The 72089-nt window shown below is 41.7% G+C and overlaps 1 protein-coding gene across 1 annotated transcript; it reads right to left on the reverse strand.

Moving 5' to 3' along the window:
* Positions 1–9445: 9445 nt before the first annotated feature.
* Positions 9446–43127, reverse strand: OBI1 (ORC ubiquitin ligase 1). The gene is made up of 6 exons (XM_077806984.1): positions 43047–43127; positions 30889–31024; positions 30071–30162; positions 27664–27912; positions 25086–25174; positions 9446–11904 (listed from the first exon to the last, which is right to left on the reverse strand). The coding sequence occupies exons 1-6, from the start codon at positions 43116–43118 to the stop codon at positions 10347–10349; spliced, it is 2196 nt and encodes a 731-aa protein (XP_077663110.1). The 5' UTR covers positions 43119–43127; the 3' UTR covers positions 9446–10346.
* Between the last annotated feature and the right edge of the window lie 28962 nt (positions 43128–72089).

Genomic DNA, 72089 nt, shown 5'->3' on the forward strand with positions numbered 1-72089 from the left:
AGAAAGAAAGAAAGAAAGAAAGAAAGAAAGAAAGAAAGAAAGAAAGAAAGAAAGAAAGAAAGAAAGAAAGAAAGAAAGAAAGAAAAGGATGCGAGAGGGAGCCGGTCTCCATCCATTATTGTCTCCCCAGGGATTGCTGAATGCAACTTTATCTAGGAGGGGGATGAACTAGAAACTGACACATTCTGGTTTTAAGGGGGGAAACCTGTATCGAAATCATTGTTTAAGAGGAACAAAATGATAACTAACATGCTTTTATTAACGATTCATGAATTACCGTAGCTTTTTGAGCTGCCATGTTTTATAAATTGAGGATCAGCACCCGGGGAAATGGTGCATTTGATACATTGTTTTGAGGTGAAAATGCGTGCTGGAGCCTGATACAAAACAACCCACATTCCTTTGCCAATAGAATAGATATAACGGTAAACCAATCAGCCATACAAAGACAATGGGCTTCTGACCTGACGCTGAAGATGGAGACAGTCAGAGCTGGACAAATGTATCTGGTTAGCCAGAACGCTGGCCAAGTAAACTCACCAGTGTACATTGGTAGAGGGAACGCTCAGTGTTAATGAAGATTGTTAAAGTGATGATAAAAGAAGGAGAAAATGGCATGTTTTGTCTATGGATTATTCCATGGGCTTACTTTTTCCCCTTCTCGCAAGCCAAGATATCATGTAGTATGTTCTCCAGATCCAACCGCATACACAAATGGATATAGTGACAAACAGGTAGATATGCTTGGCCCACATGTGCTTAGTGGTTCTATTTCTTATACTCATCAGTTACAGTGGCTTTTTTTAAGGGCGTGCAGGAGAAAGGAGAGAACCTGTGCCTAGAGGAAGGTGGTGGTGGCGGTTAGGAATTGGCACACTAGGCGAGAGTCCACTAGAAATGATGAAATTTGTACATGAGCCAGAGCCACGGACTCTTCTCTCTCCGGCTACAAATTCTGAGGCTGCTCATCACACCGCGGATTCCGGGCTCCTCTTTGTAAACCCTTAACTTCTTACCTCTACAGCAGCCTTCCGTGAGCTTTCGACCTTTAGTCAGAAGGCCCCTAGTGTCAATAATATCACCTTTCGGTTTTAGCTGGTTGGGAAAGACTGACACGTGGTAGCGATTACACCACTTCTAGATGGCGCCTGCATTGTAGCAGGCCAACTTGGGTTGCCACAAACCAATACGTTTATTCACAGTTATAAGTAGAGAATGTAGCCTTGGGTATATCTGCCCTGGGTGAAAAAGTATATAGAAGACGTTGATTTAGGGCAGCCTTTGCTTTAAAGTTTACCAGGTAGACCAGCAATTCAAGTTCCTTTTGGTTCATTTATTTCCCTTTACTTCGGAAAGCTCAGCCTTGACTTTGTATTCCTGCAACTTCATCATCTCACTCTTTTTAGCCCCAGAGGAATATTATTAAGGGTTTTAATGTCAGGATTGGTTTTCATAGAATATCAGTGTTGGAAGGGACCTCAGGAGGTCATCTAGTCCTATACCCTGGTCAAACCAGGGCCAATCCCCAATTTTTGCCCCAGATCCCTAAGTGGCCCCCTCAAGGATTGAACTCACAACCCTGGGTTTAGCAGGCCAATGCTCAAACCACTGAGCTATTCCTCCCCCACCGCTGCCATCGCCACCTGTAACATCTGTTCGAAGCCAATGGTTTGTGTTCTCCCTGTAACAGGTCTTCCTGGAGCGGTAACAACCTAGCGCAGGAGCAGGGGAAATGGACAGTATGTCTGGGCAGTATGTCAGTATAACGCCTGTTGGTTTACTCAGATTGGCAAACACCAATGGAAGTACAACTTCTACCTGGCTGTAGATGTATCCACATGCATTGCAGGCTAGTTATAGTGCACTCTTTTGTTACAAATAGTCTTGGGCATATTTATTGTGCAAAAATCCCATGCAGTAGGTGGGGAGTGTGTTAAGAGCAAATATCTCGCGGGTACTCGACATCATGTTTTTCAGGAGCTTTTTTGTGCTGGACAGTTCCCCATTGATACGGGGCCCCATGCTGCCTCATGCCCCATTCACTCAAGTTTGTCGGTTCCCGAATCTGTAAAAGACAATTGAATTTAGGACTGATACCCCGGCCCTGCCTGCTAATGTACATTCGGTAACTCGGGTTTGGATAATGTTCTGTGGCCAGTTTTTTGTCCTGCCCTTCTTTTTATTCTGTTGGAGTCTTCAGGCATTGAACATAGTTTCAAAGTTTAAGACTCAATCAACTCTTTCTTCTCTGATCTCTCTCTAACAGAGGCCAAGAACGGGAGTGGAAGGTAGAGAGAGGCGAGGACTTTCACACTTGTTTTAGTCTCAGCAATTATTTGAGTCTCCGTGGCTCCTCGGGTATAATCAAAAAACAAATGGCTGACTCAAAAGATAAACCAAACCTCGTTCGCAGTACTTTGGACACGTTTGTGAAGAGTGGGGAGGGGGTGGAGGGCGGGGAGGAAGAGAAAACGTTTCAAAGGGATGGTTTTAAAGCACAATCCTCTTTCGGTCCTTCAGATACTTTTTAAAAGAGAAAGCCTGTAATGAGCCCGATCCTGCTTCCACTGAGATAAATGGCAAAACTACCATTTTTTCCAGTGGGCGCAGGATCCAGCCGACTGTGGTGTTTTGCACTTCAGATTTCACTCCTCTCTCTGCTGGCTTTGTGAGCAAATACGTCTAGGCTGAGTTGTTGTTCAGTCCTCAGTGCACCTCTTTCTCTTCTTCGTTTTCCAGTTTCTCTGACAGTCACCAATACAGCCCCAGGCTACACCTGCAAATACACATACCTAACCACACACAAAGTCAGTCAGTCAGTCTCTCTCGGATCGCAGAGGTATGGACATCTCAGGGGCCTGGCAATATATTTTATTTTATTGTAATATTCGCTGTTATTCCTATTCCTAGTGGGTACTTCCAGTCTCATGAATACTGATGGTAATAAACTTGCAAGCTCCGAGCATGAGTTCACTGGCGATATGACCATGGTGGTAGCTCCACTTTTATGGACAAACATACTCGCTAAAGGGACGCACATATATCTATCTATAGCTATAGAATGCATTGACTTGTCTCCGGTAGTTTTCTCCTGTTTCAAAAGTAAGAAATAGGCAGATTTCTTTAATTGACTCCACTGCCTATCCCGAGAGCTAATAAAGTAAACCCCTTATTCCCACAGTAAAAGGATTTATAAATTAATTACTGTAACCCATTGTGTTTGATTTCCCTTTTTAGGATTCCCAAAAGATGAATATACTAAAGCTTGGGATATTAAACTCTAACGTCGCATCATACTTTGCTGTATATTCTGACTTTTTAAAAAAGTCATTTAGGGGTTTATAGAGCAGCCTGTATTAATCTCTGGTGTAGTTTTACTTCAAGAATTAGACTGACTTTTTATTTGGTCCGCCCTAAAATTTCCCTGCGTGTTGGTGGTAGCACTAAAAGAAAGCCCAGGGCACCTGTTTTTTGGTAAAGTTTACTGAAAGTCAATATCCCATTTAGTAGAAAAGCTATTCTCCCTTTAGACGATTAAACTAACCTACCTTTCTTTTAAGAAAAGCCCTATGGGTGAATGCACAAAAAGTATTTCCATGTCCTAATGAGGATTTTTCTTACATCAGCAAAGACCTGCTAATTACTGATGTACAAGCTGCCATAATTGCTTTTGCAGCCAAAGTGTAGAATGTTGTCATATTAAAAATGGAAACTCTTGATTGTGAGTTAGGTCCCGAGGTAATTCAGAACGTCCCCTTTCGGGAGAACAACGGGGCTGGAGCAGCTAGCTCGGGGTCCAGTAGCAAATACTGCCGTTCTAGCTGACTCTGGTAAAGTTTCTGGTTCCTATTCTTAAGTGATATACGCTAATTCAAAAGCACACCGGGAAGGGCCTGCAGCATACAAGTCTCCAGATCACATTACACCTCAGCATCATTTAAGCACCGTCGGTAAATGTATTGCTAATTTTTTAATATATATATTACATACACATATATAATACATACAGACAATGGAACACTGTCTGCTCCATCTCCCTTTGATTGCGCTCCCTGACAGCATACCTACTGTGTCTGTCCCTAGCTACCCTTACATAAGAAACGACCCAGAGAGGGGCTTGTAGCGGAGGAGAAGGTCGATCGGAAGTTAAATCTAAAGGCGCTCTGAGATCTGTTCAATTGCCAAAATACAGAGCGATGCGCTCGCCTCCCAGTCTCTGCACAAATCAAAGCACGTTCCGAAGGGCTGGGAAATAGTTGCCTTGTCATGTAACACATTGCCCTGATTTATTATAAAATTTTAACGAAATCATGCATATTTTAACAGCCTTTAATCACTGCATGAAAATTTAATTCATGAACTGGAGCGCGTTTAAATAAATGAAGTGTTAATTCATTAGGATTAATTAATTTGTTAAAGGTTTGTGTGCAAGGTTAAGGTGGAAGAAAAACTCTTTGTTAGTTTCGTGTCTTAATCACCAGGTTTTGTTAGCAGTTAAAAAAAAAAAAAAAAAAACCGGTTTCTGTGCTGCTCATGAGGCTGGGGAGGGATGGGGACCAGAGGCGAAAGAACCGAGGTCTCATTGAGTCAGTGAAAGCATCCTACAGAGGGAAGTTTACTGCAAATACAAGGGGTGAAGAGTGTAACTTTCAGCCCAAACCTAGACATGGCGGGACTATAAGGTGTAGACAGCTGGGCTGGCTTTAGTGACATTATTGATTTGGGGATGGGGACGGAGAATAAAGGAACTCCTTCCTATTTGCCTGAGTGCTGATGAAAGAATCTACTCCAGACTAGTCCAAGGCTACAGCTAGACCAGCTTTGATGTCCTGTTTTGAAGGGAGAAACTAAATACCAGGAACAGTACTCAAGGAAAGGGGAAATTATATTTAAAAGACAAAAAGAAAAGGAGTACTTGTGGCACCTTAGAGACTAACCAATTTATTTGAGCATGAGCTTTCGTGAGCTACAGCTCAAACCTGTCATTTAAAAGACAGAGAGCTATGGCCCTACCGGCATTCACCCTTGATCCCTGTTAGTTCTTTCAAAAGAAACACCCCTGTAATTTTGGGGGGCACATTTAAAAGGGCTTATTTAAAATTGTGTTTTTACACAATTTAAGCTCATTGGAAAATATTACCAAAGCTTTTGGCTTTGCAGTTCTAAGGGAATTAAAATACCCCAACAAATTTCTTGAGGGGCTGTAACCCAGATTAAGGCACTAAAATGTGTGTAAAAATAAAACTGACTAGAAATAAAAGTGAACCCTACTCCTCTCTCTTCATTCTAGCCCAGGTGTTATGCAAAAAACAAAAACAAAAAAAGGGAAACACTGCCCTCAGTTTAAGCTAATAGGAAGTTATTACAATTGACATTTGATTGTCCTATAATTTGCAGCTCTCCCTAAGCATTCTGGTATTTGCTAGGCAGCAGGCACACAGCCACCTGAAAGCAACCTGCTAAAGTAGGAGGTACCAGAATCCTGAAAATAATTCTAATAAACTTCATTTGCTTCTCTGGGGTTGCTCTCTCCCAGCACCTCTCTCCCCACCCCCTCCCTTTTCCACCATACCCAACCCTATCTCACACACAGGTCTTGCCCAGCTATCTTTCTCCCCTCCCTTCCATCACTAAAACTCTTTATCTGAAGAGCTGTCTGTAAAAATGTATTCAAGTGAAGGGCTTGATACAACCACCACAACAGCGGAGGGAAAACTAAAATTTATTAAACTGTTTGAATTACATCACTTGTTCTGTATATTAGTGTACTCACTCTTTTGCGCAGGCCTATAACAGTATGTAGGCCAAGAGAACAGTTGGGACCTTGCCCGTGAAGTTCTTTGGTTTTGGTTTTTTTTACACTGAAGTCACAGCCCTACACGAGGAGTTTAGGTCACCAAGTTTCTAACACACCCTGCCCTTCACCAAGATTATCTGTGCAGGTGTTCTAAAGTGCTTCTGGGCATATAGCAGATATTTGAAGGCTGCACTTTTGACCCTAATGTTAAGAAGCCGGTTGGGCAACTCTCATCCCCAGCCAACACCATTTTTTAATCTACTACTCTGACTGGTACAAATTATTTTAAAGAATCTTATTTTATAAGCGAAACACTTGCAAAATTAAACAAAACAAAAAAATTTTTAAAAAAACCTTGGAGAGCGCTTCCCCCAGTAGCAGGACATAGTGTAAGCGGTTAACTACAGGAGTCAATGTGCAGCTTTGATTTAGTGATAAGTAGCAGTAAAAGCAGGTTCCCTTAGGTACAGGGGACATTCACTTTTGAAAAGAAGAGGGAGGAAATAGGTTTCTTCTTATATTGACTAGGGAAAGGATTGGTGCTAATGATGCTCTCTGGCCTTCTCTTCTCTGAAGACCATATTGCCATGTATGGTCTATACACCAGAAGAGGAAAAGGGAACAGGGATATCTCCATCACTGCCATTGAAAATTTGAAAGTTACATGTCTTGTGCAATAAGCCAAACCACATAGTAAATTTACTTGTAACTGCCTATTTACTGACTGCTATTATACACAGTAGAATTAAAGATTTTAATGGAGCTTGTTTCAGCAGGACCTAGCCTGACTTTGGAAAAAAACGTTGTAGAACTTGAGAAAGACAATATTTTCCTAGTAAGCTTCAGGCTGCCTATTTTCTTGTTATTAGATCAAAGCCTGCAACAGTTTAATTTGTATTATATCTTGTGAAAGAGATAGAGCCTACAAGTTCTACATAACTATATGTAAGAACAGTTTAACAAAGATTAACTTGTATTTAAATACATTTATTTGTGAAACATTAAATACAGCCAAAGATTAGAAGAGAGCACCAATAAAAAGCCTGAAGAATACAAAACCTATAAACACATTTTATGGGGTTTTTTACTATTGGAAAAGTTGATTCACTGTATAGGCTGTACATTTCACCAATCCTTTCTGTAAACTTTAAATCAAAAGGAGTGGCTTACATGTTACTCAAAAAGAACAGGAGTACTTGTGGCACCTTAGAGACTAACAAATTTATTGGAGCATAAGCTTTCGTGGGCTACAGCTCACTTCATGGGATGCATAGAATGGAACATATAGTAAGAGGATTATTATATATATATAGATAGATAGATAGATATACACACACACACACACACACACAGATAAATTGGAAGTTACCATACAAACCGTGAGAGGCTAATTAGTTAAGATGAGCTATTAACAGCAGGAGAAAAAAAAACTTTTGTAGTGATAATCAAGATGGCCCGTTTAGACAGTTGACAAGAAGGTGTGAGGATACTTAAGGAAATAGATTCAGTATGTATAATGACCCAGCCACTCCCAGTCTCTATTCAAACCCAAGTTAATGGGATCTAGTTTGCATATTAATTCAAGCTCAGCAGTTTCTCCTTGGAGTCTGTTTTTGAAACTTTTCTGTTGCAAAATTGCCATCCTTAAATGTTTTACTGAGTGGCCAACAGGTTGAAGTGTTCTCCTACCAGTTGTTGAACGTTATGATTCCTGATGTCCGATTTGTGTCCATTTATTCTTTTGTGTAGAGACTGTCCAGTTTGGCCAATGTACATGGCAGAGGGGCATTGCTGACACATGATGGCATATATCACAGTGGTCGATATGCAGGTGAACGAGCCCCTGATGGCGTGGCTAATGTGATTAGGTCCTGTGGTGGTGTCACTTGAATAAATATGTGGACAGAGCTGGCATCGGGCTTTGTTGCAAAGGTAGGTTCCTGGGTTAGTGTTTTTGTTGTGTGGTTGCTGGAGCATCCGATGAAGTGGGCTGTAGTCTTTAAATGTGTTAGTCTCTAAGGTGCCACAAGTACTCCTGTTCGTTTTGTGGATACAGACTAACACTGCTACTACTCTGAAACCTTACACATTACTATTTATTGATATAGTACCCTTTAGTGTGTTAGGTGTTTTACAGAGACAAGGTGGGTGAAGTAATATCTTTTGTTGGACCAAACTCTGTTGGTGAGAGAGACAAGCTGAGTCCAGGCTCCAGCCTGAGCCCAAATGTCTACATCACAGTTAAACAGGGGCCAGCAGCAGGAGTTTAATTGCAGTGCAGACATACCCTATGACTACTAAGTGCATAAAAGTTAAGCAGGTACTTCAGTTTGCAGAGTATAAGGGGCTGAGGTGAATGAGACAGACAGGGATACAAGTTTAAACCTTTGCCCGTTTACCACTTCTTTTTAGTTCTTAATGTTTTTTCCATTTGCATGACTAAAATTAAACAATGTCTATCAAAAATGCTGCTTAAAGATAAAATCACCAGGATTACCTACACAATATATATTTTCATATATTCTGACTTGATTTAGATAAGACACCAGCAACGATTCGTGGTGTTACTTAACCCTATCAACGAAAGTTAAAATGACATGGTGTAAAATAAACTGAATGATTATGAAGTATAAAATATGCACAATTTACATTTCAAAGGCCCAAGAGCTTGGCCATACAACTACAAAGAATCAAAATAAAAATTAACCCCAGCATTTGGCAATTGCATGTGTGCTTGCACGATTTACTATCAGTGCAATGGTATTTTAAACAGAAGGTAAATATGGTCTCTGAAAAAGTGCTAACACAAAGTAATCCTCTGATTTACATAATTAACTAGGGACACTCAGAATTAGTGTCCAGAACAGGATGGCCCCTTAATTTTTGAACAGTATAAATTAAAATTGTACATTGACAAACATACCTGTTCTTGGGGGATTGACCCAGCATCAGCTACAGTAAGAGGTGCTACGGAATAGGTTGGTGTCTAGTACTGGGGCTTGTAGCTGTGGCTGGGATACTGTGTTTGTGGCATTGGTGAACATTTTGGAACAGATATTTGTACAAAAGTAAAGCCACACTTGTTGCTGAACATGTACACAGAAAATGCAAAATATATTCTAGGTCCAACTGTTGACAGAACCACAATCTTTTTATTAAAGTGTTAGTCCAAAGAGTTTCCAGCTGCATATCCCTCTAATCAGGTGGGCTAAAGACAGTTTATGGATTTCTTGTCCTTGATCCATCGATAGACATGATCTGCCCATTTGTAAGAAATGCCATCATGGGGTCCGTTTAGAATGACAATTCCATGTCTAAGATAAAAAGCATATTTAATTTTAAACACAATAAAGTACATTGTAATGCACAGAGACCAATCTTGCTTTGCTGCTTAATTGGGTCTCCTGTCTGTAACAGATCATCAGATTATGTTGACCTATTCAGTACTTAGTGGAAAAGTCACCTCCAGAAAGGCTGAAACCCATTTCCATCAACTGCATTGACGCTGACACCAGAATGGCAATGCATCCAACAGGGAGGGGGAAGATAATGTGAATTTATTCAAAAATTGTAACTTAAGTCTTATAAAAGTTTTACACAGTTTTCAAAATTACAAAAAAAAAAAAAAAAAAAAAAAAGGAAAAAAAAACTTTCCCCAATTCTTCCTGTGCTAGTCCAATATCTGAGGCAACATCAAAGATTATGGTGCTTATGACATCTTTTATTCAATTCACATAGAAAAGCATGCAGTATTAATGTAAAACAGTACAGTATTAATGTAAAATGTTCAGTGCACATTAGGTAAACAAGTCATTAGCATACAAACCCATTTTTATGGTCTACACAGGCGTACTGAACATGTTCTGAATAACAATGCTTTGTGGAAACTAAATTAAAAATTGTGCTTAACGTCAAAAAAAAAGCGCCTTGTTTTCAGTCTTAAGGAAGAGAGGTTTTCGAACTGAAATGCTGAAACACTGAAATGAGAGAGGCTGCTGCGTTATATACACACTTTAACTACAGTTTCAGTATAGAACAGTGCCATGCAAATAGGTCTAAGCAGCAGTAGCAGTTTCCTCTGGAAGCAAAGTTTTACAACAAGATTTTACAGTGTTTTATGGCAAGTGAACAATTAATACCAGTAGCAGCATTACAAGAATTACCATTACCATGTAGCATAGGAAATTAAACTTTTAAAAGCAAGTTCTTTCCCACATAAAGGATTGGTTTAAACAAGAACATTTAAAATTGGTCATATTCAAGGAGGACATAACTGCTGCTCAAAGAGAACTTCACATAACCTGACCATTAAAAAAAAAAAAAAAATAAGGATTTACAAAACAAAATCTTCTATCAAAGAAGAAAGCTCTGAATGGTTCTTTAAGTGAAACAATTTGGGGTGCTGACAGAACATTCAGCTTTCACTTGGTCAAAAGGGACAGAATCAGGTCACATGGAACTCACCAGAAATCAAGTTCATTTGGGCATTTTTAAATGTTTTAAATTTTTAAATGGCACTAAGACTACTAACTTCAATTTAACAAGAGAGTTAGTTTTTAGTAGTTTTTGAGGGACTGGCACTAGAAAGGCTGCTTTGAATTTTTCTTTTGGTTGACTGATTGACACTCTTAGGTTTCTTTTCAGGAATAAAGGAAGAAGCCCAAGGAGACTGAAGTTGGTTGTGAAGATTATGAATCTCAGATGACATCTTAAAAATAGAGGAACCAAACTTTTGTTCTTCAAATAGCCTTTGCGAGTTACTGAAAAGAAAACTTTGGGAAAACTCTCTTTGAAATAAACAGTTCTGAGATTTGTTTTCCCTAGTTTCCGAATTTCGGCCTGAAAACAATGGGAAGTGTTCACTCATATCTAGTCCAGCTGGAGAGAGGATTGAAAATGTAGCAGGTTTCCAATCTACCAATTGGTCACTTGACTCAGGGCATTTTACACTGTTTTGTTTGTTCCTTTCTTCCAGCTTCTTATCTGATTCATTCAGGAGTTCAGAACACTGTGTTGACTTTGAAGGATTCTCAAGCTCAGAGGACTTAAAGTTGTAGTAGGGACTCTTACTATTGTCCGATTCGGACATCATGGAGTCCAGCTCAGAAATTTTATCAAGGTAAGCAGCATCCATGGATGCTTCACTGGATGTTCTCGTGCGGTTCATTTCTGAAGAGCGGATAGTATGTAATCTTTTAGATAAAAGAAGTTCATGCTTATCGCTGGACTTTGCTGATGGGTCTCCCGAATGACTAGTGATTGCGTTTTGCTCTGAACCTTCAAAATCTAAGTTCTCAGCATAGTTTGTTGGGCAGCTATTCCAAAACACTGGCTTTGCTGAAGTAAAACAAGAAGTCACCTTCTTCTGGCTGTTGCAGGGGCTTGCACTATATTCTGGAGAACCTTTGTTGCAATCATCTGAAGTGTCACAAAACCCATCAAACTCCAGCTTCCTTAGGAAGGCAGATGGCTTCCCTGTACTCTCTTGTTTTACTACAGGACTCTCTTTGATATCAGGGGTGTTCAACTGGAGACAACTGAGAGACAAAGAAGGTGTACATGGTGCTGGAAGCTCATAAAGTTCTTCATCTTTATATGGTGCACAATCCTCACCTTTATCCCACTGTCGTTCTAAGCAGGCATCCATATTTGTAGCAGCTATATCCAGGAGAACTTCCTGACACCCTGAAAATAGTTCTTTGTTTGTTGGACGACTGTGTGTGTCTGGCCCATTTGAACTGTCTTGACTAGCAGAGTTTGAGCAAGTGCCATCGCTATCCAAGAGTCCATTACCTGTCAATTGCTCAAGATGGTCAGGACTTTGGCTGGTAGTTAAAGTCTTTCTCTCTAGTCTTTCTACTTGGCTTTTCAATGATGCAATGTCTTCTTCACTGCTTTCATTTCCTTTATTATCTGTGAAAAGTGCTCTCTCACTAACAGTACTCACATTTTGGGTTTCTCCACTTGATCCTTTCAGCTGTGTAAGCTGACCCTCCAGTTCTTCTATGTACTTGTCACTTCTTTCCAGTGCTTTTTTCAGACGGTTCGTTTCACGTTCACACTGCTCTACTTTGGACTGCAGCGCAGCTGCCGTAAACCTACCAAACCTGCAAGAAATGTGGAGAGAGAAAATATTATGTTGAAAGGATTGATGTGCTATGTTTTTTCAAATCTTGACAAATAAATTTCCTAATCTAGTTTCAAGAAGACACAGTACTGTCAACACACACCATGTTAATTTGAAAGTAAAAATATAGTCCCATTCAGGATTGTAGTTACTGGCTAGTAATGAAAAAAAATCATATTGTATAGGTGGAGGTGAATACATGAAACACATCTACCACTCAAAGTTATAGTGAAGCAATAACAAGCAGAAGATTACCCTTCCAGGGGCTGGATCTATCAATTCAACTCAAATATGCATGAAGAATTATCCCCTAAAACAATGGCAAAGATTTATGGGAACATTTGAACAGTGGTCCACATCTTGAAATATTTACATTCAATCATTTCCCTACAGTATAGCAGAGTTTTACAATACATTTCTTACACAATGTCACCTTGTCAAATATAAAATGCCCATATGAAATTCAGAAATTGCAACAATCCTTAGAGGTGGTTTTAAATACTTATTTGGACCATTTCAATTACATTCATCTTAGCCTCTCCTTGGGCTTCACATGTACTTTAACTTAGTTCAGTGCTACCTGGTTTTATAGGCTTTACTATTGTAATGTCAACCTAATTACACTTCCTGGATTCCAATATATAAAATTGGCATTTGTGATTGCAAGAGTTGCATATAATGTGTTCACACAATTTCTAGCTAGAGCATATTTTCATTTGCAAAGTTACAGAAGAAAGTGTAGATACCCACCTTCCCACCCACCCACACTTGAAAGCTTCACCTGCCCTCTGGGAAAGGTCATCTATATACCCTACCCAGTTCTAACCTACTTCTGACAGGTAGGCATGAGGGAATCTCCTGCTCCATCTCAGACTTTCAATTTACAGAAAGAAAACAAATTAAGTTTGGATATTATGAGGAGGGAAAAACCTGCAGCCACTTTAAAACCACATCTATTTATACTGGGATACTTACCTTCCCCCCTATGCACAAGCACTGATTTCCATTCACTCTTACAGCAGACTATTACCAGGCACAGAGACTGTGCATATAAGGCCTCTTTGGCACCACAAGAAACCTCTTTCCCATCCCTGAACTTTTGTTTCCTAGCCCTACATATCACAACCCTCAGGCCATTGAGGTCTGAATGCAGGTGCATCCCCAGCCTGCGAATATCATCTCTGAAACAGCAAGAGGCATTGCTACAGAGCAATATGTGTGTTGCCAACAAAGGACTGAGTCAGATTTTGATTCTTGAATTCTGATCCCTGAACACCAGCTGACTGTTTTTCCAGAGGTGGCGTATGCTAACAATTACCACCAAAGCCTATGGAAGCCTGGGGTGCTCAGAACCCCTGAAGAAGTTGGATACAGCAACTACCATATTGGTGCTACGAGAGTGAGGAAACAGTGGTTTACACCCACCTACGGAATTGGCTACAAATCTCATTTTCAGGTCAAAGTGGCAAACCAGTACAAGACAAGCTTTCCATATTTAGCCATGCATTGCTTTGTAAATAAGGAATAACTTTACTATTACATGTGTTTAAAGGGAGACAGTCAACCTAGAATAATAACACTATCTGAATTTTGTTTACTTTGTGTAGTCAGTTTTACCATTTTCCCGGTATAGTTAATCAGTTTCTCCCCATGGTGTGGGTCTTTCATATGTAGTAGCATGGGAGGGAAAAATGTTTTAAAAAAGAAATATTAACACAGATTGTAAATCCACATATGTTGGCAGGTGACGCAGATACGTAGAATACCCAATGCCACTTTTCACTCATTGTTTTTTAAACAGACTAGATTTAAAGTTCACTATGTTCCATTAAATACAATATGTCAACATATCTTGGCTTGTTTTATCTCTTAATTTCAAAACTCAAATAGAGATAATCAGATATGCCATAGTGAGTTATCGGAGCACTGCAAGGATCATGAAAGATTTTTCCCTGCTTCTCAGGCCAGGGGGCCTGTGCTGTATTTATTTTTACTTCCTCTGAAGACTTTGGTAGAGGCCACTGTATAAGGTAGCACAGTAGATGCAGTGTCTCATCTGATATGGCAACACACACACACACAATCTAAAGTGTAATCACCAGAGAGAAATAAAAATTGCTTATGCAGAGTGAGCAAAATTTTCCAGAGATTGTTGCAACAGACACTTTAACATAGAAATTAAACATGTTTTACATTTATATGCATACCTGGCAATTTTTTTAATGGAAGAACGGTGTAATATGTTTATTTAATGCAAATGGCATTAGCGACAACCTCAGATTTGCTTACCAAGAGAAAGCACTGTATTCTCAAGTGCAAGTTTTAAAACACGTGTCCTCAGGAAAAAATGAAGTTTGTCATTCAAAAGCAAGCAGCATTGCTAATATGTTAATTGTTGTAGGGAGATGTGACTGGGAATTTTTTTTTTTTTTTTTTTAGAAAAAGGAGCATCATACAGACCACCTACAAATAGTGACATCCGCAATGAAACATCAAAGTAATAGAGTAACTTTCCATCTCTACTTTGAGACTGGTGTGCATTTAAAATCCAAATTTTCGAGGCTTCCATACTATTTTTTCCTCCCCCAGCCAGCCATATTAGTTCAAATATTTAAGTAAATTACTCCATGGCCAGAAAAAGTTCTACATGGTTCTAGTGACTGTCCACACAATAAATAAAATAAAACTTTTCTTAATAAAAAAGTTGTGATCTGAAGATTAAAAAAAAAAACAACAAGTCTGACATCCGAGCTGTAAGGCAGTGTGCCAAGTATATAGATAGAATCATAGAATCATAGAATCATAGAATATCAGGGTTGGAAGGGACCCCTGAAGGTCATCTAGTCCAACCCCCTGCTCGAAGCAGGACCAATTCCCAGTTAAATCATCCCAGCCAGGGCTTTGTCAAGCCTGACCTTAAAAACTTCCAAGGAAGGAGATTCCACCACCTCCCTAGGCAACGCATTCCAGTGTTTCACCACCCTCTTAGTGAAAAAGTTTTTCCTAATATCCAATCTAAACCTCCCCCACTGCAACTTGAAGCCATTACTCCTCGTTCTGTCATCTGCTACCATTGAGAACAGTCTAGAGCCATCCTCTTTGGAACCCCCTTTCAGGTAGTTGAAAGCAGCTATCAAATCCCCCCTCATTCTTCTCTTCTGCAGGCTAAACAATCCCAGCTCCCTCAGCCTCTCCTCATAAGTCATGTGTTCTAGACCCCTAATCATTTTTGTTGCCCTTCGCTGGACTCTCTCCAGTTTCTCCACATCCTTCTTGTAGTGTGGGGCCCAAAACTGGACACAGTACTCCAGATGAGGCCTCACCAATGTCGAATAGAGGGGGACGATCACGTCCCTCGATATGCTCGCTATGCCCCTACGTATACATCCCAAAATGCCATTGGCCTTCTTGGCAACAAGGGCACACTGCTGACTCATATCCAGCTTCTCGTCCACTGTCACCCCTAGGTCCTTTTCCGCAGAACTGCTGCCTAGCCATTCGGTCCCTAGTCTGTAACGGTGCATTGGATTCTTCCGTCCTAAGTGCAGGACCCTGCACTTATCCTTATTGAACCTCATCAGATTTCTTTTGGCCCAATCCTCCAATTTGTCTAGGTCCTTCTGTATCCTATCCCTCCCCTCCAGCGTATCTACCACTCCTCCCAGTTTAGTATCGTCCGCAAATTTGCTGAGAGTGCAATCCACACCATCCTCCAGATCATTTATGAAGATATTGAACAAAACCGGCCCCAGGACCGACCCCTGGGGCACTCCACTTGACACCGGCTGCCAACTAGACATGGAGCCATTGATCACTACCCGTTGAGCCCGACAATCTAGCCAGCTTTCTACCCACCCTATAGTGCATTCATCCAGCCCATACTTCCTTAACTTGCTGACAAGAATACTGTGGGAGACCGTGTCAAAAGCTTTGCTAAAGTCAAGAAACAATACATCCACTGCTTTCCCTTCATCCACAGAACCAGTAATCTCATGATAAAAGGCGATTAGATTAGTCAGGCATGACCTTCCCTTGGTGAATCCATGCTGGCTGTTCCTGATCACTTTCCTCTCATGCAAGTACTTCAAGATTGATTCTTTGAGGACCTGCTCCATGATTTTTCCAGGGACTGGAAAAATAGGTTTGAACACTTTCAGGAGAATCACTTTCCAGCTTGTGGATATCATGAGAAACTCATCAACAGAACTGCAGATATGCAATGTGAATGTTCTGGGGGCAAGTACTTGATAATGCTTGTTGAGAGACTCTGTCTCCAATATTTTCAATGTTAAAAAAACCAACAGTAATAATATAAAGGAATCCTGTATCTACACTATTCCTATGTCTCAAATTCATCCTTTGACCCCCCGCAGACGTAGAAGGCTGACAGCCTAACGAGGTCCATGCACATGGTCCCACACAACAGAAATATAGAAAGTCACTCCCTCTCTCAAGTTCTCTCTTCAGTCAAGTTTTATCCCCAAAAAATATTTCAAGTCAAAGTTGGCAATGAGAAGTTAAACAGCCAGTTCCTCACCTACCTCTGCAAAAAGCTACCAGCTGTAAGTATTTCTGTTGAGTAACAAGAACTGACATTCCTTTGCAGATATTACTGCAACTTATACTTCAGTAGCCCTGTCATATTTAAATCAAAGTGAGATTCAAACGTGTGTTCTCACTCCGAAAAGTGACAATTAAAAGTAAAGGCAATTCGGACTCACGTTTACTGTCTATCACTAACTCCAGATCAAGTCTGTTTTGTTTCAAGTCAATAAAATTTATTCTTTTCTAACTACCAGTCCAGCAAACTCATCTTAAATTCTTTCCTTCCCAAATCACCTCAGTAATAACTGTTCTGCAAACCAAATTATGCCCTTAGCTCTGTACGTGCATAGTTTAAACTTGTACAGAGTAAGTATAATAAACTACTAAAGCAAACAAGCCGTTTGTATTTTAACCATATACAAAGCACTAAAATAACATGGAGTACTTGTGGCACCTTAGAGATTAACCAATTTATTTGAGCATAAGCTTTCGTGAGCTACAGCTCACTTCATCGGATGTATCCGATGAAGTGAGCTGTAGCTCACGAAAGCTTATGCTCAAATAAATTGGTTAATCTCTAAGGTGCCACAAAGTACTCCTTTTCTTTTTGTGAATACAGACTAACACGGCTGCTACTCTGAAACCTAAAATAACATGGAGGTTTTGATTTCAAGGCGACAAGCCAGGAATTCAAGATCAAAATAGCAACTAGTCCCACAGCCCTCTAGTATATACACCCATGAAACACAAGGATCTCTCACAGGGTGTGGAGTGAGGGAGGGGATGTGGTGCATATGCTACAAAACCCCGCAGAGCCCATGACAATAGACTTAAACCACACTGGAATTATTAATATCATAGCAGCTGTTCAGGGGCTAGCTATCAGGGCCTCTGAAGCATGTGGGCTCCTAGATTTTGAGGGGGTCCATGAACTGATTCATGGGGGGGGGATGAGAGGAGAAGAGGCTTAATTGGGCTGCAGTGAACTCTCTGAAGGCAGGTGAGGCAGCTCCTCTGCTCAACTGTCCTCTAGTCACAGAGGGTGAGGGGCAGGAGAGAGGAGAAGAGCTGCTCTGTGGCAGAAAGCAGCCATGGGTGGGGGGGGGGGAGCAGAGCACAAAGAGATGTAACACTATCCCCCTCATCTCAGCAGCAGCACCTCCTCCCCAAAGACGGAAGGCTACATTGCCACAGCTCTAGACAGCAGCAGCTCCTCTTCTGTCCGTGGCAGAGAGGAAGAGAAGGAAACGGAGAGGGAAGTAAGCAGGGAGACACTGGAATGCAGAGGGAAAAAAATAGAATATGGGTGACAGAAGGGGCTAAACAACACAAGACCAACAGAAGACAGGTCAGTGAAGCGAGCGACAGAAGTGAGTGAGTGGGGCAGGCAATGGAAAGTGGGATGAACATGAAAGATACAGAATAAGAAGAAAGGGGATGCTACGTTTGAAAGAATAAGACTCCTTAGAGCATCACAGGACCAAGTAGCATGGAGGCTAGTGAAAGCAAGGTTAGTGCTCTGCACTGACCAGTCCTTAATAGCTGGGTATTGACATTTTAACACATAAATGTGAAAAATGGGCCAAATGTTCTTCTTCAAAGGTAAATTGGTCTAATTACTAACTCCTGAAACCACTCTTGATCGTTACAGGGCGAGTCTCATCCTTATATGATTAAGCTACACCAGCTCTGGCTGAATGCTTTTGGGCACTGGAACGCTTTACTATAAGAGGACTGGGGAATGGGAACAGAGGAATTTCCCTTTCCCAGAGGAGGGTCCAAGGTTTGAAGCTGAACAAGAATGTTCACTTTTTAGGGAGGATCTTCAGTGTAGGGGTTGAGCATATTAGAAGTGTATTAGCAAAATGAGAGTTGGCAGATAGGAAAGGGAGTAGTCTCATTTTCATGCACTGATATTCCATCACTGTGGATGACTACTGGGAATCTGCAAGCAAGAAGGAGAAAAAATTAGAACTTGGGAAAGATAAGATAATAAGCAACCGCAGTGTATCGGTCCCAGTGACCAAAAGCAGCAATCCATCCACACTGTGAATGGCTGAAGCAAGGACCATACTTGGGAGTAATCTCTCTGCCCACTGTGTTGATATAGATATTATAAAGCAATCCCTATGATGTCCAGGAGAAATTTATTACAACTTCTGAGATTGCCATTCTGACCCTGTATGTAGGTACGAATGTTCCAGCAGGTATCATGTTGTACGTAGCAACACAACACCAGCTGTAAGAGAAATACTAAAGGACTCATGTTAAAACATGCAGAAAACAGGATTATCTTTGAATTTTTTTTTTTTTTGGTCTGGGGAAAAAACCCATGCACCTCGAACAAAGATATTCAGTGGACAGGAGGCACCTGGAAAGCAATGACACCAAATAACACTTGCACTGGCTTTTTAATAATAGTGCACAGTAAATAAGAAATGCATGCAGTGCAATAAGGAAACAAAAACAAAAAAAAGCCAATGCATCCATTGGTAGGCTGGGCTGCAAACACGTGTAGGCCACATCGTTAGGGAGTTAACGGTCTCTATAGGACATAGATACAACTGTTTTTGGAACACAGTAAGATGTCGAGAAATTGGAGGGAGCTCTGGTAAGAGCTATAACAAAATACTGGAGGCCAGAGGAACTGATTTACAAGGAAAGGTTTTAAAAGTGACATACGTAGCTTGGGTATGAATGACTAACTGATGAGAAGGAAACACAGTAAAAGTGTATAAGGAATATATACTTTTGCTACCCTCATCACAGGGAGTTCCGAAAAGGAATTTCACCATCTAGGCCAGGGGTCGGCAACCTTTCAGACGTGGTGTGCCGAGTCTTCATTTATTCACTTTAATTTAAGGTTTCGCATGCCAGTTATACATTTTAACGTTTTTTAGAAGGTCTCTCTCTATAAGTCTACATATTATATAACTATTGTCGTATGTAAAGTAAACAAGGTTTTCAAAATGTTTAGGAAGCTTCATTTAAAATTAAATTAAAATGCTGATCTTACGCCGCCGGCCTGCTCAGCCCGCTGACGGCCTGGGGTTCCGTTCACCTTCACCTAGGCCGGCAGCGGGCTGAGCGGGGCCTGCGGCCGGGACCCTGGCTGGCAAGGGGCAGGCAGCCAGAACCCCAGACCGGCAGTGGGCTGAGCGGGGCCGATGGCCGGGACCCCAGACTGGCAGTGGGCTGAGCGGCTCAGCCCGCTGTCGGTCTGGGGTTCCGTCCACCAGCTCCTGCCAGCCAGGGTTCTGGCTGCTGGCCCTGCTCAGCCTGCTGCTGGTCTGGGATCCCAGCCCTGCCCACACAGAGTGGGTACCTACCCTCTCCCTGGTTCTAGCCCATTCTCTTTCTCTCTCTCTGCACTAAGCTGAGGGTGGGAGTGCACTGAGCATAGGGCTGGGGGGTGAAGGAGCAGGCTTGGGGTTGGGGTGTAGGGTCTGGCCAGGAGCTAGAATGAGGGAGGGGACTCAGGGTTGGGGCAGGAGGTTTGGGTGTGAAGTGCTTACAAGGGCAGCTCCCATTTGGTGCAAGGGGTGCAAGTGTGAATGTGGGGGGGGGGTGGTGCAGGAGCTCCCATTTGGTGCTCAGGGTGGGGGTGGGAATGTGGGGGGTGCAAGGGTCAGGGCATGGGGTGTGGGGGGGCTGGAGTCAGGGCAGGAGGCTGGGGTGTGTGTGTGGGGAGGTGCAGGGGTCAGGGAAGAGGGCTGGGAGTGTGGGCTAGGGTCCTGGGGGTGCTCCTAGCCCCCTGCCCAGAGTGGCTCACAGCCCTGATTCCACCCCCCTTCCCCAAGATCCCATCCCCACCTCTTCTCCGCCTCCTCCCCGGAGCGTGCTGCGGCTCTGCTTCTCCCCCTCCCTTGCAAGGGCCCCAGCTGATCTGCAGCAGGGAGGGAGAGGAGGAGGCGGGGCAGGAACCCAGCGCCCTGGGGGAAAGAGGTGGGGGAGGGGGGAGCTTGCCTGCCCTGCAGCAGCAGCTGGCAGGACCAAGCTTCTTCATCCTGCCCCCACGGGAGGCAGAGAAGAGTGGGCCGGGGCAGGCAGGATTTTTAATGGCACGTTGCTGCCTGCTGGGATCCCAGCCTGGGTTCGGCAACAGGCTGAGCGGGGCCGGTGGCTGGGACCCGGCAGGCAGCAGCATGCCAAAAAAAAAAAAAAAATCGGCTCGCGTGCCGTCTTTGGCACACGTGCCATAGGTTGCCGACCCCTGATCTAGGAGATTATATTTCCAACAGCCACCACAACAAGGAATGGATGAAGCTGCCAGAAGAGTGGGTGAGCAGGTACCTGGACTCTTCTTAATGGTTCTCAAACATGGAGGAGCAGTTCTCCAGAGGACTGGAGTTTAGGTAAACCCAATAACTGTGCCTGAATAATCTGAAGAATTGAGAGATGGAAACTGTTGGTCTGGAGATTAAACAGGGGAAATTAAACACGGTACCTCTCCTCCAGTATGTCTAGGCTGGTGGATTAGGAAAACAGCTCTGAAGTGAGGCAAATATAGTGTGCGAACCAGTGAAATTTTGTCCAGCTTCAACAAGCAACTGTGATGCTGAAACATCAGCAACATCCTGCAAGTTTCCCCAGACAGTCTCCTGGAAGGACAGAGCCCTGATGAGATCATGCAGGAAGTAATTCCCAAGTGGATCCCCTCCTCCTATGGGTTGCTCAGCCTGGAGAAGACCACTACGATCAAGGTCAGGCCAAGAAACAACAGCCCTCAAGCATGTGGCTTTATGAAATCTGAAGCAAGAGTAGTTGCACAGATGTTGAAACCTTGCCCCAGTGAGGAACATTTGGGGTAGAGCCTATCATTCATTGCTTTCCATTAACAGACACTGACGGTTCACAGCAGAAAGTCTGGAAGAGCAGTGTTCAACCTCTAGTCCATCTAACCTGGAAGAGAAATACGTGCTTATAGATTTTACAGTGAACTTGTGCAAAAATCAATATATTGCCATAATATTGGAAAGTAGCCCCTTTCATCTACTGCAGTCAACCACATAACATACACATGCCTCTTCCCCACATGATCAAGAGGAGTGTCGGTCTTCCTTAGGCCACGAAGGATGGCTGAGCCTTATTTGTTGCACGAAGTGGAGTTGTTTTTCTCTGAGCTATAGAAGTAGGATTTGAACAGAATCCAGAAAGAAGCAAAAGAGGTTGCTAGCTGGATTCCAAGAACCACCTGGACGTCATCTGAAAAGAACCCTCCTTTTCGGCCTAAGAGGGTTGGAGAGGCCAAAACAACTGTGTGTGCAAAGCCTCTCCAAAAAATTAAGTGACAAAGTCAGTTTGCATCCAAGGATGGAGAGTATCACAAGGCAAGAAGAATGAGGTCTTCTGAGGCATCCCATAAAACTGACCATAAGGTTTGCAAGTCCTGACTCAGCTGCTGGAGATTAAAACCTTTGCACCTAGAGCACTGACATTTTCCTCAGAACTTTGTCCCACCACACAGAAGCTCAGGAGATAATTATACTGGAGACCTCTGGTCTCAGGGCTGTTGAAGAAGGCTGTCTTTCCTGGAAGCAGACAGCAGTTGGTCTCGGAGTACTCTTCCAAGAACACTCTTGCTGTAAAAGTCTGAGAGATGGGAGTCCAGTTTTGAAACTATAGAAAGGACGTGTATTCTCCACTGTATACTGTGCATACTGCAACCTGTCATACTTCCTTTTACTAGGAGTCTTCCATTCATTCACAAGGCCACTTGGTTCTCCAGCAACTGAACTAGGAAAACAATATTTCCTTTTCCAACTTCTTTGGGGGCAGGGAGGGGGAAAGAGGATGCTGCAGGGGTAGAGAATCTATAGGAATAAGGAACAATCTTGCCGTATTTGAAGACAAATTCCTACCAATTTTGGAAAAAAAAAAAAAGTCCACTGCTGACATGAGTTTCTATCTTTAATCAAGTTAGCCAAAGCAAAGAACACTTTGAAGTTCTCAGTGAAATTTCTTTAGAGAAGTTGGAATGCTACTTCAAACAACAATGAACAATTTTGATTTTTCTACAGGACATATCAAGACTCTTCCTGACACATTACAGATGTAATTTCATGATTGCTCTGTGGGAAACCAATCCAACTGACCTTAGAAAGACTCAAAGCAGTTTTGGTTTTGTTTATAATAATTAAAATATTTCCAAGTTTTGTTATAGATAGATAGATAGATAGGAAGAAAACAGTGAAAAAAATTGTTTTAGAGTTAAAACAAAATAATATTTTTTACCCAAAGTTCAGAGGTTACAATGTCCAAATTTTAAAAATAAATGGCAAGATTAACCACAAGATAAAAATGGCCGGGGGGGGGGGGGAAAAGGGCGGGAAATCAGTGTAAATGCCACTATCTTCTGGATGCTACCGAAAGCTTCTCAGACTGGAATTTTAACTGGCAGGAGAAGGAATTAAATATTCAGTACCTAGGATACCTAATAAGCTGACATAGAGCCGGTCAAAACAAATTTGAATCTAACTAATCATAAAATACAGAATACTCTGGATAGCCAGCTCCATCTCTCGCTTTGGGTAGAAAGTAAATACGGTCAAGATGAATTTCTCCCAAGACTACTTTTAGATCCTTGGAGCTTAGCCAGTGGAGTTTACCAGTTTACTCTTTTTAAGGCCATTAGTAAGATTCCTCAGCAGGACTTGTGAGTTGCAAAAAAGGACGTTAATATCATCACTACAAGAAATGCTTTATATTAACCAATGAAGAGGCAGGTTGTGTTTTCCCATAAAGTTACAGGCACAAAGTCAATATTGCAAATGGATCTTTCCAAAAAAAGATCTCCAATGCAGCTGCCATCAATGGTTCCTTTGCTGAAAACTTAAGCAAGTTGAGATGACTTGGGGTGTAATATTTAGATAAAACACTCACTAGTGAGACCAACAAATTTATTTGAGCATAAGCTTTCATGAGTTACAGCTCACTTCATCGGATATGAAGTGAGCTGTAGCTCACGAAAGCTTATGCTCAAATAAATGTATTAGTCTCTAAGGTGCCACAAGTACTCCTTTTCTTTTTGCGAATACAGACTAACACGGCTGCTACTCTGAAACCTGTCACTAGTGAGAGTTTCACAAGGTGACCTCTACTTCGGGATAATGCAAATCTTTTTGTGGGCAAATTAACTATAAAGGTATTAACTGCATAAACTAATCATTTACATTCCATGCTCTGCTTCCGTCAGTGTGATTTAAAAGGAGAAACAACAGTAATACTGCAAGATAAGGAACAGATTCAAGCAGATATTTAGTTAAGATTGGAATGAGACACCATTACAGGCAACAATAGCTGGCTTCCCACATTTCTTACTGTTTTCTGAGGATTCAGCATACAAAAAAAAAAAAAAAAAAGAAAAAAAAAATCTATGTACACACTGAAAGTAATTGCTCAGATAAATCACTGTACTGGATACAAAAACAAAGAAAAGAACCCCTAAAGTGGCACTGTGGGGTCCAGTGTTTCGAATCTCAATTATTTCTCCAGGATTTGCTCAGAAAACCATATTTTTAGTTGCAGCTGACTACCAGCCCTGAAAACTCATCTTGAGACCTTCGGGGATAGGGAGAGGAGCGGCATAAAGAGGGACCCCCTCCCTAAAAATAAAAACCCATCTCACGAACTGTGTTCTGTGTCCCACACATTATCAGACTTTTGGCCAAAATTCACCTTTGTGCATGCAGAAGTCCATTCTCAGGCTTTAGTGACATATAGGCTTTGTGCAGGCTCTCTACCTAGAGGAGGATTTCATTCTGGTGAATAATTTAGTTGATGTGTGAGCCACAGTGGAAACCAGCTCACTCACCTATCCTGTACCACCACAAAGCCAGGAAAGGGGAAGAAAAAACAAACCAAAACACAGTACTGAAAGTGTCTTTGGCCTGAGCCTTAGTTATCCTGAACATGAAATCAGGAATAGCTTCACTGTGGTCAATGGAGTTACACTGGTGTCAAACTTGTCAGAATTGGACTTAAAGAATCAAAGAGATCAGAACCGGAAGAAACGCTTCCTGTAGTGCCTCTGTGATGAGCACGGGATAGACACCTCAGCAGAGAAGCGCAGTCTGCCTGACAATCTCTGCCTTTTGATGTCATTGTCCTCAAACTTTTAATGGTTTAAAATGGTAAATTTACAGTGGAAGTCAGCGACAAGTTGCTACTTAAGAGGCCTAATCCTGCGCAGTTTACTCACGTGGAAAACTTTCATTGACTTGCAGAGTTTTGACTGAACAAAAAACTCAGGCACACGCTATAGAAACCAAAAGAAACTACCTGGTGCTGCAGGGCACTTGGTAATAATCCCGCCCCCTCTGCGAAAGAGTCTGATGCCAGCTTGAAAGAGAAGTGAAATTTCTTGAAAAGGAAAGCTGACATTGAGTCCTACAGTACCGCCCAGGTAACACAATGGTGATACTACAGAGATCGTACATTACATGTATTTGCTAAGATTGAAGTGGACACCCAGGTCTGTGGACAGGGAAACTCCAAATTCATATTCAAGTCATATACACAACACTAAATACATTACTTTAATTTTAAGCTAAGGCTGTACAACAGTTAAAGATGGTCTATGAATAAAATATTGTAGCTTTTAAAACGTTTACATACTTTTGAGGTGATCTACTATCAACTTCAGCCTTCAGTCGCAAATTCTCTCTCACAAGGCCACCATTTTCCAGACTCAGTTTCTTATTTGCCTTTAAAAAAAAGCAAAACAAAAAAAAAAGGTAAAAAATAATTAAGTATAGAGTAAAACAGAACTGGCTTATAATATTTATATGACAAGCTGTTTCCGCTTTTTAAAGAGACAGCATTAGAAAACTGCAGCTAGGAAATAGCCTTCAGACAGGGACACCACTTAAAAATTACCCGGGGAAATGGTTCACAAAACTGAATAGAGAACAGACATTTTTTATTTATATCCCCAAAATACACTGCAAGGCTCCTATCTAGGGAAATAAACAGAGCTATGTTCGTTAGTAGAGAGAGTCATTAAGCGGATGTACTAATGGCAATTCCATGTTTTTTTTTCACATGACTAAATACTTTAAGTACATTAACATTACAATGTGCAGGTATCAGCAAAACTAATGCTGAACAGCTTTTCTCCCCTCCAAACTAGAGTAAGATTGCTCTGATTCTAAAAAAAAAAAAAAAAAAAAAAAGCTTAGTTATCCTATGGATGTAAATCCTTTATGACAAACTACTTGCCGTCTTCCTTCTGCATAGCTGCCATGATGTTAAGTTTAAGACTCTTGATTTATTGCCTCGCTCATTCTTTGAATTGAGGTCAATGTCTTCTTCTCAGTTCAGTGGACAGTCTTGTTAACAAGATACTTCATGTCAAGAGAAGTTTTCCTGCTGCAATGTTTTTAGACCAACTACATCCCCCCCCCAACCCCCAAGTCTCCAAACTAAGGCTAAGGCCTAAAAACATGGAGAAGAAACTCCTTGCACTTTGAAAACTGCTCAATCTTGATAAATTGGAAAGAACGCTGAGAACCCAGCAGACTTATGATTCACAACCTTAAATCAAGGGTTCCCAAAACTTGGTTCGCAGCTTCTTCAGGGTAAGCCCCTGGCGGCCCATAAGAAGCTTTGTTTACCTGAGCGTCCGCAGGTACAGCTGCTCACAGCTCCCAGTGGCCGCAGTTCGCAGACCCTGGCCACTGGGAGCTGTGAGTGGCCGTACCTGCGGACGCTCAGGTAAACAAAATGTCTCGTGGCCCGCCAGGGCTTACCCTGAACAAGCCGCAAACCAAGTTTGGGAACTTTTGCCTTAAATGGAGGTATTTACACAGTTTAAATAATGCTAAAATCGTGACTGAAATAAATAAAGTTTGTGATCAAAGCCCTTCTTCCTCCGTTCCTTGTGTTATGCACCAGACTCTGAACAATCTGCTACTTTTTTGTTTGTTTTCTTTCAATATTAGTACTAAGCATTGATGCCTTCTAAATACTGCAAAGACTCCAAACGCCAAATTCTGCTGTTACACCAGTTTGACTCTAAGGCAGTTCCACTGCCATTAATGGAGTTGTTCTGGATTTGCATCAGCGGAACTGAAAGCAGAATTTGGCTCTGATTAAATATGCTTTCAATTACACTGATGCAAATCCAGAACAACTCCATCAACGGCGATGGAACTGTCCTGGATTTATACTGGTATAACAGCAGAATTTGGCCCTGGGAATCTTTGTAGCATTTAGAAGGTATAAATCCTTCGTAATAATACCATAAAAAATGATAATATGTCCTAAATATGCTAAAGCTTCAATTTCCAGGAGGCAATGCAAGATTAAAAACAGAAGAAATTAAAGGTAGCATCTTTAATAAATGCAAGTTAAGTTTCCTCAATTTGTCCTTCAAGTTAACTTTGAAATTTCATTCTTATTCAAACTGCTTTAGGCAAATTTCCTTGCCCTTGAGAGTGTGTTTTAGAAGATTTCAATATTTAAGTTTGTTTTCACCTGATTTTTAGTCTCTCTTCCCCTCCAAATCACAAGTTTTGTTTTACGCTGTAGTCAAGAAACCTAAAAAGCATCAACAAAATAAGTCCCAAATACTGCAGGGAGTGCAGAGTAAGTTTAAAAAAGTTTCCAGTACAGGATCTTTTGGTCCTAAACATGCTAAGGCTGGTCTATTTTAGCTCCAAGGGCCAATGTGGGTGAAGTCATATCTTTTATTGGACCAACCTCTGTCGGTGAATGAGACGAGCATTTGAACTACAGAGAGCTCTTCTTCAGGTCTTTATATCAAAGGGTCAAGTTACTCTGTCTCAGCAAACTGCATCGAAAACATGAGCTAGCAAGGAGGGCAACAGTGCAAAATCGGTTTAAGGCAACTGGGCTGTTTTTGGCAAAATAGATATATTCTATAAATTGTTGCAAGCCGGAAGACTCTGGTCCTCAATACCGAAAACAAGTGCTAGTATAATCCAATTACTGAGCCATGGGATGACAGACAAGTTGAAAAAGTCACATGTGAGATGGACTACAACAAGCAAAAGCATCAGGCACCTGCTATGCAGAAATACTACGATACGCCAATAGTCACAAGAATTCAACTTTTCTCTCTCTTCCTTTTGGAGCTATGAAGTACTCAAAAGGTTAGACTGCCCCAGGCCCCTATTTGAATAACATGAAACAATTACACGGCTATGTGAGTAGAGAAGCAGATATTTGGTACCTCCTTTAACTTTTCCACATCATCTTTCACTTTCTCATATAGATCATTAGCAGCTTTAAGTTTCTTGGTCCATTCTTCTACAGTTTCTGGGCCAGCTCGGCTCGCCTCATCTGTAGGCTGATGACTTTCTTCATCTGTGTTACACAGAGCCAAGGCCCCAGGATCCAGAACCGTTTTCAGCTGCGCTTCCAAGCCAAGGTTTTTACCTCTTAGTTCTTCCACTTCTTTCTGCAAGGATTCTATTTCATCCTGAAAGTGTTACGAACCCAGGAAGCACAAGAATGCAACAAACCAGAAAAAGATAAAAAATTAACTGCTATTACCTCGGGACTTAATTCTCTAAGTGCTTTATGTATACAGATCCTCTGGGCACCAGCATGGGTGCCCTGCCTGCAAGGAATTCATTACAGAGTTTTTCAAAGTGCACCGATGGATTGACGCCCGGGCAGGTTCTGGAAGGCTGCATTCTGGAGTGTAGCTTTGGATTTCAGCTATGGGCAGAGGAATTCCCTCTGACTATATATAGCAAACGCATAAGACTATATGTGAACTGGACACTTTACATAGCAAAGCGTTATTGTAGTGCACATTTTGGGAGGCCTGACCTCTACACAGAGCGCTCACATGGACTGTTGCTGCCTCATTTGCTGTTGTTAAAGAATGAGAAATGTGGAAGAGATCTTATGAGAGACCAAGGTATAGAAAAAGGTCTTGAGCTGCATGTTTGGAGACAAGAATGTGTGTGTGGGGGGGAAAATCTCAACTTCCATAAGCTGCCAAAAACAAACACTTGGAGGGGTGGGGGAAGGAAGAGGGTTATGGGAAAGCCTATTTGTGCCTGATACCTTGGCAATAACTGTTCATGTGCTCTCTATACTGCTGACCACACACATGCTTGCATGGCCTAACTGCTGTAGAAAGTAAGGCTACAGGAGGATACACACTTATAAAAACCTAGGTCTTACAGGGATTCATAAATGAAAAAAAAAATGTAACTTGATCTTCTGCATTGAATCCTCCGCGTTTTAGACAGATAAACTATTCACTGAGTTTTGGAGATTTATTCCCTTCAGTTCTCAAGTGTAATGACATTTGGGGGTGATCCGACAGGCATATTAGGGATCTCCTGGCTAGAGGTCTGCTCAGACCTAACTTTCAGGCCCGATCCAGGCCCAAGCCCACCCGACCCAAGAAGGTTACGTCATCTTCTGACCAAACTTGCCTTCGACCCTTCCCCCCCAAACCTGAGTAACTGCCACTGCTTCCTACCTGGGGTCAGCGCAGGAACAGCTCCATACCCTGCTCCTGCTGGCTGCCAGCCCCTGCTGCGCTGTGTGGGCTGCAGAGTGAGAGGCTCCTCAGCATGCAGCAACCCCTGCGCTGACCCCAGGGGCAGGAAAAGGAGAGCTGACCTGACCCAAAAAGGTCCAGCTGATTTCCCACCTGACACGGACCCAATGCTTGTAGTCGAGTGCCAACAAGTTGCAGGGCTCCACTGGGAGCAGGGCTCTTCCAAAGACCTTGGGAGCTGATGAAGCACACCTGTTTCTGCCTCCTCTTATTCCCTCATGAGGACAAAACCACAGGTCTCAGGGAAGAGTTTAGAACTTGGAGCATTTATCTCTGCACCCCTCCTACCAGGTTCACAAAATCTGAAGAGGAGGCAGTAGGCAACCATGTGAACAGAGGTGGGCAGAGAAAGCATAGGCCCAGGCATACCTGGTGTTGCTCTCAGACCTGCCGACTCTCCCCTGTTCACAGGAGGTCTTTCACGCAGCAGGGGAGCAGAGAGATCTGCTGAGTGTTTTGTCTTTTTAGAAGAACTCTGTACATTTTTTCAAAAAAATTAGTCCATGTCAAAAATGCAAGTTGACAGTGTTTCTCCAAGAAATGTTTTTCTTTCATAGCCAAGAGGGATTTCTTTAGAAGAAGCCCACTTTCTTGCGCCTCGAGGCATAGACACGCTTGTTTGGGTGCAGCAGCAGGAAGAGACAAGTTAAGAATAATGCATTAAAAATACTGTAAGTCACATGAAGGTGGGTGCGTGCGGAGAAGGGACTAAAGTCTATGGGAAGGACTTTTTAAGTGCTTGGCCTAAATCCTGCTCTCAGTGAAGTTATTAATAAAACTCCTATTGACTTCAGTGGGAGCAAGGTAAGCCTCAATGCCAAGTTCTTCTGAACTCCCACCTTGAAGTCTAGATTAGGAAATGAATCCACACTGAAATTCAAATTATGTCCTAATCTTAAATCCACACTGATTTCCACACTAAAATCCACACTAAAAAAAATATTAAGAGATAAATTCGAGTTTTAGTGTGTATTCAAAATGAAACTTTTCTTAAAAAGAAAGTGTAGAAATTAAAGAGAAGAGTTGTACATAACAAGCTGTTCATCTTTGCTGTTACCTCATATTCTTTGTGGAGCAGTTCAAGTCTGGTTTTACGAAGATGTTTTCTGACTGTAGGATTAAATATGGGCTCACTTTCACTTGTTCCTCCTACAGCAATGCAAGATAAACAGCGTTATTAATGGGTTTGTTTTTCAGTCCAAATCCAAAGTCAATAAAATACATCATTTTTCTCCATGTGACTTTAGATTCCTATTTTTGTTTTAAAGAAAACTGTACCACTAGAATCCACTGGGGATGGGGAAATCAAACCTACAATTACCTAGAAAGATTACTTATTTTGAGAGAGGATTAGTAATCAAGCCTACTTTATTTATTAAGTACGCTTGTTAAATATTGAAACATGTAGAGATGAGTCTCAACAAAAAACCCAGATGAGAACGTTAAATTCTGGGAGGTGCAGGTCCCTCATTCAAATTTTGCAACTCAGACTCAACTTCAGGAGAGTTTTCCAGAAAAACAGTGTCTAGTCAGCCTCTGTATGGAACTAGTTGGCATTCCTGCTAGGTGTTCTCTCCTTGGGTTAGGGGGTTGCAATACATGGACAGAACCACTGTACATCCTACCTATTTCCAACAATTACACTCTCTTGCCAAGACTTTCAAAGACAGTTATTGAAGCCCACGGAAGCTCATTGAAAAGTCAGACCACCTGTTTAGTCACTGTGTTTTAAAACGTGTTGCCCCATATCTACAAATAATTATTCCAAACGTGCCTAAGAAATGGTATGGAAAACATTAGGGCATGTTTTCACCAAGGAAGAGTCATCTATGAGCAAATATTGGAACATTATTTCAGTGGCTAACAGGCCCTTACCTATAATCTCCTTGCAGGGATTGTCAGGGGTGATAGGGATCCTGCAAGCTGGACACTGACTATTGTTCTTCAGCCACATATCGATACAAATGGAGCAGAATACATGGTTGTTGACACAGATGACCGGATGGCGGACCTTTTTCAAAAAAGAGATTGTAAAATATTTTAAAGCTATTTTAAATTTATTACGTTTATTTGGTTTTAGTCTATTATATGTAACTACCGTCATTCAGGAGATATTTTGGATGGATCCAAAGAACTTCATAAACTAACAAACAGATAGCCCCGCTGAAATGCGGCCACGTCTAGGTCAAGGATCACCTAGAGACAGGCAATAACTGATTCACACATGGAGGGAATAAGAAAGGGTTTTGGCACAAGTCAAAAACATGTTCTTGCAAGAACTGCCACTGGAGTATCTAGGGTTAAGGTCTCACCTGCACTGCCTGGAAATAGACTTTGGAAGGATGGGGAGCTAAATCTACCCAGCTAGGATCTCAACTAGTGAGTCCATGGATCACTAACCCATTTCTCTTTCTAAAGGTGTGATACCGGTGTGCAATATACTGCAAAATAGCACAGGGTGGCTAACTGAAAGCTTATGCAACATTTATGTAAAAACTTTCACTTAAATTCTTGGATCACAAATGCATTGAGTTCAACAAGATGTTTATGTTTTCCCTTCCAAAGCAACAAAGTGCCAGGTTTACAGAAATAAGTGTTTAGAAAAACATTTCACTCTCTCTCTCTGACTAATTTTAAATTCTGTTTGGAAACAAACAGGCATCAGGACTCAAAACCAACTATGCAAGGAAGATTCTGCACTTCACTACGATATTTACCGGTTACAGAAAGTAGGGCTATATTTCAGAAAATTAATTCATGCTCTCAAATCTCTTAAACAGCAGCTCTGATTCCTATGCTTCTAAGAAGACTTTCAACACATGTAACAGTAGAAATGCAACAAAACAAAACCACCCTCCATCTCCATCCAAAATATCTACTTTGGAAACAGACAAATAACACTAGATATAACTTTAGGTACTAAAATGCCTCAGTTAGGAAATAATTAAAACCAAAGTTCAAACAAAACAAGAACTTAAGAAACATGGTACCTTTTTAAATAAAACTGTTCATTTTCAAGACTTTTCCTTTGCTGCATTAAGAAGGAAGTCATAACACAGATGGAAATGGGAGAGAGGGGAGAATGAAAAAGAAAAAAAAATAAAGAGGATAGCCAGTAATTTATTTGAAAGCCAGAATGGATGTGTTTTGTAGTAATCATACCTATAAACTCAATCCTATACAAATTGAAAACAACGGACACAGATGGAATAGAATCAAGCCCCCACTACTGTCAGTCCATCCACCAATTCACCTCTCATGTCCCTATTGTATTACAGGTTTAATATTGTTTTAAGAATTTCCGAAGTGACACTTCTGAAAACCTAATAACCTATCTATGAACAAAGTGGAATCCAAATAATTACATTTTAAAGGTGTGAATTAAAATAATTTGGACACGGATTTCAGATTAAGAGGGTCTTTTGCCATTTAACCTAATTTATTCTCATTATTCAATTAAGTTATTTCAAATTGTATTATTTGATTGAAGTGTCCATACACAAACTTGCACCAAAGAAGTGTTACACTGATTTATTCCATTGTTTGCAGTGTTGTTGGTCCCAGGATATTAGCAAGACAAAAATGGGTGAGGTAATATTTTTCGTTGGACCAATTTATTAGCCCAGGCCTGAAGAAGAGCTCCGTGTAGCTTGAGAGCCTGCCTGTTTCACCAAAAGAAGTTGGTCCAATAAAATATATTGACTAACCAACTTTGTGTCTTCAAACTAATTTAGTTATTTTGGTTCCAGATTGTATTTAAACCAGCCCTATGACTCCCTGGTTACAATAGAAGTTCTAAAATTACGAATCTTAATCTTAAAGTACTCTGGTTGCTTAGTACATCTCTTTACAAACAGTCTTGCCTTATTTTCCCACACATCAGCCAGAAGAGTAGCTTTTTTTTTTTTGCTTTCATAGAACCATAGGACTGGCAAGGACTGCGAGAGGACATCATCTCCAGCGCCCTGCACTGAGGCAGGACCAAAGAAGCCTAGACCAACCCTGACAGGTGTTTGTCCAACCTGTTCTTAAACACCTCCTATAATGGGGATTCCACAACCTGGAAGCCTATTCCAGATCTTAACTACCCTTACAGTTAGAAAGTTTTTCCTAATATCTAACCTAAAATTTTCTTTCCTGCATATTAAGCCCATTTCTTCTTGTCCTATCTCCAGTAGTCAAGGAGAACAATTAATCAGTCTTCTTTATAACAGCTCTTAACATATTTGAAGATTTAAACAGATCCCCCCTCAATCTTCTTTTTTCAAGACTAAATATGCCCAGTTGGTTTTTTTTTTTTTTTTTTTTAAACTTTCCTCAGAGGTCAGATGTTCTAATCTGAACCTTTTTTTGTTGCTCTCCTCTGGACTCTAATTTATCCACATCTCTCCTAAAGTGTGATGCCCAGAACTGGACACAGTACTCCAGCTGAGGCCTCACCAGTGCCAAGTAGAGTGGGACAATTACCTCCTGTCAGCAGCGTATTATCGCCTAGGCCACCAAGGCCTAGGCTTAGGGTGGCAAATTTGCAGGGGAGGCAAATTTATAATAGCAGCCAGAGGCTGCTTCCCCTAGTGCCGGTTCGAGGCCTCCGCTCCCGGCCCCGCCCCTTCCCTGCACCATTGGTCCCCTTCCCTAAATCCCAGCCCCAGTCCTGCCTCCTCTCCTGAGCGCACCACGTCCCCCTCCCTCCCTTCCCCCCTCCTTCGTGAAGCTGTGAAGCACTGGCAGGGAGTGGGGAGAAGCAGGACCCGGAGGCGTGCTCAGGGGAGGAGGTGGAGTCGGAGCACAGGTGAGCTTGGCGGGGGGGTGGGGGGGCGGGGCTGCAATTATTTCTGGGCCTAAGGGCGGCAAAATCATTAATCCACCACAGCCTCCTGTGTCTTAGATACAATACTCCTGTTAATACACCCCTATTCCTGCTCACTCAGAAGCAGCCTTAGAATGGTTGCACAGCTACCAAAGACTGAAAACTAAAAACAACAGAGCACAGTACACACCCACACACACACCCCCACCCCTCAATGGCAAGATTCATTTCAAGGCCTCAAGATACCAAAAACCTGAAGTGGGAGCACACTTATAAAGCGTCAACATTCACATCACAATACCTTGAGCAAAACATCAAATTACATTTTATTACCATCTAGGGCAGTGTTTCCCAAACTCGAGACACCGCTTGTTCAGGGAAAACTCCTGGCGGGCCGGGCCAGTTTGTTTACCTGCCGTGTCCGCAGGTTCGGCCGATCGCAGCTCCCACTGGCCGCGGTTCGCTGCTCCAGGCCAACGGGGGCTGCGGGAAGTGGTGGCCGGTACGTCCCTCGGCCCGCGCTGCTTCCCGCAGCCCCCATTGGCCTGGAGCGGCGAACCGCGGCCAGTGGGAGCCGCGATCGGCCGAACCTGCGGACACAGCAGGTAAACAAACCGGCCCGGCCTGCCAGGGGCTTTCCCTGAACAAGCGGAGTCCCAAGTTTGGGAAACACTGATCTAGGGTATCGTGCTCCTGATTAACACTACTTTCATTTCAAGGTTTTTTAAGAAGTACTTTGGTATCTAAACGAAGTGATATGCGCAACAATAAAAGCTCTATTACAATATCAAGATCTGTTATCCAAAAACATTTTTTGTATAACACTATTTGGCATTGTTAAAATGTATAATTCAAATACAACTTGTAGCTTAAACCTCGTTGGGCAGAGGTCCAGTGCCTCAATCTGTTCAATTATTAATATTATTTTTTAATATACCTATCTGGGTTTTAGATAAGATTAAGAGAGATAGGTGATCCTACCATTCTTTCATGCAAAATGTCTGTTGATTACCTTGTTAGACAGGCTTTTTGCACAGCTAACTGGAAGGGTCTAATCCTGTGCACATTCATGTCACTTTGAAACCAGTGTAGCAATGAAGGCCCCGAAGTCTGAGTCACTATTATGAATTTTCCAGGCAACAAGGCTGTTTAGAATAGACAGGACAGAGGAATCAGAGAAAAAGCTCCAGGTCTAACAGGCATGATTTCTTCAGATAGCCTGAGGAAACTTGGAGTTGCTGCAGCTTTTCACAAGAACATACTGGGGGGGGGGGGGAGGGGGGGAGTTTCCCCATCTTTGAATGAACAAAAAATGAATACGAAACATTAAGATATATGACGTTGCCAGATACAGTATTGAAAAACAGGGAACTTGATGGACTCTAATATTCTGATTAAAAGTTATACACATAAAGGGAAGTCGGCTATAAGTGATACAGGTTTGGGCAAAATATTGTAATCTTTAATGACGGGTTTATCTCATGAGCAATCCTATTAGGGAGAAAAAGGGGTTGCAATCATACTGATTCCTAAGCTTAGTGACGAAGTGAACAAGTAGGGCGAATATCTGCACTCAAGCATGCTTAAACTATCAAGTTAGTGAAATATACCTGTCCTGAAAGAGGGAGCAAATAAAAGGAACTGAAACCAAAAATTGTGTTTGTAAGCACATTTGATCACAGAATGGAATAATCAGAAATGTAACTGTTTGGTTAATAATGCATGGCATCAACTCATTCATATAAAAGTGGCCCCATCGCTGTTGTTAAAACAAGAACAGAAATGGAAAAGTTATACAGCTGTTCTGCCCTGCTGGAAAACAACAGTTCTTGAAGTGATTTTCCATTATGCAATATAGACTGCTAAAACAAATTAAAAGAGCATCAAAGAATATAGAGGCTCTTTGTATAACTATATGAACTTTAAACTGGATATTTTAGCAGCTAGCAGAGCACGGATGTAGAAACTGCAACTTGAGCAAGCATAACTGCAAAGGTGGCCAAAGGATGCACAGCAGGCAGCGGGACCCATGGAAAGCGATTTGCAGAGGTAAGTTGCTGACTGGAGCAATTTAGCTGGTGTTCACAGTATGTCCCAAGATGGTTGTAGCAACAGCTATGGCCTAACTTGTCTTACACAAGCTGGTGTGAGAAGATGTGCTGCACAGAGAGACTGGAAAATTCCAGTCCTAGCTGCAAGAACTCTAAAGGTGATGACTATACAGGGAGAGAGGACACCTCTCATTTTGGTTGCTGAAGATTCAAAATGTCCAGAGGCCTGGATCAACATCTGATTGGTCCACACCAGCATCTCCAAGAAAAGGAACCAAGCTGAAAACACCCAGCAGAAATGGGAGAAAATGGCCATCTCCTGCATCACACTGCTTTCTGAAAGCTGAAGACACCTGGAAGGGAGTCAACTGAGATCCTGGGCTGGCCACCTGGGAGTCCTCTGGTGACATCAAGTAACTATGTTGGATCGGTATCTTTAACTGTCTCTTTCTATTTTCCAGAAGTTTGGGTTGCCCGCTACTAGGCGGGGAAAAAACTATAGTTGAGTCTGTCCTTTGCTTCATCTGCATTTGCAGCGTTAACTTCCGCGGCGAACAATAACTGAGCTGAAAGCTGCTAATGTTGGAACAAAGATCTGGTGATAAGCAGCCCACAGATTTTTCCCTTGGATTACGACCCAAATCAATATACCCTTTCCTGAAACTGGATAGCTAATTAGTAGGAAGTGTACTTGTATGTTTGTGTATGTACTTTAAAGGTTGTCACAGAGTTACGGTTCGTGTCCTTGTTTTGCAAAAGGTTCCAATCAAGATTGTCCACGAGTAGCTTTGAAACCGAACAACTTTTTTAACTGAGATTGCAGAACACTACAGTACAAGTGTCTACCCTAGTTAACAGTTTCATACAGACATGAATACAGATCAAGTGTACAAGCCTTTTGAACTGCACTCAGTCTATACAGTCTGTCATAAATGTAAGAATATGTGCTAGACAGTTAGGAAGATTAGTCAGGTTCTGGGGCTAATATAATTTGTGGGAAAGTAGGTTAGAGCTGGCTATATTTTAAAGAATCTTTATTGAGGTTACAGGGACAAACCATCCTGATGTGTAGAAAGAATAGTAAATATGGCAGGCGACCAGCTTGGCTTAACAGTGAAATCCTTGGTGATCTTGAACACAAAAAAGAAGCTTACAAGAAGAGGAAGATTGGACAAATGACCAGGGAAGAGTATAAAAATATTGCTCAGGCATGCAGGAATGAAATCAGGAAGGCCAAATCACACCTGGAGTTGCAGCTAGCAAGAGATGTTAAGAGTAACAAGAAAGTTTCTTCAGGTATGTTAGCAACAAGAAGAAAGTCAAGGAAAGTGTGGGCCCCTTACTGAATGAGGGAGGCAACCTAGTGACAGAGGATGTGGAAAAAGCTAATGTACTCAATGCTTTTTTTGCCTCTGTCTTCACGAACAAGGTCAGCTCCCAGACTACTGCACTGGGCAGCACAGCATGGGGAGGAGGTGATCAGCCCTCTGTGGAGAAAGAAGTGGTTCGGGACTATTTAGAAAAGCTGGACAAGCACAAGTCCATGGGGCCGGATGCGCTGCATCCGAGACTGTTAAAGGAGTTGGCGGATGTGATTGCAGAGCCATTGGCCCTTATCTTTGAAAACTCATGGCGATCCAGGGAAGTCCCGGATGACTGGAAAAAGGCTAATGTAGTGCCCATCTTTAAAAAAGGGAAGGAGGAGGATCCTGGGAACTACAGGCCAGTCAGCCTCACTTCAGTCCCTGGAAAAATCATGGAGCAGGTCCTCAAGGAATCAATTCTGAAGCACTTAGAGGAGAAGAAAGTGATCAGGAACAGTCAGCATGGATTCACCAAGGGCAAGTCATGCCTGACTAATCTAATTGCCTTCTATGATGAGATAACTGGCTCTGTGGATGAGGGGAAAGCGGTGGACGTGTTGTTCCTTGACTTTAGCAAAGCTTTTGACACGGTCTCCCACAGTATTCTTGCCAACAAGTTAAAGAAGTATGGGCTGGATGAATAGACTATAAGGTGGATAGAGAGTTGGCTAGATTTGGCTCCATGTCTAGTTGGCAGCCGGTATCAAGTGGAGTGCCCCAAGGGTCAGTCCTCTGGCCGGTTTTGTTCAATATCTTCATAAATGATCTGGAGGATGGTGTGGATTGCACCCTCAGCAAGTTTGCAGATGACACTAAACTGGGAGGGGAGGTGGATACGCTGGAGGTTAGGGATAGGATACAGAGGGACCTAGACAAATTAGAGGATTGGGCCAAAAGAAATCTGATGAGGTTCAACAAGGACAAGTGCAGAGTCCTGCACTTAGGACGGAAGAATCTCATGCACCGCTACAGACTAGGGACCAAATGGCTCGGCAGCAGTTCTGCCGAAAAGGACCTAGGGGTTACAGTGGACGAGAAGCTGGATATGAGTCAACAGTGTGACCTTCATTAGCCAAGAAGGCTAATGGCATTTTGGGATGTATACGTAGGGGCATTGCCAGCAGATCGAGGGACGTGATCGTTCCCCTCTATTGGACATTCGTGAGGTCTCATCTGGAGTACTGTGTCTAGTTTTGGGCCCCACACTACAAGAAAGATGTGGAAAAATTGGAAAGAGTCCAGCGGAGGGCAACAAAAATGATTAGGGGACTGGAACACATGACTTATGAGGAGAAGCTGAGGAACTGGGATTGTTTAGTCTGCAGAAGAGAAGAATGAGGGGGGATCTGATAGTTGCTTTCAACTACCTGAAAGGGGGTTCCAAAGAGGATGGATCTAGACTGGTCTCTGTGGTAGCTGATGACAGAACAAGAAGTAACGGCCTCAAATTGCAGTGGGGGAGGTTTAGATTGGATATTAGGGAAAACTTTTTCACTAGGAGGGTGGTGAAACACTGGAATACATTACCTAGGGAGGTGGTGGAATCTCCTTCCTTAGATATTTTTAAGGTCAGGCTTGACAAAGCCGTGGCTAGGATGACTTAGTTGGGGATTGGTCCTGCTTTGAGCAGGGGGTTGGACTAGATGACCTCCTTAGGTCCCTTCCAACCCTGATATTCTATGAATGGTTGACCACCATAGATCCATCAGGAAGGAGATCTTGGTGAAATGGCATGAAAGTGATTGACCAAACTGCCTTCTGCTTTAGCTTTGGATTGTCCCCCCCAGCATTCCTCTCTTGTGTTAGCCACACCTGAGTTGATAACCAATTGGCACAAGTGAGGCTCCAATCTGAGAAACAATCAAAAATCTAAACAAAGTAATCTTCTCAAGCTTGTGGTTGAGTACAAGTATTATTTTCTATTGTGAGTTGATCTTTAAAATGTGAATGGTTATATCCACCAATTTTCTAGCTTTTGTTGATTAAGTCACAGCCCACTACAATTTTTTGTTTTCTTATATCCTATACTATTACTTGCTGTTAAGGATATTTAACAAAACTCTACAAAGCTAAATGCAACTCCTGAGTTCTTTTCTTTAATTAAAGAATCAGAATTAAAAAGAACCCTAAGAAACACGTATGGGTAATCAGTTAAGCAGTTGCTTAATAAAGGTTTGTTTAACACTCTGCTTTCTTACAGCAACAATGTGTTTGAACATTTTTTTTAACAAAAAATTAGCTGAATAGCAAATGTACGGAGGCCATTGGTCATATCTTCAGAAGTCTATAGAAAACTTATTATAGACTTCAATGAGTGCAGGATTGAGCAAGCTGTCAACCCTTCAGATAATAAAAATGGAAACAATGTTCTGGATGCCTTGCCCATAAAACTCAAGTAATGATGCTCGGTATTCTTTAAGAAGAGTGGTCAAGAAAAAGTCTTCAAGAGCTAAAGTCGTGCAGCTGGCAATACATTCAAGAACCATCAATATACAATATAACTGCTGCACCTCAGAGCCCTACTCTGAAGACCGCATTGTGCTAGGCACTGTACAAACACAGAACAAAAAGACAGCCCATGACCCACAGAGCTCACAGTTAAAATAAAACTTAAATATACTATAACATTCATGTTAAAACAATATTAAGGTTGCAATGTCAGGTATTCAAAACTTATGAAATTCCAGAATTAAAGTCACCTGCACAATTTTAATTCATTTCCTACCCCACCCCCTGTGCATATATATTATGATTCAATCTTTAATTGCTTGATCACACACTATTTATTCGCCACAGGACTTCTGCCTCACTCAGTGCACAGAACGGATGGCCTTCAGTTAATGAGTAGCTATTCATTCAATATTTCTTTTTACCTTCACCACTGAATGTGTGGCTCCATGTCTTATTTATCACATACCATCCAAACCCTGCACAATTTTCATGGGACAGCAAAAGGCACCTCTCTGACTCCAGGGTGACTCCCCTGCCAAATTTCAAGCACATGCTCAAAAGCATGCAGACACAAGAACTTTTCAACAAAAAACAGCTGTACTACAAGAATTTGTACTACATTAGCAAGAGAACATATTTCCGCCTTAATCCTGCTTTTGGTTCCGAACTGTTTTTGTTGAAAAGTTTTCCAAAAAATTTCAGCTAAGAGCAAACACTTAGTATGGAAAGTTTCACCGAGAATGGCTAAAGTTTGGTAAAGTTACAAACAACTGAATATCCTCAACCGCAAGAGTTACTACCGGGTCCATTTATAATGTCAACACATTTATCTTGATGTAATATGTACTGAACTTAAAGTATCGTGGAAACCTTCTAAAAGCAGAGGTCCTCAAACTGTGGTCCATGGCCCACCAGTGATCTGCGAGCTCCATTCAGGTGGTCCGCAGATAGTTCCCTCTAAGGTGAGCGCCTGGGTGGCCACAAACAAGAGAATGAAGGGCTCCAATAATTAGATGCCTGGACCCTTGAGAAGACACGCATCTGAGGTGGTGGCCCTGGGGGGAATAGAGGGTTGGTGGGCGGGACCAGTGGGGTGAGAAGAGGGTGTGGGGGGCTGAATTTGGAATGTGCAGGGCTGTGGCAGCCAGGGAAAGAGGCGACTTTTCCAGGGCCGCAGCTGCTGGGGAGAGACAGCCCTCCTTCCCATCCCCAGCTCGGGGGCTGCTGTGGAGGGGGAGAGAGGGAAAGACCCCCCCCGTCCTTCCCAGCCCCAACTTGGAGGCTGCCACGGTGGGGGAGAGAGGGCACATCCATTGAATTCGAAAGGTAAAACTACTGATATTAAAATCAGAGTTGTGTTCTTTTATTTGTAGAACACATTAATTAAGGGTTTTTTTTAATATAGCACTTATCCAAAGTGCTTTACAATAGTTAGCTAATGGTACAAACAACATTTGGAAATATCATTAAATGGTCCACCAAGACCCTCAGCAATTTTTAAGAACAAAGCACAGATTTTGAAGAACAGCCATTCTGTACCATGGCCTTCAAAATTGTTGACGGTCTCCTTCAGTTAATTGCAAGCAGGCATCCATAGAATCAGAAGCAAGACCGTAAACCAACAAGACCTTGTTGAGTCTCAGCAGAAAAGCCAAGAAATGAATAGTCAACATGGGCCACATCTATACTATCCGCCGGATTGGCGGGTAGTGATCGATCTATTGGAGATCGATTTATCTTGTCTAGTGTAGATGTGATAAATCGATCCCCGATCGCTCTATCGTCGACCCCACACCGCGAGGACGCGAAGTAAGTGATTCTAAGTTGATCTAAGATACGTCGACGTCAGCTACGCTATTCTCGTAGCTGAAGTTGCGTATCTTAGATCGATCCCCACTCCCAGTGTAGACCAGGCCAGGGACACTGAATGAACTACTCTCTTCTCCCTCCAGATCAGAATTGAGACACTTAACAAGTGTGAGCAGTTGGAGAATGGGCATCCGCTATGCCAGGACTGTCCAAACTTACTGACTCTCCAAGCTGTAGACAATAATCTTCAGACATTCAAGAGCCACAAGACACACACAACCTGCCCCTCGGGGTGGTGCCTGCCAGGGCACCTGCCCCAAGGTGTCCCCCCTCCCTCCCATGGGGCTAAGGCTCTTTAGACTCCCTTCCCTGCAGGACAGAAACACCTAGACCCACCATCTTGTCACAGGGCAGAAGTCCCAAGCTCCCCTCTCTCCCGCCTGCCTGCTCCCCTGTCTGGTAGGCATAGAATGGGGAGGTGTGTGTGGGGATCTCCATGAGCCACACTTTAACTGTAAAAGAGCTGTATGCGGCTCAGGACCACGCCTGCCCTATGCTGTACCTACTTTGTGTGTCAGGCATCTCCCCCTCCTAACACCTTGCAAAAAAAAAAATCATTTTGTCACTTAGCAAAGGGGACCCCCCCCACTAACCAACAAGTCCAGAGCACAAAAACTATTTCCTAGTGGTAGTCTCTCTTCACAAAGTCTTTTATTTATTTTGGGGTGGAGAAGAGGAAATAGAAAAGAAAGTGAATTTGGAAAGCAACCAGCCATGAAAATGAGTTCTTGAAGAACTATACCAACTTTCAGTAGTAGCCCTCCCCAATCTCGAGGGCCAAGGGAAGAGATTCTGGCCCAAGAGAACTTCAATTAGGAAAACAGAACATTTTTCAGCTGCATGGAGTAGAATTTGGTTCCACATTGTTTGATCTACTCTGTTGCACATCCAGCACCTGAAATGTTTCTTCCAGTCATTCTTTAACATGTAGTTCCCTGCTTCAAAGAACACATTACTCACCACTCATCCTAATAGCTCAAAAGACACGAAAAACAAAGCTTTTTTATCCACATTCAGGGGGAGGGATAAACCGCGTCTAGGAGCCACTCAGCCGAAGGGCCATTTCCCCTTTCACTCTCTCCGTTAACGCGCAGCGCTGGAAATTATTTATTTTAACGAGCGCAGCGCATGTTTCCCATAATCCGAAAGGTGGCAATAAAACTTGCTAGCAGTAAAATGCCACCAGTCACGATCCCGGCTCGGCATACACCACCCCGCGTGGGTCCTCCCTCCCCGCCCTGGCACGACCACCCATCCCCAACTTTTTCCCTGGGTCTCTCTCCGGCGCCACTTCAGGAGCTACAGCCTGTTTAAAGGGACAACGCTAAATCCAGGCAGACGCCCAATCCCTGATCGCGGCTGCACTTGTTGCCAGGCTCCTTAGAGCAGCAGTCCCCCACCCCAGCCTCCGAGCACATTTGGGGGAGGCGGTGCAAGCCGGCTCCCCCAACCCCCGCTCGCTTTGCCCAGCGGCAGCAGCTCCATTACCTTTCCCAGGCAAATGTGGCAGGTGATGGGCAGCGTCAGCGACAATGTCACATTCTGAACGTTCTGAGCCATTGTGGCGTTTCGAATCCCGCGAGCGCGGTAGTTCCACAGGCGGCGGCGGCAACAGCAGCAAGAGAGGCAGTCCCCCACTCGCTAGCTCCGAGTACGGCAAGCCAGCGAGTCCAACCCGCAACGCAACAAAGGAAACCGAAATCGCGCTTTTGAAATGTTCCCCTGGAGGAGAAGGGAGGCGGAACTGGGGGCTTGGGCCTTCTGAGTGCAGCGCGTTCACAGCTGGATGCTGCTGCTGTCCCGAGGGTTAACCTGTCCCCCCCCCCACCTTTAAACAAGGGCTGGTTTATTGGGCTAGGAAGCTGCAGGCTGTCCCCTCCTGTTAATGTACCAGCATTCACTGAGCAGTGGCCTCTTCTCCCTGTCTCCTAGGGAGGATTCATTTCTCCTCCCTCTGTTCCTTGTGGGGTCTCTCAGCATCTTGCTCCCCCCGGCCCAGGCGTATATAGAAAGCCAGAGCATTAGACCTGTTCAGCGAGACAGCAGTCTCTTTCCAATCCCACAGAAGGGCAGCAGTAAGGTGGAGAGGCTTCCACCCTCCCAAGTATAAAGCGCATTCCTGGCCAACTCTCAGGACTCTGCTGTGGTGGTATGGGATTTCTCTCTAAAATGTCTGGTTTTAACCTGCTCTTTGAGGGGAGTTGAAGAAGGAACCTTTGGAAAAAGTTAGTTACCCCACCTTTCTATAACTCTCAGAAGATGGAACAACTAAGATCAAGGAGAATGAAAATCATAGTCAATTAATGGGGTTTAAAATGGTATAGCAATGTAGTGTAGGACCCGTTTCACCCTATAATTATTTAATGAATTATTGTTATTACTATTATCAGTACAATAGTATTATAAACAACTATTATTATTTTCTTTATTTTATTTTAGTTATTAATATTAGTTGCCCAGAGGGTGTTCAGCTCTGTACAAGGTACAGAAGAAGACATGATCCCTGTCCTGAAGGGTTTACAGTCTAAGGATCTGATCTGACAAACATCACCAGGAATAATCAGTGGGATAATTTAGGGCTTGTGTACATACAAAAGTTTAGTTTAGTTAAAGCAGTACAGTTCCTCTTCCCCCACACCCGTAATGTATACACAGTTATGTTAGTATACAGGTGCTTTCCACCGGTATAGCTAGTAAAGTGAAGGTGCTTTATACTGGTATAGCTATTCCCATATAGGAAAGGGGAATACATTTTACTGGTATAGGGCACCTTTATAATTTCATCCACACTATAATTTGTACTCATATAGCTATTTTGAAAAAAAAAAAAGATCACCCCCTGACCCCTAATTCAAATAGTTATACTGATACAAAAACTGCATGTAGAGCAGGCTTTAGAATAATAAACAGTTATGCCTAATAGTAAGTGTCTGCAGGATTAGACCTAAGAGAAGTGAACAGGGCCAGATCCTTAACCACTCCCACTTGTGGTTGATTTGCAATGCTCGGTGTAAATCTCCTAGAAACCTTTTTTAACTGGGAATTTTCCTGGCCAAAGGGAATCCCCAGGTGTCACAAAGTCAACACAGGTGGTTCTAAACTATCTGTTTGTGGTCCCCACTCTAATATAAGAAGGGTGCATTAAGGAGAGGCTGGCAATCTGGCTAGAGCTGCTTGTGCTCTGGTGCTCCATGGCATCTGAAGGTATGTATGGGACTGTTAATGCCAGCATACTTCAGGGTGCTCTAAATTAAGATGAGATAATCCCCCAGCCAGCCTCTGGAGAAGGGTGGTTTAGAGCCATGTTCCTCCCCCACCAGTTTCTACTCCAAGTGCAGCACAGCTGGACTCAAGGATGTGGCCCACAATCTCCAAAATACAGATTCCCTACCAGAAAAAACTGTAGGAGCAACTCTGCAAAAGAGAGAGAAAACAGCCTACATCACAACACTCAGATCAAAATCTCAACTTTTCCCAGAAGTAGGGTTGCTTGGATTTGGGTTCTGGTTTGTGCCCATTACTAGAGGGATAGGCCCAAGCCATAAAATCAAGATCTAGATGTAAACTTTCCCCAGATTTTGGGAAGTGTGATTTTTCTAGACTAGGCCTGCCTCTAATTAAAACTAATAGAGGCGGATTGCCATCTTCTAGGAGAATACACTGCTGCTATCCCTGGCCTGTACACCTAAGACCTGGAAGAAAATAGGAAAAGACTCTGATAATCATCACAGCACAGACTATATAAACCTAAAGGTTATTATTACAGTTAAACCAGCTTTAAATATAACAGCCAAAATAAGAGATCTGTTAAATTACTGAATTTACCATGCACCAAACAAAATCACAGACTGGCAAAGAAACCCTTTTATTTATCTTTCTTATTTTTATTTTTATATTGTTTTTTATTGAAACAGCGTTAACAGATGACACAAAGAACAAAAAGGCCAAAACACATGAGAGTGAAATCAAATATAAAGAAATGTGTCTTAGAACTGACATGTGAGACCTTTTTAAACAAATACCTGATAATGCAGTAAATCTTTCAAAGGAATAAAATTCCTCCACTTTCAAGAAGTATATGTAAGAGGAAACTGATCTGTTAAAGGAACACATTAGTCTGAAGATGAATATCGTGTCTTTAAAGCAAAAGTAGCTCCTAAAACAAGCAAGCTATTCTTTCTGAATACCTGCTAAAAGGAATACGTTTTCTATGCAGAGGTTAAACTTATTTGGTTAGCAGATTTCTGCTGTAGTTGGAAGCTTAGATAGTGAACAAATACTTCAAAAATTATTTGTGATCTAATAATACCTGAGGTTTAGTTGAAATGTATGGAATGATGTTACCAACTCTTCTGGGGCATGGAAAATATTTAATTCTGTAGTGTGAGAGAGTGAAAAGAAGAAGGAAGTTAGAGGGTTAGCAATCTGCCTGTGCTAAGGGGAGATGAGAAATGTTGCAGGAGGTAACAAGAATTGAAAGGGTCCAGGCCCAGAAAAGTTGGTTCACATGGGTCAATGGGAGTTGGGTCAATGATTTGTCAATGAGCACAGGGTTGGTGGGAAAGAAAAGAAAAGTTCTAGGAATGGTTGGAATGGCTGTTGAACTACTCCAGCATGAGAACTCGAGGTGGTGAACTGTGAAAGTTCATCTGATCTGGAGAGTGGCATTAATATACCCACAGCTAAAAAATGGAGAAAGAGGGGTGTCAAAAAAAAGCAAGGACTGGGGTCTTACTTGTTAACTTTATCACTTAGTTTATAAAATGCAGTTGGAGTCCCTGAAGCCTTTTTGGCACATTACCCCAAAAATATCAAAAGTATTATTTGTGACATGATTCCAAGGTTTTTTTGTTGAAAGCTCTAAGAAAAACCAGCACAAGAAGTGCTGATCAGCCATTCAGGTGGAGACAACTAAATCTTTTCACATTTAGGTAATTGAGAGGGGCAAGGAATATAGACGAGTTCTGTTGGTAGAATTTGTAGCTCTTAAACAGTCACACCTTTCTTCAAGGATTTTTTAAAAATGCTTCTTTCTGGACTGCTTCTTGCTGTAGCAGCCAGGCACTTATATTTCAGAAAATTAAAACAGGATCAAAACAGAAGCAATTATTCAAATACTAAGCAAAACAGATGTACCTTGTCTTGTGCCCTAAGAGCTTCTTAGGGTCATGATCTGAGGGACCCCCAAAGGGAGTGAATTCCAAAGATAGGGCTCCTGGAATGAGAAAACCCTGCTTACAGACACAAAGGGCCTGATTATCTGCTACCCACCACCTGTGCAAAGTAGGTGCAAGATGCTGATTTGTTACGGTGCACGGGTAGAAATGACTACATTCTCTTCTTCATATGGCTGATGTAAATGTAGAGCAACAACTATAGTTTTACATTCAGATGGTTAAGCCAGTTAATTGCATCTGGAGTAGCAGGGTGTATCACTGTGATGCTTCTTTGTATTTGTGAATCAGGCATTGAGTTGTTATATGTTCCATGATCTGTTCTGGGTGACCACAGTCATACACTGGAGAGTCTTTAATTTTCCATTTGTGCAGTGAGTATCCGCATCTGCCATGGTTTGTACGGATGTGGTTTAGGGTTGCCCAGGAGCTCCGTGGGAGATTGAAGCCAGGGATCTCTGTGTCGGATCTTTTACGAGATATTTATTTGTAACTTCTTGTAAACTCCATTTGGCTTTCATCAGGGTTGAAGTTGCATTGTTGAAGGTTAAACCTTTGGGTCCAAAAGGGCTTATGCGACTTCAAGCAGTGGTGAGGGACACTGTTAAGGCCCTGGTGGATGGGAAGATGTTCGTTTTCCACAATCCTCTGAAATTCCCAAAGGGTTGCAGCATCACAGCAAATGAATGGGGAAGCGATGTGCAACAGCACCAGAAGCCAAGGTATTGGGTTGACTTGAGGGTTCCAGTGATGCACTTAATTGCACTGTTCAGTTGGACATCAACAAGTCACATATGACAACTTCTGGTCCATACCGGTGCACAGTACTCAGCTACGGAGTACATAAGGGCCATCGCTGATGTCCATAACACTGATGCTGATGCTCCCCAGCTTGTGCTTGCCGGTTTCTGGACCAGGTTGATCCTTGTCTTTGTCTTGTCAGCTACCTTCTTCAGATCGTCATAGACGGCTAGCTTGTGATCCAGCTTCACTCGGAGACTACATTCGCTGCCAGGGAGTGAAGAATCAGGCCCGATGTATTCAGAGATAGAATTGAGTTCTGCAACACTATAGTTAATGCGAGCTTTTCCATTAACATCAATAGGAACAAGATTGGGTTCTAGGCTTCTAACAAGTGCCTCCCAGATAAATTTATATGCCTTGACTGGGTAGAGTGGGGGACCCATCTAAGTGCAGAATACATCAGAGAAAGCAACGGTAGTTTGGGCCAGATCCTGCCTACCTTGTGTACCTAAACCTCCCACTGAAGTCAATGGGAGTTTTGAGTATGCAAGGTATGTAGGATTGAACCCTTTATGTGAGAATAGACGGAAAAATATGTTGATACAAAATGACAACAGGAGCTGTACACAGCCTCTGTAGCATCATCTGTATTGTTCAACATTGTCAGGGGGCATTCTAAAAATAAGGCAGGATAGAGTCTAAAATGTATAGCTGGTCAAAAGGTGGGAAAGTGATTTCATGAAAAGATGTAAATTTTTGAAGTTGTTTCCATTTCACCAGGTTCAGAATGAACCCATTATCTGTTTGTTTCTTGTGGATTTTTCAAAACACCTTTTATTAAGATTGTTATGGAAATTTTCAACGAAGTTATCAAAATCTCTGTCGAAAGTTTTCATTTACTAAAAACCATGTCTTTTAACTGGTTTCAGAGTGGTAGCCGTGTTAGTCTGTATCAGCAAAACACAATGAGGAGTCCTTCTGGCACCTTCAAGACTAACAAATTTATTTGGGCATAAGCTTTCATGGGCTAAAATCCACTTCATCAGATGCATGGAGTGGAAAATCCGCGAAAGCTTATGCCCAAATAAATTTGTTAGTCTCTAAGGTGCCACAAGGACTTCTCAATGTCTTTTAACTGAAAGCCAGGTTTTTGGCAAATGAAATTTTTCAAAATGATTTTGATAATTTTTTTGATAAAACCATCAATTAAAAATGTTGTTGAGCTCTTTGCAAAAACTGAAACATTCCAAAAGTCTGCAATTTTTCACAAAAACTTTAAATGTTGAGAAAAGTCCATTTTTTCCACACCTAGACCCCCAAAAACTTTTCATGCATAAAGTTTCAACCAGCTTGACTAAAAATGTAACCATTGATCAGTACCTGAATCATTAAATAATTTATCCTCAATACAGCTCTGTAAAGTGGGGAGGGATTATTGACCCCATTTTACGGATGGGAAAATTGAGACACACAGAGATACTGTGACTTGCTCAAGGCCAGAGCGAGTCACTGATAGGGCAAGGATTAGACCTCAGCAATTTCTGGCTCTTACACTGCTGTGCTTTCCACTAATGCATGCTTCTTCTGAGTAGTAAGTCCCACATTTTTGTTTAAAAGCTTTGCATTACACAAAACTAGATATTTAAGAATTATCAGTGTTCCATTGCACATAGGAAATACCTTTCCAATAAAAATCAACCTTTTAAACAGATAAAAGTGAGTTGATAACATTGTCTCTTCAGGGAAGGATGGCAGGTGTCTCTATTTCAGCTAGCATTTGATTAAATGTTTTTATTTGGTCCTAGTTTGTGTTTTAATTTATTTTTGTTTATTTATTGAAATGAAAGTGCCTGACCCACTGTGGTAGATGCAATAAGAAATTAGTGAAATAATAATGACATGCTTGTATATAACATAAGAATAATTATCATGATAAATATTCATACTACGAGTCATTAATACTAAGTGATAATGCAAACATGCTAATCTTTAGCAGAGATTAGGGTGGTTTGAGATGCAGAAGGAGGAATAGGAACATAGATTTAGGGGAGGGGAGGGAGAACTACAAGGAAACCATAGGGCAAATCATATTCCATTTTTACTCTTCACTAAAACCAAACAAATGTTGCCCTCAGACGGAATTTGACTTGATTAAGTAGGGTCCCATTCTCTTTGTTCTTGTGCAGAGGAGTCACAGGAATTCTTCCATGGGTGGTGGTATTGGGAGGGCCCGTGTTCTCCACCCTATCCCCCACAGAAGAAGTAGGAAATTCCACCCAGTTAACCTAAAAATCCCCTGAGATCTCTGCAGATCTCAAGTGGATTCATAAGCGATAAGGGCATACGTTTTTGTGGGTAAAAAACTCACTTCTTCAGATGCTTGGAGTGAAAATTACAGGTACAGGCATAAATATATATTGGCACATGAAGAGAAGGGAGTTACCTTACAAGAGGAGAACCAATGCTGAAGGCCAATTCAGTCAGGGTGGATGTGGTCCACTCCCAATAATTGATGAGGAGGTGTCAGTACCAAGACAGGGAAAATTGCTTTTGTAGTGAGCCAGCCAGTCCCTATTCAAGCCCAAATTGATGGTGTTAAGTTTGCAAATGAATTCTAGCTCTGCAGCTTCTCTTTGAAGTCTGTTTTTGAAGTTTTTTTGTTGAAGAATGGCTACTTTTAAATCTGTTATTTAGTGTCCAGGGAGATTAAAGTGTGCTCCTACTGCCTTTTGTATGTTACCCTCCTGATGTCTGATTTGTGTCCATTTATCCTTTTACATAGAGACTGTCTGTTTTGGCCAATGTACATGACAGAGGGGCATTGCTGGCACATGATGGAATATATCACATTAGTAGATTTTCAGGTGAATGAGCGTCAGATGGTTTGGTTGGGTCCTATGATGGTGTTGCTAGAGTAGATATGGGGACAGAGAAGGCAACAGGATTTGTTCCAGGGATTGGTTCTTGGGTTAGGGTTTCTGTGGTGTGGTGTATAGTTGCTGGTGAGTATTTGCTTCAGGTTGTGGGGCTGTCTGTAAGCAAAGATTGGCCTGCCTCCCAAGGCCTGCGTGAGTGGGGCATCGTTTTCCAGGATAGATTGTAGATTGTTGATGATGCACTGGAGAGGTTTTAGCTGGGGGCTGTACGTGATGGCCAGTGGTGTTCTGTTATTTCCCTCGTTGGGCCTGTGCTGTAGTAGGTGACTTCTGGGTACCCGTCTCTCTCTGTCAATCTGTTTCCTCACTTTCCCAGGTGGGTATTGTAGTTTTAAGAATGCTTGATAGAGATCTTGTAGGCGTTGGTCTCTGTCTGAGGGGTTGGAGCAAATGCGGTTGTATCTTAGGGCTTGGCTGTAGACAATGGATTATGTGACATGTCCTGGATGGAAACTGGAGGCATGTAGGTAAGTATAGCGGTCAATAGGTTTCCGGTATAGGGTGGCGTTTATGTGACCATCACCTATTTGCACCGTAGTGTCCAGGAAGTGGATCTCTTGTGTGGACTGGTCCAGGCTGAGGTTGATGGTGGGGTGGAAACTGTTGAAATCCAGGTGGAATTCTTCAAGGGCCTCCTTCCTGTGGGTGTCATCAGTGTAGCGTAGGTCGGGGGGGGGGGATGCTAGGGGATGAGAGCTGAGGAAGCGTTGTTCTAAGTCAGCCGTAAAAATGTTGGTATGCTGTGGGGCCATGCGGGTACCCATAGCAGTGGTACTGACTCGAAGGTTGTCCCCAAATCTGAAATGGTTGTGGGTGAGGACAAAGTCACAAAGCTCAGCCACCAGGTGTGCCGTGGTAACATACAAAAGGCAGTAGGAGAATATTTCAATCTCCCTGGACTCTCAAGAACAGATTTAAAAGTAGCCACTCTTCAACAAAAAAAACTTCAAAAACAGACTTCAAAGAGAAGCTGCAGAGCTAGAATTCATTTGCAAACTTAACACCATCAATTTGGGCTTGAATAGGAACTGGCTGGCTCGCTACAAAAGCAAATTTCCCTGTCTTGGTATTGACACCTCCTCATCAATTATTGGGAGTGGACCACATCCACCCTGACTGAATTGGCCTTCAGCATTGGTTCTCCACTTGTAAGATAATCCCCTTCTCTTCATGTGCCAATATATATTTATGCCTGTACCTGTAATTTTCACTCCAAGACTCTGAAGAAGTGGGTTATTTACCCATGAAAGCTTATGCCCAAATAAATCTGTTAGTCTTTAAGGTGCCACTGGACTCCTCATTGTTCTTGTGGATACAGACTAACATGGCTACCCCTCTGATAAGAGATAAGGGGCATTTGTGCAATGCTTTTGCCTCTGCTCAGCTGTGTTAGCCTCCTAGCTGCCCATGAATGGGGGATCTGCAGAGCAATGGGGTAGGGTGACCAGGTGTCCCGATTTTCTAGGGACAGCCCCGATATTTGGGGCTTTGTCTTATATAGGTGCCTATTACCCCTCACCCCATCCCAATTTTTCACACTTGGTGTCTGGTCACCCTAGATGGGGGAAGCAGCACAGACGGATAAAGCCTGGGGCTATAGACAGAATTTGCATTGCGTTGCAGAAATGCATGTATCCGATTTAGTAATTTGTGATAGTCTCTTTCACAGGTAATTTGTTTGGCAGGGGGAATTGGGAGGAGTCCAGCTGTCTCCCCAGTCCCAATTCCTCCTGTCCCCTCCTTTTCCATGTCTGTGAAGGCAGAACTTCCTCTTCCATGGACACAGGTACACAGGTGAGCAGAAAGCCCAAAGTCAGGACTTCAGAATTTATCTTTGTCTTCATAAACATGTCATCTAGTGTTGCCAACTCTTGTGATTTGGTCATTGGTTTTACACTCTTTGCTGTTTTTCTTAGAGGCCTAGCTCCTGTGATCAAATTATTACCTGTGAGTATCAGCTTCCTTTTAAAAACAAAAGTACATTTCTAGCCTTTATGGCTATGGAAAAAAGCTTGAAAATATGAACTCTAAATGTTGGATTACCAACAAGCAAATAAAAAGACCCATGAGTGCATTACATTTAAAATCTTATAAATATAGTAGAAAGAGGGCCTGAGACATAAGGCCTTGTATCAAAGGTCTGGTATGAGGCCTGAGGCCTGGACTAAATTAAGGGCCAAAGCTTTGCTGCTATAAAGCAAAGTTAAGTTGTGAGCAAGAGGCAGGCCCTGTTCACAGAATCTGGAAAGAACAGGGCTGATATTGCAGAAACACATATTCCTAAATAGTGCGAGGTACAAGAATATATATGCAAACACATTCCAAAAAGGTGGTACCAGAACACCTCGTTACTAGCACATTTCCCCAAAGATATCAGGAACATGCTGACCCATCTTAAAGATAAGGTCAGGATGACAGCATGATGGATAGAGATGTTTTGATTAAACCAACAGGCACAAGGCAATGGGTGGCACCTAGATACGTCAGAGGGGCAATATGTTACTTGTTTGTATCAGTATATAAAGAGGTGTGTCTTTGGCCACCTGAGGGGATAGTGGAAAGTCCTGCCACTAACTGAGCTGTGTCCATTGTCACAGGCATACATGCACTGAGTGTACCTGTAGCAAGTATAAGGCACCAATACCATGCTTTGTCGACAATAAACCTGACTAAGGTCTTTTGCTACGAACCGAGTCTGTGGTTATTGGGCATTCGATCGCAGACTACTGTACAAGCTATCTGACCAGAGTCAGTACAGCATGCAGAAAGAACATACGCAGCAAACATCTGACCACAATAAGAACATGTCATGATTTTGAGGGGCCTAACTCATGAGTTTATAATACTTGGGGTTGGCAACACAGTGTAAGTATTGGTGCGTTTCACCCAGTGCTGCAAGAAAAAAAATGTAGGGAAACAAATGCAAATTGGCTTACATTTTATGACCTTCTTTAGATATTTTGATTCTATCCTTGTGATGTATGTTCATTTTTCTTGCTATAAATAAGATTTTAATCTTAAAAGTAATAAAAGGTACAGGATTATGAGTGAAATCAATGGGACTATGTGTGGGTGTGAGAGCTCAATCTAGCCCTACAAGTGGAGGGGCAAGGAGTTGGTTCCCTTTATTCATATCTGGTTTTGTGCGTGTGTCAAAGCCTGCCCTAGAAGTAGATGTTGCATTAAAAGAAGGAGTGGATGTAAGATCCTTATTTATTTGGGGGAAAGGAAATTCCAGAAATAATTACAAGCGATGGGGCAAATTCTGCCGTTATTTCACAGACAAATAGTTCCACTGAAGAAAATGGATCTACTCATGGAATAGGGTGACCAGACATTCCGATTTTATCAGGACTGTCCTGATATTAGGGGCTTTGTCTTCTATAGGACTCTTACCCTCCCCTCCCATCCTGATTTTTGACCCTTGCTATCTGGTCACCCTATCCTGGAATAAGGTAATACTCAGTGTGAGTCAAGGTGGCAAAATCTGCCCCTATTTTCTTCTTTTTCAGGTAGAGTACTTATAGGTTTCAGAGTGGTAGCCATGTTAGTCTGTATCAGCAAAAAGACTGAGGAGTCCTTGTGGCACCTTAGAGACTAACAAATTTATTTGGGCATAAGCTTTCGTGGGCTTTCATCAGATGCATGCAGTGGAAAATACAGTAGGAAGATATATATAGATATAGAGCTATACAGAGAACATGAATAAATGGACACAAATCAGACGTCAAGAACTATAACATTCAAAAACCTTCGGAGAACACTTCAATCTCTTTGGTCACTCGATTACAGACCTAAAAGTCGCAATTCTTCAAAAAACAAAACAAAACTTCAAAAATAGACTCCAACGAGAAACTGTAGAACTAGAATTAATTTGAAAACTGGACAACATTAAATTAGGCTTGAATAAAGACTGGGAGTGGATGGGTCATTGCACAAACTGAAAACTATTTCCCCATGCTAATTTTTCCCCCTACTGTTACTCACACCTTCTTGTCAGCTGTTTGAAATGGGCCATCCTGATGATCACTACAAATGTTTTTTTTCTCCTGCTGATAATAGTCCACCTTAATTGATTAGTCTCATTAGAGTTGGTATGGCAACACCCATTTTTTCACGTTCTCTGTGTGTGTGTATATATATATATATATATATATATATATATATATATATATCTTCCTACTGTATTTTCCACTGCTTTCATCTGATGAAGTGGGTTTTGGCCCACGAAAGCTTATGCCCAAATAAATTTGTTAGTCTCTAAGGTGCCACAAGTACTCCTCATTCATCTTGCTTATAGTTTTTCTTGGTGTAATAGGCAATACAACACAGAAGAAGGCCAGCTTCTGATACCATTATTCATGCAGAATAATGGTTTAGGCCTTGATCCTACAAAGACTAACTTCACTTCAATAAACTACTCGCATGCTTATGTATTGTAGGTTTGGGGCCTTACTCTGCAAGTAATGCGATTACTGGACTATTGGTGGAGTAAGGTGCTGTTCACTGTATGAGCATCAGAATCCAGCCCAGAGAATGTAGGGTTATCATGAAATAATCATGCTCTTAGGGACAGATCCTTAATTGGTGTAAAGTGTCAGAGCTCCACGGAAGTCAATAAAGCTTTGACAATTTTCAGCAGCTGAAGGTCTGCCCCTTGGGATTTACTGAGCACCATACAAAGCACCATGACACTCAAAAAAACTTCTGCAAAAGTTAGTAAGAACATGTGCATTTTTCTGAGCTACAGAAAGGTGAAGTTAGCAGCACAGAATCTTAACGAGACAGTTGCACCGCGTTGTGTGGTTCACCTCACTTATTCGGCAGGTCTCAAATGTCTATCAGCCAATCAGAATGCTCCATCTAACCAAACCGATTTATAATAAAAAGCCAACCCTAATTGAATTTCTTCATTAAGAACACCATCAAACAGATACAGAACACCTTCTACCACCTTGTTTAAATTACATTCATTTTTTGGATTAATTATTAAAAGAAAATTTTAAAAAAATCATAAAATCTTAAGTGCTATTAAAAATTGATTAGGAATGCACTCTTTCATTGACCCAGTTTGTATTTTTTCTATTTTTTTTTCATCAAAGCTAATACATTTGAGTAGATGTCTCAGACAGAGGTTTGTAATCATTTGGTCATCAGTCAGTTAATCACAGCTTCATAAATATTGATCTCAGATTACATTTATTTTTCATTCCTGAAAGAGAGTTTTCTATCAATTTACACTCACTCACATACATTGTGGTTTATGGGGAAATTATTTTTAAAAGTTCTATTAAAATTAATTTGAGTAGCTAGCCAGGGATGCAGACACACTGCCCTGTGCCACCTTTTGGCAGATTTATTGCCCAATCCTGAGAGGTGCTTGCCCACCACTCCGATTGATCAGGTTCAGAAATCGAAGCCTATAACCTGGCTCATCCTGTTTCATGGGAAATGCAGGCTGCTCTCATCACAATTCTCAGGTGAAAGAAGTTATCAGAGAACACCTTTAGAGGCCGAGCCTGCCACCCTGAGTCATGTGAATAATCCCACCGCTTGCATATGTAATATTTGCATGTGTAAGGAATACTCACGTAAGTAAGGAGTCAGGCCCTAAATTCACAGCTGGTAGTTGAGCTATTTTGTTATTTCATCCATTGATTATACTTCAATAAGGAGAAGAGATATTTTAGCATAAAGTGTGAAACAGCCAGCTGATAGCACATCCTGCTGGTTCTTAGTGATAGTGCAACACAAGCAATTGTATTTAAATCAGCTCACACATTGTTGATTAACCCTTTCTCCTCTTTTTTGGTTTTCATTTAATTTAATAAACCTTAAAAGAGATTGGACTGAAACCAGCTGAAGGACATAGCACGGAACTGATCGGAGGTTTACACTCATCAGCCTGGACTCTTATCTGTCCCTTCTGTTGCAGAGCACATGTTTTGTTTCAGGCTGGTGAGGATACAGCTACTGTTCCAGCCCCAAACCTATGGGGGAGGATGTGAGATCCCTTATTCAGTATGTTTGGCTCCTCTCTCCTCTCTAGTTGGATGTCTTTCTAAAAGACCTGCTTTAGGAATTTAGGGAAGTTCTATGGCCTGTGTTATACAGGAGGTCAGACTAGACCATCACAGTGGTCCCTTCTGGCCTTCATTCCTATTAGTCTATATGAATCTAAAAGCATGTGATACTGCCAAATCATGATTCCATGAAATCTGACTTGAACAGTCAATTCACACTTGGGCGTGCAGTGACTATATCTTCTGCATCTCTGAAAAATACCTAGGCTTACCTACATTACCTGAAATAAAGATTAGTTACCCCCTGTTTACATTAAGACATATTTATTCTGACACAAACCTCTGTCCAGAAAAACTAAGATACAGTTTCAAATTGTCTGCAACCATATGTCCTTGAGCCCCTCTCACCTTTAATGTAAAGTTGAGTCATATAGACCCACAACAGCATTTCATACTTTCACTGGGACTGGTGGGTGTAATACAGAGAATGAATCATTTTCTGATTAATATTTGTGTTTCTAAGATTTAAAGATACTGTTCCAGGTCTTTGGATCCAAATTAATTTTCAGAGTCTTAATCCCCAAACCATATAACCGATTCACATACCGTGCATTTTACCCAAATGTCTCTAGGGAACTTCCTCATCTCAGCATAACTGCAATCCTGATATTTTAAAACAGAAAGTGGAAGAGCACTGCTACAGTAGAGCTCAGACTTGTTTTTTTCCTAAACACCCACCGTGAGTACGGCTTAATCTCAAACGGTGCTAGTCCCTCAGTGCTGTCTCAAGAAAGGAGTCCTGTAATGGTTAGGTCTGATGTATTAGAGACAGTATGTGCAAGGGGTATCACTGTGTGTGAGAGAGAGTGTGTGAAGCATCAGAGACCATATACTCAGAGAGTATCAGTATTGCCTATATGGGAGTGTGTGTGGGTGGGAGGCGGGGGTGGGGAAGCATCAGAGATCAACTGAAAGCATCCCTCCTCCTACCAGGCAGACTTAGAATTGGATTCTGTGCCTTGGTTCCATCTAATCTGAGGGTGAGAAAAATCCCCTCCAACTAAGAAGAATACTAAGGACATCTGGTATGTTTATTGAGTTCATTGCGCCTGACTGAGAAAAGTGAACCAGCTGTCTGTCCATCCTGGGTTTCGATTGGCGTTAATTAAAAAAAAAAAGCAGAGGTATATTCACTTTTGCTCTAAAATGAGTAGCCTTGCCTGTGTACATGTATTTTCTGGCAGACAAAAGACTAAGCAGACAAGCTGTGCAGCAATGGAGAGACTTATTCAAACGATGCCTCCAGTTCTCCTGGGCTTTCTGTTACAGGCACCTGCAAAACAGCCCAGCTGGAGTTTTCACACTGAAGTATTGTGTCGATAACTCAGCCATTTGTGGAAGCTGACCGATGACCTTCTGCAGCTCTGAGACTTCAACCTTTAGTTGAATATTAAACTGTTAGTTTAGGTTATATGACGACACATTAAACATTTGAAGGGTTACACTTATTTTAATTCACTGTCCTTTATATACGATATTATAAACTTTACTGCAGTAACCTTTAACTATGTAGAATGTATTCATTTTCTACTTTTGTAATTCATGAAGCAAATGTGTCCATGCCTGCGCATGGATTGTATTGGCCTGATTTAATATCAATTTCTGCAGCTTTCTGAAGAGTTTTACAGTTGATTTCATAATAAAAATGTAAAAGGGTTTTGTCCGAATACATCCTCACCCTCAGCTCAGAGTCAGAAACCTCTGGTAAGCAGTGACCATTGGGGTTGCAGAACCAAGCCTTCGGCCTGAAGATATATAAGGAGCTAGGGACCCAAATTAATTCCAGTTCCCATCTGCCTGTTGCGACACTGAGCTCTGCTGCTTCAGACTCTCCTCACTCTCCTGTGTGGTACTGTTTAGCACAGGATTTTGTACTGCAGTCATGTTTCTTCTTAATTGCTATGGTCAATATACTGGATTAAACAGACACAACCTTCCCTCACTCCTATAAGGAGTTTAATAGTTAATATGGAATGTTAGACTCAATGCTTATTGTGCATTAGTACTAGCTAGTTCTCTCATTTCTCCAGTTCCAGTTAGCTGTGTATCCTGTGTCATGGTGATGACAGATTTGAAGAAGGTGGGCTTTAAGAGGTGTGCTACATTTGAAATGAAAACATCCATTACAGACTATTTTTTAAATCATGTTTCCTATGGTAGCACCGAAGGGCTAATCATTATAAGGACCCCATTGTGTTAGGTGCTTTGCAAATATAGAATAAGAGACAATCCCTGTCCCCAAAAGCTTATGATCTGAACAGACAAGACATAAGAAACATACAGAGCAGTGGCTTGCAAACATCATGTTAGTTCCATGTTTTTTTTGTTGTTGTTTACATCTTTCTAGTGGGGTTATACTGAAAGGAGACTAGCTTGATGGAAAAACAAAGGACAAGAGGCTGGCAAAAACAGCCAATCAGCAGAGGGGAGAGACTGTCCAGCATGAAAACTGTAGAAGATACTATGACTTGGTCTATGCTATAAAGTTAGGTTGACATAAGTAACCTTGTGCATGTGTATACACAAAAATTTGTCTCCAGCCAACATAAGTGCCCCATTATGGTTACACAGTAAAACCACATCCCTAAATTGCGTTAAGCCATGATTGACCTATGGAGGTTAACCCAGTGCGAGTGTATATGCTGTGTGACCTATGTTGACCCTACCAGTCCTCCAGCGGTTGTCCCTCAATGCCCCATTCCCTGCAACAGTGACTGTTCTGGTCATGGTTGTAAACTCCACTGCCCAGGGCTCATGGAGACTGGAAGCCAAAGCCTACTTAAAACACCCTGCGTATTTTTGAAATGCCTCTTCCTGATTGCTCACCTTGGTGATCACACCTAGCGGCTCTCCCTTGCTGTGTGCTACTCCCCAACCAGCCATGCCAGCTCCACTAGAGGGGTGCCTGCCTGGAGGTGATGGAACTCCTGGGCCTGTGGGGAGAACAACACAGAGAATGCAGAGCACAAGCACAGCTAAAGACCAGCTGTAGAAACGTGAACATCTCTGAAAACATTGCACGGGGGATGCAGGCAAAGGGGAACAAAGGGATCAGCAACAGTACTGCATGAAAGTGAAGGAACTGCATGAGGCATACCATAAGGCCAACAATCAAACGAGTTCTGAACGACAGACCTGCCACTTTTACAATGAGTTGCTTGCCATGCTCGGCGGAAACCCCACCAGCACGTTGCAGACCACCATGGTACCTTGGAGGAGCCCAAGACAGAGATTTCTGCCATGAACAGGGAGGAGGAGGAGGAGGAAGAAGGCAGAGATGTGTGCGAGGGTCAAGCTATTCCATGAGCCAGGACCTTTCACGACTCCACTGCAGTCTAGCCGGTCCTGTCAGCTGAGCACAGACAAGCATGATGAAAGGGAAGGAACCTCAGGTGTGTGTATGCATTTTCCCTTACAATGGTTAAATGTAGAGGGATCTTTCCCATCCCTAAGTTAACAAGACACAGGTTGTGACGCTGGCAGACCAGGTTGTGCCAGAGTGTATTCAGACCAATTCGTTTGTGTATTAGTATAAATCAAAGTGACTGTTGAAGGTAGAAGAGTGTATTGGTGTTTAGACTTCATAATGGGACATTACTTGCATTGTTTTCTCTTATCTATATCCTGTTATGATGCAGCAGCAAACATTTACATTGTGTATACCCCTGCAACTAACCCACCAAAGAAGCCTTGTGGAATGCTAATGGAGGACTTGATCAGAAAAAGTGCTAATTTCAAAGCAAATGGCCATTGTGTGTGATGACCGGAGGTCAGAGACTCAAAGTGCATTACTCACTCATGTTCATCAAAGAAAAAGCCTACGTGGGTAGAGACGCTGTCCACTTGCTTTCTGTCTGAAATTGTTTTCAGTGGGAGCTGCTGGATGCTGAGCACTTTTGTAAGCCTGGCTAGCTCATTGTAAATCCGGATGAACGTAGCTATAAGGTATGTGCAGGACTTGTATCACTGTATATACTAAATCTCTGGCCTGCAAAGACAACTATGGGTGAATTTAGGGCTCCATATAGACACAGGGTCTGCTTCTGTCTCTTTATCTAAGTACTTATATGGTCCTTGATCCCGTAATATCTGAGTGCCTCACACACGTTAATGGATTTTATTCTTACAACTCCCCCTTGATATATGGAAGAATTAGCCTCACTTTACAGGTGAAAAGTAGGTAGATTAAATGACTTGCCTAATATTGTATAAAGTGTATGGCTGACCCTGGAATCGGACTCTGGTCTTTTTAGTCCAAGTCTAGTGTCCTGTCCACTAGACCTCCTTCCTCCCTTGCCTAGTTCATTTTGCAGGATTGGAACCTAACACTGCACCAGACCAAGTGATTGTGATGATATACATAGCATTTGATTTAAAGCCCATTGTAGTCAATGGGAGTCTTTCCATGGACTTCAATGGGCTTCGGATGAGGCCATTTATCAGTTGGGAAGAGAAGGACAGAGATGTGCATGTTGCAACCCTTTCTAAAAGTGGCCAGGCGCATGCTTATTTATAATTCTGCAGAGATTGAAATCCAGAAATGAGGCCCACTGCAAAAGATGCTCTGCCACCCCACCCATTAGCATCATCTAGTACATAGCATTTTTTTAAAAGAAACACACATCAGATGGTAAAACAGCTTTTTGGAGTTTTTCCTCTATGTAAAGGCACTAAATGTTTTCCAAAGGCCATATTTTTAAAAATTCAGATGTGTTGTGGTTTGTATTCCATGATTCCTCCCCTTTTTTTCTCATGCAACTTTTTGAAAAGAAAAGAGTCTATGGTAGGCAAAGGGAGAATAATAGCAGCTGTTCTGTGTGCATATTGTTATGAGATTGGGTGTCAGGAAGCTGAAATAAGGGAGACTTCTATGCTCAAATGCATGGATGATTCATCTTTATAAATGTGATCAGTTTAGAGATCAGCAAAGAGCGGGGGCTTCTGTCAATTATGTTTGGCTTCTGCGTGCATTAGCTTGTCAAAACCTATCTGTACTCAGCTAACCAAGAGCCTTGATCTTATCAGGTTTCAGAGTAACAGCCGTGTTAGTCTGTATTCGCAGCGTTGTAGCTCACGAAAGCTTATGCTCAAATAAATTGGTTAGTCTCTAAGGTGCCACAAGTACTCCTTTTCTTTTTGATCTTATCAGGTTCTCCTGAGAAGTCCAATAATTCCACTTGGAACTGAGAGTGCTCAGCACCTCACAGGAGGTGCAGGTTGCAGAATCAGTCCCCATGGGACTTATTCAGCTCTCCATACTCAAACTTCTGCTGTTTTCAATGAGAATTTTGTCTGAATATGGACAGTTGAATAGGGCAGAGACAAGGTTGCAGATTCAAATAATAATAATTAATAATAACTGAATATGAACATTGTAGTTTTGAATTTGCAGCTTGACCCCTTCATAAAACTGCAGGGGAACCATACCTACATTAAGAACCAAACAGCATGTCCTTTAAAATACTTCAACTCACCTATTGAGACCCACTAGACTGTCTGTTAATTTGACAAAATATCTATGTTCCCTGAACTTAGGGCTATAAAAATTGTTCATCTGTTCAGTCACAGACCATTTAATTTTGGATGCATCATTGCCAGTTGGTTACAGTAATTAGCATTCTCTGTGTTGTGGCAGCTTCCCTGAAGCTATGCTAAGCACGGTTGCACTTTTGCATGGAAACATAAGCAGCGTTTTGCAAATTAGCCTGGCCACCCATCTTACAGACAGAAGCCCTAGCTACAGCTTCTTGGCTCAGGGTGCCTTATATGCCCACCTGCAGGTCTTATTTACTGATTATTAATGACAAAAACTGTAGGCAGCTGTGAAAAACACAGCATGGCAACTCGAAGCCTCGTCTCTAAACTATCCTCCATAGAACTGTAATTTCCTTGAGTGACATCTGACTTCATTTTCCTCTTCTTTTCTCTCTGAATAAAGTTCGCAGTAAAGAAATTCACTGTAAGAAGAGTACTGTATTTTGAACATAGACACACAATTTGTTTGTGCAGTTCATCGCCTCTCAACTGATGGAGTTTCATAAAAAAAAATGTGATCAATTGACTCTCCCATTATAAAAATAGTTTGCAGTTATTTTGGTGAAAATTTCCTTTTTTGGCTCATTGTCTAAAGTAATATTGAGTTTTCTTTTAATAGAAACACCATCTTTCAACACAGGGATATCTGATGTATTCCTTTATAAATTCAGGAATAAACAGTATAATAGGTCAATCCCTAAATAAGTTAAATATAGATTAAAATTTTGGAAGTTGTTCTGCAGACTATGCACTGATCTATGCTGAACATCTGCAAATCTTTTTTGTTTCCTGGGAAACAAATGAGTGGTTGTGTACAGTGCAAGAAATAAAATGTTTCTTGATATTTAATCCATACTTTATATTTTACTCCTTAGTATACTAGATGGTAACTAATATTTAACAATGAAATGTATCTGCATATTTCATGATTTAATTAATCGGCGAAACCTTGCTTATAATTAAATATAGATAGGCTATAGCCTTTTCCTTTCATTGACTGATGGTACTGAGAATAAGGGTTAAGAATAATATTATACTATTATTCTGTTTGCTTTTTATTAGGACTCTGTAGTGCTTAGATATAAAGTCCAGCATATAAACACACTTTTTGTAAGTGATGCATTCTGCAGTTTATACATTCCATAAAAGTATAGCTATTTTATTTTAGCTACTAATTCTACAAGGATTTATGCACGTGCTTCACTTTAAGCACAGGAGTAATGCCATTAAGGTCAATGGGACTACTCACAAGCTCAGTGTTAAGGAAGTGCGTAAGTAAAGAGCCTTGCAAAATGAGACCATGATTTGTCTGGGTCCTTTAGCCACCACTCTAATATAAAGAAAAAATAATAATTTTGTGAGTTTAATCACAGGCCTCTTTTGACTGTTACTTAAAGAAAGGATCTATACCATCATGTTGCAATTTGTGTTTATTTGTCTGAGTTTTGGCACAGACTTAAATAGATATATGATTAAAAAGAGGGGAACGGTCGTTCGTAGAGTATGCAGATACTGTGCCTATATAGGCAAGTTAATAAAGTAAGGTAATGATGTACACACAAGCGGATTTAAATAGGGAAATGGGGATTTCCTGCTTTTTGACTTCATATAAATTGTTGAATATATTTATTTAATGATTTAATGATATATATGGAGTCTCCAGCCATAGCAACTAGGTACTGTTTACAAAAATTAATACAGAAATTACAAAGACAAAGGGTTGCATTAAATGACCACTACTGCTGCCAAGGATACCATATGTTAACAGGTAGGTTGTGAGACCACATCTATCTTTATAAGTATAGATAAGGATACTGTATTTTGCTAACATGCCAACATATAGAAAAGGAGTACTTGTGGCACCTTAGAGACTAACCAATTTATTTGAGCATGAGCTTTCGTGAGCTGCATCCGATGAAGTGAGCTGTAACTCATGAAAGCTTATGCTCAAATAAATTGGTTAGTCTCTAAGGTGCCACAAGTACTCCTTTTCTTTTTGCGAATACAGACTAACACGGCTGTTACTCTGAAACATGCCAACATATGTACAGTACCTACATATTGTAAATGATACAATTCCTCTAGTTTTCTTTTTTTTTTTAAAATAAGTGTGGTTGGTGTGTGTGTAACATCTACTATAGACACACTGACTAATAGTTAGAATTAGTTTGTTTCCAAGGAGTAAAATCTTGACATTTTCATATACTCATTAAGTATGGGCTAGTAAGTACAGAAAAAAATCTCAGATTTGATCATTTGACCTTTCCGTCTGAGGTCACAAAATGTCATAAATTGTTTTACAACCATTCATATATTATTTCAATATATTTCATAGATTTAAAGATGCATATTTGTCTGTTTGTCCAGGTGAATATATGGCCCTCATCACCACAGTAGCAATTTAGAAAAATTATACACGTTTTCTTCATTAGTTGGTTATATTGGGAGATGAAGTGTCCAGTTTGGAGAATGTCCAAGAAACTGTCCAAAAACATGTTTTTAATTAAGTGATTACAAAAAGTACATTAATTTTAGTGTTACACACCGCTGTCGTTGGCCCTAATCCAGCAAAGCAAGTGTTTTCCTGCAATGGGTCCTTGGGAACTAATCCAAAACCCACTGAATTTAATATAAAGATTTCCACTGAGCTTTGAAACTATGGATTTGCCATTGACTTCAATGGGATCTGGATTCCACTCTGATTTCCTGACAGGCAGTTATATGTTGCACTAGAGCAGGGATCGGCAACCTTTGGCACGTGGCCTGTCAGGGAAATCCGCTGGCGGGCCGGGCCGGTTTGTTACCTGCAGTGTCTGCAGGTTTGGCCAATCACAGCTCCCACTGGCCAAGGTTCACCGTTCCAGTCCAATGGGGGCTGCGGGATGTGCTGGCTGCTGCTTCCCACAGCCCCCATTGGCCTGGAACGGTGAACCACGGCCAGTGAGAGCTGCGATTGGCCGAACCTGTGGATGCTGCAGATAAACAAACTGTCCCGGCCCGCCAGCGGATTTCCCTGATGAGCCGCATGCCAAAGGTTGCCGATCCCTGCACTAGGGTGTGTTTGATAATAGGGAAATGTTAAAGTTAGTTGAAAAGCATCACGAGAAGGAAAGTGAATTCAGTCCACGCAATGTCAGTATAGCTCTTCCACAGCATTTAAACCAGCAGAAACTATACTATGTTCTGGTGATGTTAATGTAACCTGCCTATCAGCTGTACAGTGTTTAAGGTCTGTTGCAATGGCTTCATTGTGGTTTTACCATACATTGAAAAACCATAAGCTGTAATACTAGGAGCCTTAACATTTGCATATTTATGTCTAAGAGATCAACGATTAAGATAAAAGCATCCCTTTGATAACATGGTATTTCTTTGATTAAAATCATGAAACTATATAATGTTACAACATCAAAAAGTCAGACTGCTGATGGTGACGGAACATGCCACAGGTGCTGAGGCTGATAGCTATGTCTGCCCAAACTGCTGACAGCTTGGATGTATACAGAATATGTGATGACGTGGTAAAGAGGTTTGTCAGCATGCATTTAGAGTGGGCACATTACTAATGAGTGATGAGGCCCCAAGCAAGCTATGAAGGTCATCCCAAATAAGTGTTGACAAAACATTTGTACCACACAAGCCAATCATGTATTCTGTATGTGCCACAGAGAAACTATTTGAGAAATGTTTTAAGAGTTGTAAACAATATTATTTGCAGTATTTTTAGAATTCCAGCACCTGTAAAGTCACATAAGATTTGTTTTTCTAGGTGTAAAATTTCCTGATATTAAAGTCCGTTGTATCATGCCATTCCTGAGCTTAGAAGCATGAACTGTGCTTCCCATTTGGAAGTTGGGAATCTCTGATAGTATAAAACTTCTGGTTTTAGCTTTACATGTCTAAAAGACTTTCAGACTTCAAAATCCTGACATTTTATGCACAGAAAACCGGTCACTGGTACAAGGCAGAATTTTACCCATGCTGTGCCTTAGACAGGTATCATGTGGTGAAAAAAATCCACATTTGGGGGCTAAAGAATAGACCTTTTTCTGGCAAGTTTATTTTAAATAAATAGCAGCTGCTTAAAGCTGCTCAGGAGTTTGGAATGTTTGATTAAATCCTGTGGGAGGTGGATTGGGCACGAGAGAGTTAAAGGTACAATGAAATCATTTATCACATAGCAGTAGCATTTAACACCTTCACATATGTGGCATATTATATCTGTATGACATATTATACAGTATCCTATTAAAGACCAGGAAAAGAGGTATCCGGAATAATTTAAACAGATTTCTTGCTGGGACCTAGCCCAAGAATTTCTCATGGATAACGTTCAATAAGAAAATCATACATAAAAGTACCTCACGGAATAAGCACATCAGGAGTTGTACACAGTGAAAGGATTCTAGGTCCCTTCTCCAGATGTCCCTTTAGGTAGCATCATAGCAGATGAAAAGAAGTGGCCCAAGTTTCTATTTTATATACTGGATACCCCTCAGAATAGACATAATTTTTTTATTTATCATGACAGAATAAAAAAAGTCTGATTCCAATTTTTTATCAATCCTATTCTTTTATACCCAAAAGAAGGATATTGGCTTTGGGGGAAAGGAGTGTAAATACCCAGCTGAGTACATTATGGTGAATGGCTCTTTCAAAGCTTTTTAACAGATCCAGCTTCAATTATAAGCAATGCCAAAGGAAACGTGTTTGAAAGAGAGTGGTCTTTTTACTGAGGATCTCCCAGCAGACAATTCTGGTTATGGTCCAGTATGAATCAATACAGAGAGACTGCAATGCTGTTAATGCATCTAATTTTACCCTGGCTGAGGATCCATATGTAAAATGGAAATAGTGATTGACAGTTTTTTGTATGACTTACAAAGGATCTTTTCCATCCATGAAGAAGTTGGTTGGCAGCCACTTTCAAGCCTAAATCCAATGGCACTCTGGAATAGCTCTTAGTATCAGGATAGGAAATAAATGACCAAACAGAATCTTGTCTTCAGAACTCAAGTTTGTAGTTATCTCCCACTGTCAAGGCATTTTACTTCATCATTCTGATAGAAATTCCAGTAATTTATACATTTTTTTCTCCAATATTTTTCCTAAATAAAACCCTCTCTAGAAACTACCAAATTTGTGAGGACAAAAGATCCTTCATCTCAAAGGAAAACATTGAACAGAGGGTCAACCAACAGTCTGCAGCTTGCTTTTTCTTGTCCTAGCTGTTCTAACAACCCAAAGGACCATATTCAGAGACAGATGGAACTAATGTTTCAAATTTGGTTTTTAGTTGTGGGCACCTCAAATCTAAACTTCACCTGGAGTCATAGTGTACAGCATCTCTCCAAAACAGGGCCTAGGTATCTCAAATTAGGCAACCAAAAAAGGAGGCACCCAAAATCACCAACCACTTTTGAAAGTGTTGGGCATGGTCAATAGACTTTTCTTCAGTGGTTCGATTTTCACAAGCTGACCAAAAAAAAAAAAAAAAAAATCAAATTCAGTCAATTGAAATGTTTTGTTTAAATCATTTTGAAATATTTCATTTTGATTTTGACCTTTCCTCCCTTTTCTTTTCCAAGAAATTAACCTAAATTTCAAAACAAGAAGTAATTTCAAACCAAAAACCAATGGAACCCGGGTTCCTGAGTCAATTAACTGTGTAAGTTCTAAACTGAAGTCCCAAGATGGAGAAGGTTCAACATGTAGGATTTCATAATGGACATTTTTGATGCTCACCTGTACAACCTTACTTGTATGTAATCCTAAATCACACAAGTAATCTCATTGACAACATATGGCTATGGGTTTTTAGGATCAGGCCCATAATTGTAGTATTTTAAGTATACTTTTGGCAATAAAAGCCATGAAAGGAGCAGAGAAAATTACTAACCTTTTTTTAACCTACAAACAAAAAATAAATGTTTTTAGGATACTCTGGAAAAATAAGCTTTACCCACCCACCACTTTCTTCTGCCTCCCTTACTTTCTACTTCCTCTCTTAAGTACAGCTTCTATTTCTTACCTGCCTTCTCTCTCACCTCCTTTCTTATTCCCTTTCCCTTCCTGCACCTCTTTATTCCTTGATGATTTGGTAAAAAAATAAGTAGTGGGGTGGAGGGATTATTGTATTGCAAGAAGGTGAAAGGAGACCAATATCTATAGCTTGATGAAACAGAAGCAAAAGAAGGAACATAAGTCTACAAATATTTGAAGGATGTAAAAACCAAGGAGGGAGGGGAAATAATTAGGGTGACATGAGACAATAAAACTGAGAGTCAAGAGTAATTTGTTGGAATGAATAAAAAGTACAGAATTAACATCAGGAAAAGATGGGAGATCTATTAGGCCGTGGAGTAGTCTCTCAAGGGTGAAAGCCTGACTGCTAGCCACAGCCACTAGAGAACAATACCATTTGGCAGGGAGATAGAGTAGCTGACCTAATAAATCTTTTTCCAGCTCTTCTCTATATGACTCTGTGTTTCAGTGTAAGGTATTCTTTAGATGCTTATGCCTCATGTGGTATATGTTACATTGAATAAATCATCCAATCATGCTATTTTTTTTATCCTGGGATCTCAAACTACTTTACACTGTACAACTGAGGTAAGATCTGATCACTGCAGTGCAGCCACCCTTGTATCACAGCTGCCAGCATCAGTCTCATCAGTCTTACCTATTTAGAGATACTTTACCTATCAGTAATTCCAGGGGGCTACAAAACCACATGCATTAGTCCAAAATAAATTACAAAAATGGTTAAAAGGACCTCCCTCAAAGTAACTTCCCAGACTTAAAACAAAATAGCCACCCCACTACGCCTGCTATTCACTACAGGATATAAACATACCTACAACATGGCAAGAATAACACACAAGAAACTTTCCCAGCTATAAAAGAATATAAATTCCTACCCAGCATAGCCTCCTCACCACCACCACTACCATCCCTCTTCCTCAGGAAAACACTGGGAGAGTAGGTGACTCTTGCGGCAAGGCCTGGAGGTCTGTAGGCAGCTTGAAGTTCAACAAGCTCTGGTGAACCAAAGAAGGAATCAAGTTCCTGGGTCCCCTCACTAAGAACGTCTGGCCAAGCAGCCTTCTGTCTAGCCAGGAGTGTGGGAAGGAGGGGGCTACAGTGTTAGCATGAGCATCTTAGATTATTACCACTGTCACTGTGCGACACCGGGTGAGAGGCAGTCTGTCAGAGAGCCAGGACCCTGACCATTTAAAATTGTAGAGGTCAAGACTAACATTTTAAATTTCACCTGGAAATCAATTGGCGACCAGTGTAGTGCAGTGAAGATCACAGAGCACAAGTGTCATGTGCTGTCTGCATGAAACACTGCTTAATAAGCGGGCTGCTGAATTCTGCACTGGCTGTTATTTCCTAATGTTTCAGAGGTGTAACTCTTAACATTATGAGCCAATTCTCTTAGTGATGGAAATCTAATCACTAGGACTACTTTCATGCTGTGAATTCTGGCTGCAGAGGCAAAAGACAAATATTTATAGACTTACAACAGCAACAGTGCCTCTTCAGCAATATTACACCAGCCTCACTATTCGTTCCATTGGCATACCCTGATCCTGCAAGTAGCTCCATAGAACTGGAGCCCTGCACCTGAATAGTTCCCCCTGAAATCACAGAGATAGGGCAGGGAGGAGAAAATGAAGTTAATGGATTCTGCCTGGCCACAGTGTAGTCATTGCAGGATTGAAGCCTTCGAGCCTAAGGCTGGGCTCTTCAAAGGGAGATTAGGCACCCAAATCCCAATGTTTCATAATATTTGCCTACATTTGCTCTAGTGCAGCCAGTTTCTTCCTGTTCGCTGTTAATTGTCCAGTGAGATTAATTGGTCTTTTGCCTAGTCCACACACAGATGTACACCAGAATAACTATACTGGTTTTAATTCACACCTTTTGTTATATTAGTGCAAATCTATGTGTGGATCAGCCTTTTGTGTACTAGGAAAATATGACAAAACATGATGACTTGTCCAGGGACACCCCAGATTTCAGCTATGGCTGTTCAACAAGATGATGGGGTTGTCCCAGATATTTTTTGTAGCAAAAATGAGTTCTTTCTGAAGTTGAATTGCATTGTATCTAAACTGTATTTTTGTTTCTTGCATACACTGTGTGACATTATTGCAATATCCTTGAAAAACCTTTTTAAATAAAGTGTAAGTATCTTAGGAGTTTGTTGTATTAAACATACAAATATTTATCTATTATTGTCGGCTTGTATGTAACATCTTTAGTGGGGAGACGTGTCCAGTGTTAACCCTGGGAAGTGTTATGAGCTTCAAAGGACACTTTCAAACAATGTGCAAAAAGGGATAAACTTATTTGAGTGGATTTCCAAGGAAATACTTGGGAAGAGGGGAATGCAAATTCTCACTTCCAGACCCAACCTTTTCAAGCTACACCCTGAGGAGAAACCCATTGTCTGTTGATTACCTGTACCCAAGGTCCCAGATTAAAGGACCAAATGGCATAAAGGAGAAACCTACAAATTTATGAGGGTTCTTGTTCTGAGCAAAAGGCTTTATGAACTTATAACCAGAGAAAAATCCCAGTGTGGAGTTTGAAGGACTCCAGAGCCCTTGTTGGAGTTGGGAGTGAGTTCTGGTAAGCTTATCAGCATGTGTGTGGGATTTTTTATATTGTTTTTTAATAAGTTTTCTCTCTAATGCTTTCACCTTAAGAATAAATGTGTTTGCTTAGAAAAGCTGTGTGGTACCATACAGCTGTGGGCAATTACTCTGTTTATAATCTCTAAGAAGAAGGCAAAGCAGGCCTGCTTAGACAGTCTGACTTGCTGGGGAACTCACAGTATAGGGAGGGACGTGTGCAGCCTGGAAAAACCTTGGTTAGGAGTGAGTGAGATGTGTGTCTCCACCCAAGAGAGGTGATGGCTGGGAGTTTAGAGCAGGTATCCTTGCTGGACCATGGAGGGGGAATATAGGCACAGTTGCCCAGAACTTTGAGATACAAACCTTTGCTTTTATTTCTGAGTACAACTATTAATTTTTGGCCATCTAATGGACAAAATTTCTATCACTAACATTCTCCCTTTCTCATCTGTCCCCCCTGTGATTCCACAGCAAGGTTACAGCTACACTAGCTAATGGACATGGGTACTTACCCATGTATATGCTTGTGCATGTATCTCATATCCATGCCAAGCATCCAATATGCCATGCTGGGCATGGGCACAATGTGTCTACACATGTATACCCACGTCCACACTGTCACTTTTTGGTATGCACATTTGGCGTTATCATTCAGGGGCAGTATCCCAGTGTTCTGTGCATCATAGGAGACACTTTGGGAACCACCTTGCAGCATGTTGTTGGTACTGTTCACCACCTTCATGCATTTGTTGACAGTTCCTGGTCACCCCTCTCTCTTGCCCAACTTGTTGAAAGACATGGAGCAAGTGACCGACAGAAGTGTTTCTGCTTCTGCTCCTTCTTGTGGGACAAATGTGTTTGGATTGCAGTACATGTCTGGTGAGAATCTTGGGTGAATGGACTCTGACCTCTCTCATAAGACCGGGATGGTGACTGATCTACTGTCATCCCATGACACAGAGACACAGGAGACTGCTGGTGTAGTGACTGTATATCCATGAGTGGACCAGAACTTCTGGACAAGGAGAACCAGCACAGTGTGGGGGGACCACATCATCTTGGAAACCTGGAATGATGACCAGTGGCTGAGAACCTCAGAATGAGGAAGCGTATGTTCATGGAGCTCTATAAGGATCTAGCTCCAACTCTACACTGGCAGAGCACTTGGTTCTAAAAGCTCATCCTTGTGCACAACTGGGTGTCTGTTCTGGAGACCCATCTTGCTGCAGAACTCGGTGGCTATTGCTCTCTGGAAGCTGGCAATGTCAGACACTTACTAGTCAGCTGCAAACCACTTTGTGATAGGGAATTTCACTGTGAGGGTTGTGGTGGTGCAGATTTGTGAAGCTATCAACATTCGTTGAGTAATGCACATTGGAAAACATAATCCCAACCATACATATAAAATGATGGG

The sequence above is a fragment of the Eretmochelys imbricata genome, chromosome 1 (genome assembly GCF_965152235.1).
Source record: "Eretmochelys imbricata isolate rEreImb1 chromosome 1, rEreImb1.hap1, whole genome shotgun sequence".
NCBI lineage: Eukaryota > Metazoa > Chordata > Testudines > Cheloniidae > Eretmochelys > Eretmochelys imbricata.

Coding starts and splice junctions, on each gene's coding strand:
- OBI1 (XM_077806984.1), bottom strand. CDS start 43,118: ATGGCTCAGAACGTTCAGAATGTGACATTGTCGCTGACGCTGCCCATC. Junction 30,163..30,888: donor TCCCTGCAAGGAGATTATAG/GTAAGGGCCTGT, acceptor GCATTGCTGTAG/GAGGAACAAGTGAAAGTGAG. Junction 27,913..30,070: donor TGCTCCACAAAGAATATGAG/GTAACAGCAAAG, acceptor TAACACTTTCAG/GATGAAATAGAATCCTTGCA.